We start from the raw sequence: 72089 nt of genomic DNA, 5'->3' as shown, positions 1-72089 counted from the left end.
TTCAGATCTTGGAGGATATGTTACGTGCTTGTATTATGGATTTTGGAGATTTATGGGACCAGTTCTTACCTCTTGTAGAGTTCGCATACAATAACAGTTACCGGTCGAGTATTTAGATGGTGTCGTATGAGGCCTTATATGGGAGGTGATGTCATTCGCCGATTGGTTGGTTTGAGCCTAGAGAGGCTAGGTTGTTGGGCACTGATTTGGTCCGTGATATTATGGAGAAGGTGATCCAGGAACGACTTCGTACAGTTCAGTCTAGGCACAAGAGTTATGCAGACCGGGGGGGTCGGGATATAGCATATATGGTGGGAGAGAGGGTTTTGCTCAGAATTTTGCCTATGAAGGGCGTGATGAAATTTGGGAAGAAGGTCAAGTTGAGCCCTAGGTATATTGGTCCTTTTGCGATCCTTGAGAGAGTTGGTGAGGTGGCCTACAAACTTGCATTACCATCCATCTTATCAGGAGTACACCCGATATTCCATGTTTCCATGCTTCAGAAGTACCATGAAGACAACTTGCATGTTTTGGACTTTAACACGGTTCATCTTTATGAGAATTTAGCCTATGATGAGGAGTTGGTGGCTATTCTAACCCGGCAGGTTAGAAAGTTGAAATCTAAGAGCTTTCCATCTGTAAAAGTGTAATGGAGAGGTCAGCCAATCGAGGCAGCTACGTGGGAGTCCGAGTTCGATATGCAGAGTAGATACCCACACCTTTTCACCAATCCAGGTATACTTTTCTATGTCCATTCGAGAATGGACGATTCTTTTATAGGTGGAGAATGTGACGATCCTATAGGTCATTTTATGTACTAGCCCTTACTTGCGCACTCCGATACCTCTACTAACTCCATTTGATGTTTTTCAATTTGTGTGCACAGTCCGTGTCTTTTTCGAAAAGTTTTTGCGTAAAAATTTGAAAAAAATATTATTCTTGGCTTTAAAATTAACTTGAGTTGACTACGGTCAACGTTTTGTGTAAATGACCTCGGATCTATATTTTTACAATTTCTGTAGGTCCGTATTATGATTTTGGAATTAGGCGTATGCCCGGAATTGAATTCTTAGGTCCTTAGGCTTATTTGATTTATTTTGCCAAAAGTAAACAATATGAAAGTTTAAAATTTTCTAGGTTTGACCGTAGGTTGACTTCAAGGTTATTGGATTCGAATTTTGATTTTGCGACTTGGTATAGGTTTGTTCTGCTAGTTGAAACTTGCATGCAAAATTTGGAGCAAATCGGAGTTTGTTTGATAGGATTCGGACGCTTGGTTGTGATTTTAGAGGTTCTTGAATTTTCTCTGAAATTTCATGCATTTTGACGTCCGATTCTAGTTCTAGGTGTTATTTTGGTATTTTGATCACGAGAGCGAGTCCGTATGATGTTTTTACACTTGTGTGCATGTTTGGTTTGGTGCTGGAGGGGCTCAGGTGAGTTTCAGATAGGCTACGGGCCATTTCGAACTTAGAAGATTGCTGGTTTTTAGCAGTTTCTGGTGTTTGGTGCTTTGTGCTCCGCGATAGCGAAGGGGAGTTTGGGGTTGGGGCAGATTTCTTCGTGAATGCGAGGATCTAGTCGTGAACGCGAAGTAGAGGGGGACTTATCCTTCACGAACGCGAAGCTTTGTAGGGATCAGGGGGAAGGTCAAGCATTGCTCTTCGCGAACTCGGGCCTTGGCTCGCAAACGCGAAGGCACAGGGGAACTAAGCCTTCGCGAACGCGAAGGCCTTTTGGCCGCTGCTCTTCGCGAACGCATCAGGTGCTTCACGAACACGAAGAACACCTAACGCCCAGGTATTAAAACATCTAAAAGTCGAAGTTTGAACCATTTTTCACCATTCTGAAGTTAGAGCTCTCTAAATGTGATTTTAAAGAAGTTTTTCATGTGAACTTCATTGGTTAGTAAATTTTAACTTGTTTTGTTATATTTCCATAAACAGACATTGATTTTAACCTTTAATCTAAGATCTTTCATGGTAGAAATTGAGGATTTTGGTAGAAACTGGGGATTTTGTAAACTTGAGATTTAGATCTCAAATTAAGGTCGGATTTCGAAACAAATCATATAACCGGGGTCGGGAGTGAATGGGTAACTGAGTTTTGATCTGAATCTCGGATTTTTACCAAGAGGGTTCTGGGTTGACTTTTATTGTCCTTTTTCAAATTCATTAAAGATTGAATCTTTTTCACTCGTGGGTAGTTTCTAAAGCCTATTTTGAATTATTTGAACTATATTTGGCTAGATTTGATTGGTTTGGAGGCTAATTCTAAAGGAAAAGTCATGGTTGAGCATTGATTTAGTTGTGGAGTGAGGTAAGTATCATGGCTAACTTTAACTAGAGGGATTAGGACTTGTTGGTCTATTTGCAATGTGAATTATGGGTGGGAACGACGTATATGTAAGGTGAATTGTATATACACGTTGTTATTGGGGTAAATCATGCGGGTGGAAATTGTTTTATTGTATTATGTTATATTCATGACTTTGTTTTCCATGCCTTAGCGTGATTATTACTTCTTTAATTGTTCGGCTTCTTATTTATTGATTATTTTGGAGTTGTTGGAATTTTGAAAGTTAAGATGAATTATCATTACACTATGATTAGTGAAATAACTTCCTACCTCATTTTGCTATTTTGAATTGATGTTGTTACTTGGTGGGGAAGAGTAAAAAGATGAAGGGTGTTGCCGTACCTTGTTTGCATATAATATCAATTATTTGAGAGATGGTGAGGATTAAAGCACGAAGGGTGATGTCGTGCATTTGATTGCTTATTATCATTTATCACATCATTTGAGGTTGAGAGTAAAAGCACGGATGGTGATGCTGCGCCATTTCATGTATGATATTATATGGTGAGGACGAGAGTAAAAGTACGAAGGGTGATGTCGAACCATTGTTGATTTCATTGCTTTACTTAGTTTTCGGATTGACGATTTAATTGGTTTCATTATTATCGTTTTCAGAAAAAGGCTATTCAGTGGCTTTGTACTTGTCGCTCTTATCATACTCCCCTTTTTACATGTCCCCTCTGAGTTAATATTTTAATTGTTCTACTTGTTATTTTGTTGCTTTTATGTATATGCGTGTACATTATTTATGTAGGTGCCTTGTCACAACCTCGTCACTACCTCGTCGAGGTTAGGCTCGACACTTACGGAGTACATTGGGTCGGTTTATACTCATGCTACACTTCTGCACTTCTTGTGCAGATACTGGTGTTGATCCCAACAACGTCTAGTGGTGTTTGTGCTCGGATTCAACTGTATTCGAGATTTGAGATATAACTGCACGACGTCTGCAACCCTGAAGTCTCCTTTCTTTATCTAGTTTACAATTTATTTAGCTTCAAAATTTTGTATTTTGTTTCAGACCATCTATGTAGTATTCTAGCTACTGAAATACTTGTGACTCCAGATTTCTAGGAGTAGTTAGCATCGCGTTATTTCTATCAACACTGTGTTAAATTCTGAGTTTATTTATCGTTAAATATCATTAATTTGTGTTAATTGTAAAAAAAATTAGTTAATTAATTTAATAACGTCGGCTTGCCTAGCAAGTAGATGTTAGGCGCCATCACGGTCCCGAGATTGGGAATTTCGGGTTGTGATATTGGACTTCATCTCCAAGTCTCATTTTCGACTAAACCAGACCTCGAATCACCTCTAAACTCTCTCTAAGCATATTCTAAAGGTTCATACACAAATTCAAGGCCAAACCACCTAAGTTCTTCACTAAAAGTATTGTAGATGTGGTGGAGATCACTTATATGATGTTGTTGATGAGTTGTGAGTTCTTTCAAGTTGAAGGAGAGTTGTTCTTGGAGTCTTTCTTGTTGTTTAAAGGTAACTCCTCTTCCTCTCTATGTATATAGACATGTTGATGTTATAGTTATACTTAATCATTTTAAGATGGAAGTAATGTACGAATAGTGTATTTGAGTCATTTATTGTGTTGTGTGGGTTTGTGAGCTGATTTAGTTGTTTTAAGTGGCTGGAAATTGTTGGAGTAACTTGAGTATATTTTTATTGTTGTCATTGATATGTATTTTGAAGGAAAGAAAATATTGGAGAAGTGTGTTTGATAATCGTAGCCGAGCTTGGCGCTCTTTGTATCGTTATTTTGGTTGTAAAACTTATTATAGGAGTTGTTGGTTGTGTTGTTTTCTTACCTTGTCTATGGTAGGCTTGAGGGAATAATAAGAAGAGGAGAAAATGTTATCTATTTCATTGTAAGATAGGTTACCTTACGTTATGCGATTAAGAGAATTATTCGTATAGTTGAAAATAATATCATTCTTGTTATCGTATAGGTTGTGAAACATATACAAGTTGAGCTCTTGAGCCAATGGGTTATGACCAGGAATGTTAGGGCTAATACTTCCTTCTTTGGCATGATCCAAGTAACGAAATATAAATGTAATGTTATTCCATAAATGGTTCTACTCTTTGTAGTTAAGGATGTCTACATTATTTATTCCTATAAAATGTAATTCAAATCTAAGTATATTCCTAAGTCCCTATTGAGGCATATGCTAAAGATGTTAGTGTTCATAACATAATCAAAGGATGAACGACTATAGGACATTCCGAAAGATGTCCTAATGATCCTAAAAGGTTTTTCATGCATTGTAGATGTATATGTAAACGAGTAATAACATTACATACGCATTTACTATCAAGCTACGACCGGTCGGACAATCATGTATTTACCACTGAGTTACGGTCAGTTACGCATTTACTATTGAGCTACAACCGGTCGGCGGTCATGCATTTACCACCAAGCTACGACCGATTGGGTAGACTACGGCTGGTTGGGCAATTATCATTGATTAGTTAGGGAGTCATGTTACGATATGGATAATAGTCCCAAGGAGAGGCATTAAATATATAAGTATAATTAGGATGCATATCATGACCCTCAGTGGCACTTCAGAGGTTCATGTTGATTCTTATATATATCTCATTGATGTTATCTTATTGTTGTATTTCATTTTTGCCTTACATACTCAGTACATTATTCGTACCGATATCCTTTTTGTTGTGGACGCTGCATTCATGTCTGCAGGTATAGATAATCAGTTTGACGAGCCCTCACAGTAGACGGGATTAGCATTCAGTGAAGGATCGGTGAGACTCCACTTCATTCGCAGCACATCTAATTCTATAAGTCACGATGTCAAACTTTTGCTACAGGACTTATGGGTAGTCTGAGGCCCTGTCCCGACTATGTTTTGATGTCATACTCTTAGAGGCTTTGTAGACACAGGTTCAGTATGTATAGTATGTTAGAGACCTTGACGGACCGTGTGCATTCATGTTTAGAGTACAATGACTCGCTAATACAATATTTGCCCACTTACAGTTATACATTACGAGTTGCAGCCATGTAGGCCCATGATAGCTTATGATACGATATAGTCGGCCATGTGGACTTATGTATGCTTGGTTATGTTCAGCAGTTATGAATTACAGAGTGGTTCGCTCGGGCCAGTATGGCACCGGATGCCAGTTGTGCCTCGCCTAGGTTGAGGTGTGACAATATCTCACCTTCTATTAATGTTTTCTGTCAAAGACTTAGGCCCTCATTATTACTTCTTAGGTGTTGAGGCTTCAATCACTTCAAAGAGATTAGTTCTTTGTCAAATAAAATATATCTGAGGCCTTCTCTTTGAAGAATGAAGCCTCAACACTCCTATACAATCAATTCAAAATAACCATTCATCTCATTCTAAAACTTTTTCAAATGCATTTGCACAACGGTTGCAAAAAAACATATTAATTGAGTTAACAAGTAAATAATAGTTCCAAGTGTTTTCAAAAATGCAAGTAACAAATTAATACTAAAAATACAATCACAATAAAAGTTATCCTAGAATCACAATCATATGACTCTGATACAAAAAATTAGCTACTTTAAAATATATGAATAAGAACTTAAGAAGCTTACCACAAAAGAAAGAGAAATTCCCTTTCTAACCAAAACTTAGAGCTTTAAGATAATCCTTAAACTATTTAATTCTTGTAAAACAAAATTAAATTCATCTTTCAAGAGTAGAGACAAAGAATTTTATGCAACAAAATTTTGATATTGATGAGAGTGGGAGAGTGATATTTGTTGAGCTCTTTAATGGAAGATTTGATAAATGAAGAAGACAACTTTAGGAAAATAAAGGGGCTACTAACATGAATGCCCTCTCAAAAGAGTAAATAGTTGTACCCCTTTTCCAAAAATTTAAAAAATTATCTTCAAAGATTCAGTGGCCTAAATATAAGGAGTATTTTATAAAGTTGCATCATGATTTCACATTGTTTTAGAATATGTAGAGAACAGTTATTGATTTCTCAAATTATATAATAGTATCCATAAAATATTTTCTGACTTTATATTTGGCTCTTTAAAAAGATCCGCATCTCACTTTGTGCCCATCGCCCAATATAAATAATCTTCCTACCAATTAACTAAGCATCATAAAAAGAAAATGAAAAACTTTGGAGCACGAGCGTCATGTGAATTCCACGATAAATGTCTTACTTTTAAATGAATTTACACATTTAAAACCCACACAAGTATTATAAATCTTAATTTTGTATGATAGAAAAATTTAAAAAGGTCCCAACAATCATAGTCAAAACAAAATGATATAACTCTTCAAATAATAATGATATTATTCTTTTGAAATGAAGCAAGCATATGTGCAGTTAATATAATACCCAAATTTTTCTCTGTAGGATGTCATGACAGCACTTATTAAATAATTAGAAGAATTCAACCATCAAATGAAAAATACGAGATAACAATCTTATACAAATTACAATTCCCAAAACAGGTAGTACAAGTCATAAGCTCTACTGAGTTTGCTAGGAAAATCCTAAATACAATTGTTTAGATGGAATTAAACAGTACAATGAAAATATCAGAAGGTGACTCCGAGCCCTGCGAACGCGACGACAAGTTTACCTTGAGTCTCCACAACTCGACCAGCCAGCTAATAATCAACAACAACCGAGGCACCTGGATCTGCACAAAAATATGCAGAAGTATAGTATGAGTACACCACATCGGTACCCAATATAAGTATCAAAACTAACATTGGTAGAGTAGTGACGAGGGACAGTCAAGACACCTACCGAACTAAACAACCTGAACAAGTGTGTAGAAAAACTAACAGAGAAAACAATATTAATATAAAGCTAAGCCACATAAGGCATACAAGACAATACTTGCAATGATATACTAGTAACAATAATATTCAATAGGAACCAGTCAGGCAATAATGTTGTAGAGTAACTAATCACAGTCTAAGTCCGGGGAAACCAAATAAAGGAAAAACCAGCAATAACTCAATGAGAACAACCGCTTTCAGATCCAAATCTGTTCAAGCATTTCTACGAGGTATCGAACCTCATAATCACAGCTCACGGGTCCCAATTCATGAACCGTAATCATTGGCATCTTGTGCCTACATTACAACTCATAACCGCACGGACGACTCACGTGCCAATAGCACAATCCTCACACATAATGCAAGAAGACAAGAGTACGTACAATGGTTAATGTCGTTTGGATTCACTGTTTAAAATCGATATGGGTGATTTAACTACGTGTATACTTGTGCAAGTACTCTACCATAATTTCAGTCAATAATTAAGAGTAGAGTCAATGAATGGCACATAATCAACGACCACCACAAAATGTACGGTGTAACAGAAGCAGCAATGAAGTTTGAAGCAGCGACCTCCACAACAAGATTAGCTACACAGAGCTGAGAAAATAGTGCAACAGAGAGAAAAATAATTAATAGTATGCTAAGAAAAACAACAATCAAATACAACTGCACAGAAAAGGGGAAATAACAACAAGAGCACTCCCGAGGTACCGCATCGTAGTCTCAAATCGTAAATGAATCACAACTTTCGTTATATCACTGTGAGAGCCTCTATATTTAGTTTTTGAAAATTATTTTACCAAAATATCATCCTGCATTTTATCCCACCTTATCACACCACATGGCTTCTAGTAGTTTCCCTACTAGCCATGCGTTTCAAGCCTACATTATCTCACTGCATGCGTTTCAACACCCAAACCTTATGTAACGACCCAACCGGCCATTTTGAGATCCAGTGTGTCGTTCAATGGTTTTAGGCCTTGCGTAGCTTAACTTTAGGTATTATGACTTGTACGTGTGGTCGGTGTTGAATTTCGGGAAGTTCAGAGTTGATTTGGAAAGAAAATTCTAACTTCGGAAGCTTTAAGTGGGAAGAATTATCTAAGGTTTAACTTTTGAGTAAACGACCTCAGAATCGAGATTTGAAGGTTCCAATAGATTCATATGGTGATTTTCAACTTGGGTGTATGTTCGAGTTGAGTATCAGATCACCCGGGAGCATTTCGACGCTTATTATGGAAAGTTAAATTTTTGAAGGTTTAAGAATTTCCTAAGTTTGGTTTGAAGTGGGATTTAGTGTTCTCGATGTCCGTTTGGGATTTCGAGCCTTGGAATGGGTTTGTATTGTGATTCATGACTTGTACGCAAAGTTTGGCCTCATTCCGGAATGTTTTGGTATGTTGATTTATAATTTTGATGTTGTTTGACGTGATTTGAGGTTTTAACTAAGTTTGTATCGTGTTGTGAGATGTGTTGGTATATTTGGACAGGGTCTCGGAGGCCTCGGGTGCGAATCGGATTGGAAACGGATCGAGTTTGGACTTGGAAGAACTGCTGAAGCTTAAGGCTTCTAGTGCGATCGCACCTGCGAGGTTATGGCTGCATGTGCGAGACCGCAAAAGTAGCCCAGGGGTCGCAGAAGCGGTAGGGAGTGAGACTGGAAAGGATTCGCATATGCGAGGAATTTGTCGCACCTGCGGGCTCGCAGAAGTGGAAGTGGTTTGGGGCTGGTTGATCGCAGGTGCGGGTGTTGTAGTGCACCTGTGGAACCGCAGGTGCGGTCATGGGCGCGCAGGTGCGGAGTGGTGCTCAAGCTGGGGAGTCCGCAAGTGCGGAAGTTTTTCGCAGAAGCGGATGCGCACCTGCAGTTGGATGGCCGCAGAAGCAGAAAAAGCTGGCCTTAGGAAAAGCCGCATCTGCGAGGAAGATTCCGCAGAAGCGGCTACTGTTCCGCATATGCAAAAAGGTCGTTGGGCAGTGTGTTCTTTTAAAATGGAGGTTTGGCTCAATTTCACTTCATTTCGTCAATGGGAGCCGATTATGGAGCAATTTTGGGGTGCCATCTTCATCATCTATTATGAGAAAAGTGATTTCTCCACATTGTGAGTTAAATACATGGTTTATATATGGATTTAAGCATGAGAATTTGTAGAAAATTTAGGATTTTGGTGGAAAAGGCTAGAAATTGGTATTTTTGGGTTTTGACCACGATTTTAAAAATGGAATTGGGAACAAATTATATATTTGAGTTCGTGGTGTTATGGGTAAAGTTTATCTTCGAATATTTTTCGAATCCGAGCACGTGGACTCGATGGTTGATTTTACTGACTTTTAGAATGGAGTTGGGAATTTTTATAAATTGATTAATTATAAGCATTTGAGTATATTTTGATTGAGTTACACATTGTTTGACTAGTTATGGATCGTTTGGCTTTTGAGTTGAGGTGCTAGAGAGGCGTTGTAGCCGGTCATGGAACTTCGGAGTGAGGTAAGTCTCCTGTCTAACCTTGTGAGGGGGAAACTGCCCCTATGTGATATTTATTGTTATGTGAAACTAGTTGTGGGTGCTACGTAAGAACATGGTGACGAGAGTCCGTACGTAGCTAAACCATGTTTATGTCTGGGTAGACTTAGGACTTTATCATGTAATAATTAAATTATTTGAACTCGTTCTGCTGGCTTAATTAATTAAAGTTATAGCTGAATTTGATTTAGAAATAAACATATGTATAATAGGCCGAGCCTTAACACTTTGAGTTGTGGGCGAGTTATTTGAGAAACAGTAAAGATTATATTCATTTTGTGCTCATGTAATGTATTGTAAACATGAGTCTTGTAATTCGGTAACTTCCTTCCTTTCTTGTAGAGCGGACCGAACACCTCGGCAGTATAATAGGTGCATCTATGGTTCGTTCCGCTCGACCCTCGACAATGTACACATTATTCTGGATCGGGCCGAACGACCTCGGCAGAATCGTGCGTTATATCGCTAGTAGTCCGAATATTTACGAGATAAACCTTCCACTGATGCCTGGCATTTTATGGTATTTCTTATTTATTTGAATTTGACACTTGGTTTTTTTTGAGCTATTGAGGTAGAATACAAGATCGAGAAATTTATACTTTAAAAGAAATATTTGGAAGATTACGAAATTTACAGGTTTACACCACTATTGTTGTGCACTTCATATCTGTTATATATTATTATATTATTTTATTGGACCTCTAGTAAGTGTCGATGTCGACCCCTCGTCACTACTTCTCCGGGGTTAGGCTAGATACTTACTGGGTACGCGTTGATTTAGGTACTCATGCTGCACTTCTGCACTAAATGTGTAGGATCTGACAGGTTCACTTGGTGATCATCTTGGCGTGTAGGCGCATCTGTTGAGGAGACTTTATGTGAGCAGCAATTCAGGCTACGCATCGTAGTCCACCGAGTCTCCATCATACTATTTATTTTATCCTGTCTTATTTACATTCTGGACATATGTTGTATTATTATTGTACTCCTTAGAAAATGCTCATGTACTTGTGACACCGATTTTTGAGGGTTCCTACGGGCAGTTCATTATTATAGTTCGTGTAAATATTATCATTTACCCTGTAAATTCTATTTCATACTATTTAATTAAGAAAAATTATGATTTTAAAATACTAAAATGAGTAATTAAGTTGATCAATCACTGTTGGCTTGCCTGACGATGGTGTTAAGCACCATCACGACCTTTAGTGGATTTTGGGTCATGACACCTTATACCACCACATGCGTATCAATAACAACACGACAAAAACCTCGTGCAACACAATAAAAACAACACGACAGAAACCTAGTGCAAACACAATAACAACCGCACGACAGAAACCTCATGCAACACTATAACAACCGCACGACAGAAACCTCGTGCAACACACATAACAATTTTTCTCAACAAAACACGTATGTCAAAAACATAACAACTCAAATAAATGATTTTCACCTTCTGTGCCCACGTGCCACAGCATTTCCTCAAAACAGTTTCAATATCACAACCTCTTATAGCCCTCGACCCAACAACACGGAATACAACAACAACAACAATAATAACATGAGAACACGGCAAGTAAATCAACACAAGAACTTCAGAACACAAAGAAACGGAAGAATGAACTCACAGAGAAAGACATAACATGGAAATAATAGTCTCAACAAGAATAGTTCAACAAGGGAGAGCTAATGTGTAACAATGATTCCACTAAAGTGCAATTCGACAACAAGGGAGATAGCATGAATCGATGACCCCAAATAAGAATACATCAACAATGAAAGGGGTAACAAACTTCCATTAAGGCTAAGCAATTACGGAAGAGATAATAATGATTTCAATTAAGGTTTAATCAATTACGGAAAGATAACAATGAATTCAATTAAGGTTAAGCAATTATGGAAAGATAGCATGACAATAAAAGAGGCAACAACATCAGTTAAGGCACATAGGAGTTTAATCAGCAATAAGGGTAGAACATAAAGCAATTAATTTCAATTAAGACACGTAAGGGTAATTTAGTAAATGAGGAATTTAACATGACAAAACAACTTCATATTTAATGGACATAAGAACCTAAGAGCACTAAACGGTCAAATTTCCACAAATAGGTTTAGGCACATACTCATCACCTCGCGTACTCGGGCTCCACATGACACAATTAGCACAAAAGATTCGAATCCTAAGGGGTAGTCCCCCCCCCCCTACAAAGTTAGGCAAGATACTTACCTCAACTCACGCTCAATCAATCAATTAGAATGCCTTTTCCCTCGATTATCCAACTCCGAACGACTCGAATCTAGCAAAAATAATTACATACTTTAAATATAACTATAGAAAACTAATTTAAATAATAAAATAATGATTTTAGCTAAGAATTGAAAATTCGCTCCAAAAAGTTGACCCGGGCCCGTGTCTCGGAACCCGACCAAAAATTATAAAGACCAAACACCCATTCGATATCGAGTCCAACCATACAAGAATTACACAAATCCAATACCAAAATCTCGTTCAAATCCCCCAAAATCGGCCTAAGAACTTTCCTCCATTTCTCCCTAATTTTTCAACCCACATCACTAATTAAATGATGAAATCAAAGACATAAACATGGATTTTAAAACTAAGTAAGAATCACTTACCCCCAATCACTCCCTTGAAAATCTCTCCAAGAATCGCCTACCAAACTCCAAAAATCAAATTAGTGAAATAAACTCAAACCCTCATTTTTTAAATATTTAAGTCTGCCTAGATCTCCTTAATCGCGATCGCGAAGCACAACTATGCGGCCCCAAAATTTAACCTTACGCGACTGATGTGGCTATAATTCCATAGTTTCGTACATTATGTGCCTTGCATTTTACATGCTTTAATGATAAAATGCACTGTATTTGCGCATAATGGAGTCTATTTTATGTGTAGGTGAATTGGAGATGAAAGTAGAGTAAAAGGGATACTTAAACGTTGAAAGTGTGCTCGAGAACAGTGAAAAGGAGAGACCTGGCGAGGCCAGCCAAAGACCAGCCTGGACCAGGCATTAGCCTGGCGAGGCCAGCCTAAGGTTAGGCTGAACCAAGTTTTAGCCTGGCGAGGCCAGCCAAATTCCAGGCATTAGGCTGGCGACGCCAGGCCTAACGCCATGTCCAATCCGAGTTTTGAAGACTTAATTCATTCCGGATTTGACTAGGACTCGGCCCACACGTTTAGGGTTTCTTCTACACATATAAAAAGACCTAAAACACCACTTGGAAGGAGGGGTTTTTTTGGCAGCCAAGGGACTTGGACAGCCGAAGGCAAGAAGAGCTGTGGAATCAACTCTTGGGAGTTAGAATCATCATTTCTACATCTTTTCATCTTTACTATGTATTTTAATTATGTAAATTATTTGGGATATTGTTACTACGAGTATGAGTAGCTAAATTCCTAATCTAGTGTTTTGATGGAACTTATTGAAGGATGATTTTCTTGTTACGTTAATATAGATTTGCCGTAGTATTTTCTCTATTTGTTCAACTATATCATTCTTATGGTTGATTGAAAGGCCCTCAATTAGTTGTGCATATTTAGGATGTTTTACTCGGGAGAGAGTGCATATTTAGGTAGTTGTTGAATAACATCACTCCTAAACGTATACGAGGGATCAATACGGAGGTTTAAAGGTGGGTTTAGGGATAACAAAACCTTGATGCGATCTAAGTGAGCTATACTTAATGCCAGCCAGCGTAATTCGGGAGAATATGTCTAGTAACTTGTGGTAATTACTCGGGAGAGAGTTACGACAGTTAGAGTGCTCATGGTCGATAGAGAAGACTTAGGCAAATTTGTAGAAAACGTAGCGGAAAAGATTCCAACAATAGGGGAAATCACAACCTTAGATCATTCTGATTCTTGTTTACAACTTGTTCATAGTTAGTTGTTAATTATTACATTTTCATTACGTAATATTTAGTTAATAAAACTCAATCTGCTACTTAAATATTTCTGAAGATTGATTGTGTGAATTTGTGCGAGTCTAGTAGCTGTGTTTGATAGGTTAATTTCTTTTGGGATTCGACTCCGGACTTATTAGCCGAAATGTATTTGCAACGACCGCTTAGTCCTTTTTATAAGGCATAGTTGGGCGTGATCAAATTTTGGCGCCATTGCCGGGGAGATTAACGGTATTAATTGCAGCTAAAAAAAGTGCTAGAATTCTTAGTGTAGTCAATTTTCTCCATTCTAAACCAAATACATTGAAATTTTAACGTTTGTAGTCTTGGGTGTTACAGGTGCATTCTTAGGAATTACTCAAGAACTGGTGAATTGCTTGAAGCGATATCAGATCCTCAGAAAGTTTTCAAGGCACTAAATCGTGCAAACAAGAGAAGCAAACAACAACGAAACTCGAGAGAACAAATTAAACCAAACATGGCTGACGGAATAGAAAATTCAATAAACAACAGAAACAATGAGAATGAACCAAACATTCGGGGTGTGGTGCCACTTGTACCATAAACAACATTATATGATTGGGCACAGCCCACCGCCGACAATCTGGCAACCGCAATTGCAGTCCCTCAGATACAAGTAGAAACATTCCAAATCATAAATAACATGCTACATTTGTTGCAGAACAAGGGACTGTTCTCAGGGTCACACATTAAAGATCCTCAGCAGCACCTGAAGAATTTTCTGTCAATATGTTTAACGCAAAGGCAACCTAACATAACACCAGACGCAATAAAGCTTTTGTCATTCCCATTCTCGCTGACAGGAGAAGCTCAGACTTGATTTAATTCACTCCCCATAAATTCCATCACTACTTGGGAGGAATTAGTCAAGCAATTTTTGAACAAATTCTACCCACCAAATAAAACTGCCCAATAGATTGATGATATATTGAGCTACAGGCAGAGACCAACAGAATCACTACAAGAAACATGGGAGAGGTTCAAGGGCATGTTGGTTAAGTGTCCACATCATGGTATTCCTGATCAGATGTTGGGGTAGAGATTCTACATGGGATTGGCTAACAGCTTAAAGGCCAATGTTGATGCTTCAGCAGGTGGAGCATTTCTAAGTAAAACATTCGCAGAATGCAAGATCCTACTTGATAAGATGGAACAAAACTCAGGATGGATGACTAGAGCCTTCACGATCACTCCAGTAGTTCACTCAGTGGCGTTGGACCCAAACAACTCCATAGCTGAGAATGTGGCCACGCTAATGACACAAATGAGTATCCTCACCAAAAAGATTGATGAATCAGGCCAGAAGCAGCAGGTTCACATAGTTGACACAACTAATGGGGGCTTATGTACACCATGCATTAACCAACCATATGTTTGCTCGTGGAGTGCGTAAGGTGACAACCAGCAATATCATGAAGATATGAATTATTTAGCCAACTATGGGGGACAGAGGCAAGGTGGTCTGAATTGGGGTCAATATAATCAACAATATAGACCAGCGCAACAACAATACAATAACAATAACAATCCTGGAGCTATGCGACCAATGGGTCAAGTTGCGCCTTACCCAAGGCAACAAGGATACATCCAGCAAAATCAGCAGCCGACTTATCAACAACCTCAACAACAACAGATTATAAGACTAGATAATGGGTTTACTAAACTTGAGGGAATGTTGGATAGCAACAACAGAATGCTGCAACAATTGATTGGGTCCACAGGAAAAATGCAACAAAGGGTAGACTCACATGAATCAACGATAAAGGGTATTGAGATTCAATTAGGACGGATTTCTATGGCCCTAAACAATCGTCCCCAAGGGACGTTACCTGCAGATACACAAGTTAATCCAAAAGAACAGGGCCTGAAATAGCTTATGGCAGTGAGTCTACGAAATGGTAGAGACCTAGATCTGGAGCAAGAGATGGCTCGCGAAAGCCGGCCTACTGAAACACTTGTGCCTGTACCCATCGAGATAGATGACTCAACAGGGTTGACAGAGGTGATGGTACAACATGCGCCAACCGAAACAAGTAAAGAAAAAGAAGTCGCGAAGGAAACTGAGTCAGAGCAAGAGAAGGTAGCAGAAACAGTGCCAGAGCAGGTTCAAAATCAAACCACATTAAAGAAACGGCCTCCATTACCTTTCCCCCAAAGATTGGCCAAATATCAAAAAGATGAGCAATATAAGAAATTCTTGGAGATGTTGAAGCAAATTCATGTAAACATTCCATTGATTGATGCCTTAAAGGAAATGCTTGGTTATGCAAAAATGATGAAGGACTTGATGTCTCGTAAGTTCGACTTTCAAGACTTGGCCACAGTTACACTAACTCAGACATGTAGTGCTGTTATGATAAGACCCATAGCTGAGAAGTTATCTGATCCAGGGAGTTTCACAATCCCATGCACAATAGGAAACTATGCGTTTGCTAAGGCACTCTATGATTTGGGGGCAAGCATAAACTTGATGCCATTGACTATCTATAAAAGGTTAGGCATTGGAAGAGCTAGACCCACGTCTATGCTGTTACAGCTAGCCGATCAGACAGTGAAAAGGCCCTCTGGTATCCTTGATGATGTATTAGTATAGGTGGGGAAGTTTGTTTTCCCAACAGATTTTGTCATTTTAGACTGCCGGGTTGACGAGGAGATTCCCATAATTTTGGGAAGGCCATTCTTGGCCACTGGGAGAGCCCTAATTGACTGAAACTGAAGAGATAAAGATGAGATTGAATGATGAAGAGATAACATTTAATGTGCAGAAATCTATGCGGCGACCCAGTGAGTTTGCTAACTGCTCTCTGATAGAAGTTGTGGATGTGATCTTGGAGGAGGAAGATGAGACCCTGAATGCAAAAGACCCTCTAGCAGCATGCCTCATGAACTTAGAAGAAATGAATGGTGAAAACTTGGCAGAATGGGTTTTGGCCCTTGAAGGGCGAGGGTACTGGAAAAGAGAGCTCGAGTTCGAGCCCTTACACTTAGAAGAAAGAAAAACACCTCCAGCTAAGCCGTCAATTGAAGAGCCACCACAGTTGGAACTAAAATCATTACCTTCTCACCTCAGGTACGCTTTCTTGGGACCTAAATCCACTTTACATGTTATTATCTCATCCAGTTTGTTAGATGTGCAGGTAGAACAACTTTTGCAGGTGTTAATGGAATGCAAGACTGCAATTGGCTGGATCATTGCAGATATTAGGGGGATCAGCCCGACATTTTGTATGCATAAGATTCTATTGGAAGCACAAACCTTCCAGAGAACATCAAAGAAGGCTAAACCCCAACATGAAAGAAGTGGTGAAGAAAGAAGTGATCAAGTGGTTAGATGCGGGAATCATCTTCCCAATCTCTGACAGTAACTGGGTTAGCCCAGTTCAGTGTGTGCCAAAGAAGGGTGGAATGACTGTCGTGTCCAATGAGAATAATGAGTTGATCTCAACTAATACAGTTACGTGTTGGAGAATTTTTATGGATTATAGAAAACTGAACACATCCACCCGGAAAGACCATTTTCCTTTACCATTCATTGACCAAATGTTAGATAGACTGGCAGGGAGGTCTCGCTTCTGCTTTTTGGATGGGTATTCGGGGTACAATCAAATTTCCATAGCCCCTGAGGATAGAGAAAAGACATCATTCACTTGCCTATATGGTATCTTTGCCTTTCGGAGAATGCCGTTTGGCCTATACAATGCACCGGCCACCTTTCAGAGGTGTATGTTAGCCATTTTCACTGACATGGTTGAACATATTATGGAAGTATTTATGGATGATTTCTCTGTGGTAGGGGATTCGTTCGAAGACTGTCTGCACAATTTAAGAAGAGTGTTGAAAAGGTGTGTGGAGATAAATTTAGTGCTGAACTGGGAGAAGTGCCATTTTATGGTACAAGAAGGCATAGTGTTGGGGCATCGAGTATCCAGTAAGGGTATTGAGGTTGACCATGCTAAGGTTGAGGTGATTGAGAAGTTGCAACCGCCTACTTCAGTTAAGGCAGTAAGAAGTTTCCTCGGGCACGCCGGGTTCTACATGCGATTTATAAAGGATTTCTCTAAAATTGCTAACTCCTTATGTAAACTCCTTGAAAAGGATCATTCTTTTGTGTTCTCTGATGACTGCAGGTTAGCCTTTGAGGAGCTGAAAAAGAGACTGGTGACAGCACCAATCATCATCGCACCCAACTGAGAGCAACCATTTGAGCTCATGTGTGATGCGAGTGACTATGCTATAGGAGCAGTCTTGGGGCAGCGGAAGGACAAACTGGTGCACCCAATTTACTATGCAAGCAGAATGCTAAGCGGTGCATAACTCAATTATACCATGACTGAGAAAGAGATGTTGGCTGTGGTGTTTGCATTCGACAAATTCAGGTCTTATTTGATTGGTTCAAAAGTGATTGTTTATACTGACCATGCAGCACTTAGGTACCTGATAGCAAAGAAGGAGTCAAAGCCACGCTTGATCCGTTGGGTTCTTTTGCTACAAGAATTTGATTTGGAGATCCGCGATATAAAAGGGGCAGAGAACCAAGTGGCAGACCACTTTTCAAGGTTGGAGGGAGCTGAAAAGAAAGTGAGGTAGAAGATATAATTGAGACATTCCCAGATAAACAATTGCTAGCAGTGACATTGGAGGAAGCTCCATGGTATGCAGACATTGCAAACTACCTGGCAAGCGGTATTGTCCCTTATGATCTTTCCTCTGTTCAAAAGAAAAAGTTCTTTCGTGACTGTCACATGTATTATTGGGATGAGCCTTACCTGTTCAGGATTTGTGTTGATAACATGATCTGGAGATGTATCCCCGAGATAGACCAATCTTCTATTATGTAGGCTTGTCATACATCAACATATGGTGGCCACTTCGGAGGAGTAAGGACCGCCGCGAAAGTGCTGGAATCAGGCTTCTACTGGTCGACACTATTCAAAGATGCACACTTATGGGTGAAAGGTTGTGACGAATGCCAACGAACTGGGAATAGTTCCCGCCGACATGAGATGCCTATGAACCCAATTCAAGAGGTAGAAGTGTTTGACGTGCGGGGAGTCGATTTCATGAGGCCTTTCGTCAGCTCATATAGCAATAAATACATACTCGTAGCTGTAGACTACGTGTCAAATTGGGTGGAGGCTGCAGCACTCCCGACAAATGATTCTAAGTGGGTAATTGGTTTTTTGAGAAAGAACATATTCACCCAATTTGGCACTCCAAGGGAGATAATCAGTGATAGAGGCACTCACTTCTGCAATCGAGCGTTCGCAAAGCTGTTAGAAAAGTATGATGTATGTCACAAAGTTGCCACCCCATATCATCCACAAACGAGTGGGCAAGTAGAAGTGTCGAACAGAGAGATAAAGAGTGTTTTGACAAAGACTGTGAATGCTACAAGAACGGATTGGGCAAGAAAGTTAGATAATACACTCTGGGCCTATCGTACCGCTTTCAAAACTCTGATTGGTATGACGCCATACAAATTGGTATTTGGGAAGGCATGTCACCTACCAGTGGAGTTGGAACATAGAGCTTTATGGGCACTGCGACAGTTGAATCTTAATATAGAAGCTGCGGGCACAAGTAGAGTCACAGAGCTACACGAGCTTGATGAATTTCGTTACCACACTTTTGAGAGCACAAGATTATACAATGAGAGAATGAAAATAATGCACGATAAAAATATCTTGAGCGGAGTTTTAAACCCGGAGATAAGGTATTGCTATACAACTTGAGGTTGAGGTTATTCCCGGGTAATTTAAAGTCACGATGGTCGGGACCATTTAGTGTGGTGGAGATTCACCCCACCGGAGCCATAGAGATTGTTGCATCAAATGACTCTCGCACGTTTAGAGTCAATGAGCACAAGTTAAAACATTATTTGGGCATGGAAGATGCGAAGGTAGTGTTGGTGACTCATCTGCTCGAGCCACCAAGGTTAAGCGACCCTTAAGTGCAATTATATACGTCATGCCACGACGTTAAATTAGGCGCTTGTTGGGAGGCAACCCAATTCGTAGTTGATTTTTAGTGTAGTTAGAATTTTTCCTTTTTTTGGTTGTTGTTGTTTTGTTTTTAGGTACTAACAAGTTTGCAAGCGAGTTGGGCAAGTCGAACAGGGTTTCAGCATCACCTAACACACCAGGCGTTGGGGCTGGCGACGCCTGGCTAACGCCAGGTTCTGCTTGGCCTTAGGCTGGCGACGCTTGGTTAACGCCAGTGTCTGCTTGGCCTTAGGCTGGCGACGCCTGGCTAACGCTAGAGTCTGCTTGGCCTTAGGCTGGCGACGCCTGGCTAACGCTAGAGTCTGCTTGGCCTTAGGCTGGCGACGCCTGGCTAACGCCAGAGTCTGCTTGGCCTTAGGCTGGCGACGCCGGGCTAACGCCAGGTACTGGGCCAGGCGATGCCAGGTAAGTTATTTCGGCCCAGTTTAAGTTATTTTAGTCGAGCCTCCTCACATTACACGCCCTAAACACTGAACACAATACAAACAACCCTAACCTCACTTAAACCAAAAATACATCAAGCTTTAGGAAAGAAATTCATAAGCACACACATCTTCTCATCATCGTTGCTCTCAACCAAACACACTGCATGAATTGCCCTCACCCACAAACACTCAACAACACATTGCCATAGTGGTATCCCCCCATCCCCATTGAAGTCAAGTTTAATCTTGCTATTCTTTCACACTAATCATAAATTCTCAGGCAGCTTCCTCCTCTCAAAAGCTTCAAAGGTATGATTTAATCTCTTTCCTTTGTAATTTCGAGAGAGGTACAAGTATACAATTACACACAAAAATTGGTGGTTGTTCTTCATTGTGGTATTGAGTTTGTGTGCCACAACACCATGAAACCCCATAGGAATAGTGCTGCGATTATGATAACATGTGGTAGTACGGAACCCCCAAGCCGATTTGGGAGGATGAGGCAATCCCTCATGTCCATAAGAAATTCCATGGCACTAATGCATGTTAAGTGTTTGATATAATGCCTCAATGGCATTCCTTGACCCCATTGGAGCCCGAGTCTCCGGGATTAATAGACTAGTGTTATGAAGTCATACACCACGATAAAATCTTAAGTGTGGGGTGGCTCGCGGGTAGCCCATGTATTGTTCTTTGATTCTAATATTAAGAAAAGACGAGGTGAAGTCTGAGTAACCTCGGAAAGTCGGGAAAAATTATGTGTGTAGTGTGTAATGCAGTTTTATCTGACTACTGCTTATTTGTGTAGGAACAACGATGCCTCCCAGAAAAGACACATGCAAAGCCAAAGCTACTACCACTGCACCGGCTAAAGTAAAGGCGACCTCAGCACCTCCCCCAAAGAAGAAAAAAGGGGGGAAAGCTACCTCCAATCTAAGTGGAGTACAAGCTGTGGCAGCTATAACAGCTATGCGTCAACAACCACAAGGCCAACAGGAATTTGGCATCAACAACATACCACCGCATACTAAGGATTGGTACAGGCATTGTATGCCTAAACATGTACACCCAGAAGCAGTTATCAATGAACGCAGCTTGAAAGCAAAGTATCAGGCAATTTGGAGGGGCATTCAGGATATGGGGTTGAGCTATGTATTCAAGAACACAGGGAACATTAATCTCAACTTAGTCCGAGAATTCTATGCAGGGTTTGATCCGCAGAGTACTGAACAGTTGGTGCAGATTCGTGGGCGATTGATAGATTTTTCACCTACGACCATATGTAACTTTTTAGGTGCTCTGGATGTTCCTGCGGAGCCATTGGACCACTTCATTCGCCGGCCTAGATATAGCGAGTTGAGACACATGCTTTGTGATGCCGATTCTACGGCAGCATGGGTCCGGGATAAGATAACTAATCGGAACAAGAGGTTTCCCAAGAAGAAGATGAGGGCGGAGGCTCAAGTGTGGCTTAAACTGATAAATGCACGACTCATACCGTGCAATCATGACACACTCATTAGCCGTGAGAGGACCTGTGTACTCTACTTCCTCATGACGGTTCAAAGGGTAAATATGGGTCATCTGATCCGCTACCAGATGTCTGTAGTCAGAACGAGTAAAAATATCGATCGAATTCCATTTGCCAATTTTCTAACTCAGTACTTAAGACACGAGGAGGTTAAGGAGGAGCCAGAGTTTGACCACACCATTGATCAGCCCCTACGACAAACGGACATCACTAGCCTCCGACTGAAAGAAGAGACTGCCATGACATCGTTGACAAGTATCGAGCGCAACGCTCGGGATGATAGTTTTATGGCCCATCTCTATGGGATGATGGATTTGCAGCTAAGGATAGGAGGTCGACATGCCACATATGAGGAGATGACTGAATTGGAGCACCGGTACCCGCTCAATGCTCATGCCCAGCAGCTGGTTGGGTTAGGATATGGATACAGACTCCCCAATGATGAGGATATTAACACACCGGAGCAGTCTGAAGCTAATCCAGAGCAATCAGATGGTGAGGGAGATGATGATGAGGAGGAGGACGAACATGATGAGGAATGGAGAGCGTCAGAGGATGAAAACGTTGCTTTATCAGGGAGTTTCTTTACACCCTACTCATTTTTTGTGTTTTGTCATTTTGTGCATGCACTGAGGACAATGCATGATCTAAGTGTGGGGTGGGGGACTTGTACATGGTTAATTTTAGTCATTTAATTATTTAGTGTTAATTGTTTTAGTGCCGTTAAAAAAATTAAAAAATTGGACTCATCCCGACGATGGATCTCAGTTTTCTTGAGGGAAGTAAGTCAAAAGAAAATACCAAAAAGATTTTTTGTGTGCAGGTATTATAGTAATTCCCCTTGGTTTTTCTTTGGGCCGCAGTTCTTTTCTAGGGGCTTTTAGTTGAACCGGGCATAGTTAGTTCTAATTTTTAGGAGTAGGAACCACGAAGCTATGCATTTAATTGTAGCAATATCTCTTAGCTTTGTTATGCCTTGAGAATAGTTAGTACTATGGTTGTGATGCTTAGGCTCGGTTTTTGACTCTCGCATAAGTACCTTAATTCGTAGATTCCTAATTTTGCTTAACTGCTTTGACTGGAGTGTCGCGATGAAACCAATCCTGAGTGAGTTATGTGTCATGCGTGTGTGAGTTTTATATGTATTCTGTGCATTGTATTTGATGTCTAGAACTTACCTTGTGTGTGTGCAAAGCGAAATAGTAGTCTTGTTCAGTCTGAGAAGTGATATAGGCGTGTCTTTGTTAAGCCAGATATATATAGTTTACCCACCTAAAAGTTATGTAACGTAGTTAACTCATTTGAGACTGTAATCATGTTTCTTTGGCAACCACACTGCAAGCCTTACCCAATTGTTTGAATTAATCATCTATTTGAACCTTTTTCACCTCTAATGAGCACTTAATTGTTATAAACTTTGTAAAAGTTAAAGTGTGGGGTGGTTGGTTTGGTTTTTGAGTGGAACTAATAAAATAAGGAGAAATGTGAGCTGTTTTGAAAAAGTAAGAGCCGCTTGAACTGAAAAAGAAAGAAAAAAAAATAGTTGTATTGCTAGGAAAAAGAATATTCTTTGATAAGTGGCGACTCTTAATGTAATTATGCGTAAATAAATATGGGGTAATATAAATTGAAGTGAAGGTGGAATGTTTGGTTTGGCACAAGTATGGTATGTGTGTTAAAGTATATGTATTAAAGTGCTTAAGGGAGGTGTAGTCACTCATATCCAAATGTATCATACCCGACCTGCAGCCTACATTACAACCAATGAAAGTCCTACTTGATCTTAGACTGAATGAACTCGATTAGTAGAGTATTACACTACGGGCAAGCCTATGGTGCATCATTTTGTGGCATATGAATGTTATTTCTGAAAGTGAGTGAATTTTGTCTATCTTGAGTTCCTGTGTTCTTAAAATTCATTGTGTGTGGAACTAAGCTCTTTGATTGGGTAAGAGCACATGATTCATAAAGGAAAGGTAATGTTGTTGACATCCATGTCAGAGTAAGTAAATGAATTGTGAATAAGGCATGGTATTTGTGAGTCAGATCTTGAGATGAGGATGTCACACTTGTGTGCTTCAACTATTTTAAAAATTCTTGGTGTAATGAGTTAGGAGAATTGCTTTAAAAGGTCGTATCTATAAGTGTAATTTGATTGCTCGAGAACTAGCAATGTTTAAGTGTGGGGTATTGATGTGGCTATAATTCCATAGTTTCGTACATTATGTGCCTTGCATTTTACACGCTTTAATGATAAATTGCACTTTATTTGAGCATAATGGAGTCTATTTTATGTGTAGGTGAATTGGAGATGAAAGTAGAGTAAAAGGGATACTTAAACGTTGAAAGTGTGCTTGAAAACAGTGAAAAGGAGAGACATGGCGAGGCCAGCCTAAGGCCAAGCTTTAGCCTGGCGAGGCCAGCTAAATTCCAGGCGTTAGGCTTGTGACGCCAGGCCTAACGCCAGGTCCAATCCGAGTTTTGAAGACTTAATTCGTTCCGGGTTTGACTAGGACTCGGCTCACACGTTTAGGGTTTCTTCTACACATATAAATAGACCTAAAAAATCACTTGGAAGGAGGGGTTTTTTCGGCAGCCAAGGGACTTGGACAGCCAGAGGCAAGAAGAGTTATGGAATCAACTCTTGGGAGTTAGAATCATCATTTCTACATCTTTTCATCTTTACTATGTATTTTAATTATGTAAAATATTTGGGATATTGTTACTATGAGTATGAGTAGCTAAATTCCTAATCTAGGGTTTTGATGGAACCTATTGAAGGATGATTTTCTTGTTACGTTAATATAGATTTGCCGTAGTATTTTCTCTATTTGTTCAACTATATCATTCTAGTGGTTGATTGAAGGGCCCTCAATTAGTTGTGCCTATTTAGTATGTTTTACTCGGGAGAGAGTGCATATTTAGGTAGTTGTTGAACAACATCACTCCTAAACGTATACGAGGGATCAATACGGAGGTTTAAAGGTGGGTTTAGGGATAACGAAATCTTGATGCGATCTGAGTGAGCTATACTTAATGCCAGCTAGCGTAATTCGGGAGAATATGCCTAGTAAATTGTGGTAATTACTCGGGAGAGAGTTACGACAGTTAGAGTGCTCATGGTCGATAGAGAAGTCTCAGGCAAATTTGTAGAAAACGTAGCAGAAAAGATTCCAACAATAGGGAAAATCACAACCTTAGATCATTCCAATTCTTGTTTACAACTTGTTCATAGTTAGTTGTTAATTATTACATTTTCATTACGTAATATTTAGTTAATAAAACTCAATCTGCTACTTAAATATTTCTGAAGATTAATTGTGTGAATTTGTGCGAGTCTAGTAGGTGTGTTTGATAGGTTAATTCCTTGTGGGATTCGACTCCGGACTTATTAGCCAGAATATATTTGCAACGACCGCTTAGTCCTTTTTATAAGGCATAGTTGGGCGTGATCAAATTTTGGCGCCGTTGCCGGGGAGATTAACGGTATTAATTGCAGCTAAAAGAAGTGCTAGAATTCTTAGTGTAGTCAATTTTCTCCATTCTAAAACAAATACATTGAAATTTTAACGTTTGTAGTCTTGGGTGTTATAGGTGCATGCCTAGAAATTACTCTAGAACTGGTGAATTGCTTGAAGTGATATCAGATCATAAGAAAGTTTTCAAGGCACTAAATCGTGCAAACAAGAGAAGCAAACAACAATGAAACTCGAGAGAACAAATTGAACCAAACATGGCTGACGGAATAGAAAATTCAATAAACAACAGAAACAATGAGAATGAACCAAACATTCGGGGTGTGGTGCCTCTTGTACCATAAACAACATTATATGATTGGGCACAGCCCACCGCCGACAATCTGGCAACCGCAATTGCAGTCCCTCAGATACAAGCAGAATCATTCCAAATCACAAATAACATGCTACATTTGTTGCAGAACAAGGGACTGTTCTCAAGGTCACACATTAAAGATCCTCAGCAGCACCTGAAGAATTTCCTGTCAATATGTTTAACGCAAAGGCAACCTAACATAACACCAGACGCAATAAAGCTTTCGTCATTCCCATTCTCGCTGACAGGAGAAGCTCAGACTTGGCTTAATTCACTCCCCATAAATTCCATCACTACTTGGGAGGATTTAGTCAAGCAATTTTTGAACAAATTCTACCCACCAAATAAAACAACCCTACAGATTGATGATATTTTGAGCTACAGGCAGAGACCAACAGAATCACTACAAGAAACGTGGGAGAGGTTCAAGGGCATGCTGGTTAAGTGTCCACGTCATGGTATTCCATATCAGATGTTGGGGTAGAGATTCTACATGGGACTGGCTGACAACTTAAAGGCCAATGTTGATGCTTCAGCAGGTGGAGCATTTCTAAGTAAAACATTCGCAGAATGCAAGATCCTACTTGATAAGATGGCACAAAACTCAGGATGGATGACTAGAGCCTCCACGATCACTCTGGTAGTTCCACGAAAACTTCAGCCATTACTCCAAGTCAAATTTCATTCCGATAACTACCCGAAATCCACCCAAGGTCCTCGGGACCTCAACCAAACATACCAACAAGTTCCATAACACCACACGGACCTATTTGAGGCCTCAAATCACATCAAACAATGTCGAAACTACGAATCGCACCACGAATCAAACTTATGAACTTTCAAATCTTCCAACTTCCAAAACTCGTGCCGAAACATGTCAAATCAAACCGGAATGATGTCAAATTTTGCATGTAAGTACCAAATGACATAACAGAGCTAATCCAACTCTCGAAAACGAAATCCAACCCCGATATCACCAAAGTCAACTATCAGTACAACCTTTTAACCTTCCAAAACTTTAACTTTTCCAACTTTCGCCAAAATGCATCAAATTGCCCTACGAACTTTCAATTCCAAATGCGGACATACGTCTAAGTCCGAAACTACCATACGAAGATATTGAAATCATAAAAAATTTATTCCGGAGTCATTTGCTCAAAGGTCAAACTCCGATCGACTCTTTTCATTTAAGCTTCAAAAATAAGAGTTGTTCTTACAATTAAATCCCGAATCATATGAAAACCAATCTCGACCACACACGCAGTCATAATACATATTACGAAACTTCTCGAGACCTTAAACCGCTGAACGGGGCACTCATTCCCAAAACGACTGGTCGGGTCGTTACAATAATTGACAATGACTACTCATTAATCTATAACTATCTATCTATCTATACTATATTAAAAGCACGAAGACGCTTAGTGAAATATTATTCGCAATTTTTACCCTTTAAAAATAGATTTCAGACTAGATAAAATTGTAATTCAATTATTTTCTAAAATTTAGGACTTTGAAATCACCTAAAATATAGGTTACAAAAGTTTTCCTTATTTGAATTAATATTTAAGACTTTAAAATCAATTAATATTTTACCTTATATAGATTATTTCCTTTTTAAAACTATGTAATATAACTATAACTAATGGTACTAAATATTAGGAACTTTTAAAGCTAAACATTAGCTACCGCTACTTGTCAATAAGGTATGTTTTCAAGCTCGGTTACGCGATGATTTTATTTCATTACGGGAAGATATCCAAATCACAAATTAACGTATCTAATGTGGTGTTGGTACTTTGGTATTATAGAATATTTTAATCAATTAAAGCTCAGAAAAAAGAAGACATAGGCACTGATTTGAAGCCATAATTATTTTAAATATATATTCTATACAATCAATACTATATTAAAAGCACGAAAACTCTTAGTGAAATGTCGTTCGCATTTTTTACCCTTTTAAAATAAAGTTCACATTGGACAAAATAGTCATTCAATTAATCTTTCTAATATTTAGGAATAAAATTTAATTAATTTTCTACTAATTAGGAATAGTCATTTAATTATTTTTCTTATAACTATTTTTCTAAATCATTCCTTATTTGAACTAAGTAAGAAGTTTTAATATTTAAAATTATAAGGACTTTAAAGTTCGTTACAAAGAGAAGAAAAAACAAAATAGTCCCATCTCATATATTAACCCATAAAATAATCTATATACTAACTATTAAAAGTATAAGGAAAGTTTTGTTTTCCTACGAGGAAACTCCACAACAACTTTCGTATTCTTTGTCCTTTGTATTTGAATCAAAATTTCAAACAGTAAATATTTATTTAAAAGCTTGGTTATTAAATTATTATTATTTTTTTATTTTTAAAATTTAGTGTCTATCATTAATTTTCGGAATAGTAATCATTGCTGAAAAATGAAGTAATCATTTGTTTGTAACAGAAAATTGATAATCATTTATTGGAAAGCAAACAGAGGAAAACTAGAAATATCAATAAAAAATTAATTTTTATTTGACTATTGGTTTCAAGAATTGTCAAAGAGGACATAAAGAAAAATTAAGAAACGAAAAATAGATATGACATTTATTTATATTGCAACACCAGATTATGAGTAAGTTGAAGGTAATGAAAGCTTTACTTAGGTAAGTCACCAATACTGATAATAATAAATATGAATATATTTAGACAAACAAAATTAATATATTAATCATGACCACAAAGAAGAAAAAATAAAGAATTTATTACATCAAAAACATTATTTATAAAAATAAAAAAAATTAGTTAAAGTAGAATCAAATAGTTTGTTATATACATATCGATTTTGAAGAAAAACACATAATCATATTATTTGAGAAATTTTATACTTTAAGGTAAATTTTCATGCTTCTTTCTCAATGCATTTACCCCAAAACAAAAGTGGGATGAACCAAAGTAAAAAAATTAATAGCTCAAAATGCCAATTTAAAGTCACACGGCCATTTTACTCTTCAATCCTATAATATTATATGTGAAAAATATAAACTCATTCTAATATATATTATTAGATATAATTTCTCCAATTTTTCAGCATAACCATACTCATTAATTAAACATCATATTTTAAAAATTCTTATGATAAGACACTTAACGTAATACATCAAGTTCGAGTACCTAATTTTAGAGTAGATGTAGAGATTATTGTTACAAATTTCTATAAATTAATTTCTTCACCTCAAGTATATTCTGCTAATTAATCTAAGAAAACATATAATCGCACAACTACGGTAAGTTGAGGCAAATCCAAAAATCACAAGGAATTAAATTCTCTGACTCTCGGCTTTCTGCCACTACTCTGTATCTTCATGCTAAAGTAAAACCTTACAAGAAGAAAAATGAATATTAATCAAGCTTTTAATCAAAACCTACTTCAATTAGGACTCTTTCATAGCCTTCACGGGTTTGATAAGCTTGAATTGTCCTCAAACTCAATAATTTATCTTATAGGCTTGCAATATTCGAGCTTGCCTTTTTAAATTATTTTCTTAGAGAAGCATAAAGATTATATAAGAGTTGAAATATTAATGTGAATAACATAAAATATACATCAACACCTTGTACTTCTATCTAGCAGTTTATTCAGCACATATGAAAAAGTTATAAATATAGCATTTGGTGATTTAAATATGGCGTAATTTCTTCTTTTATCGAGTTAACTAAATAAAATTGGCATACATTATTTCAGGAACTTATACTATATTGTAATTTATATTTAGTAGCTAAAACATATTATTTAATAATATTTGTGTAATTTTTCAAAATTTGTACTCACTGATAGTAGGGTACACGCGCAACTCGCGTACCCTAAGACTAGTACTATATTAAAAGCACGAAAATCCTTACCGAAATATCGTTATCGTTCGCCTTATTTATCCTTTTAAAATAGATTTTATATTGTACAAAATTGTCATTTAAGTTTTTCCTTAATATTTAGATGTTTTAAATCAATTAAAATTTTACTTATTAAATATTTCCTTATTTGAAGTATGTAAAAACTCCTAAAACTTAGCATTTTGAATGCAACAAAGAATTTGCTATTTTTTCTCTCCTAAGGGTGTTACTATCTCACGATGACATTTTAACGAAATCATATTAGAATAATTTAATTAGTTAAAGATGTATACAATTATAATAATAAATATATATTTCATGTTGGATATAATGAAATTATGGATAATATTTTAAACATTTAATATTACAATTAATTTTTAAATTTGAATGTGCTAATATCTTGAACTATGAGTTCACCACTTTTACTCTCCTAGATTTAATGATGTCTCTTAAAATCTTTGATATTTTTAACTAATAAATAAAGATGTTATTTTATTGCATGGCGATTTTATGAAACACGTTAAGAATGTATTGCATATAGTTAAATAATATATGTATATATCTCTCTCTATATATATAAAAGACAGATTTTCTTCATCCGTTGAGTTGTTTATATTGGATTAATATTTAACAATTTCAAGAGTTTAAATTTTATTTTATAATTTAAATATATTATTTATGTATTTTTGTAAAAAATTAGTGCGTATCCTAGACTAGTTTTTCTAAAATATATAGAGGAATCAAAAGAAGCATCCGTCGGCCTAAATTTTGATTAAAATAAATCAATTTCTAAAATTTAGAGTTTGCTCGCACTTTAACCTTACAAAACAAAAGTAAAAGTAAAAATAGATGAAGGGGATAATCAGATGTAGTTTCTCAGACTTGAATGGTCTTCCACATTTACCTAAACTTCAGGGTCTAAAAACTAATTAATCTACACTCCACGTAGAGAACACTTTAACCAGAGCCACAAAAACTCAGAACCCAGAAACCAAGACAGTCCACTTCCGTTCACTACACACTTGCTTCCTCTTCCATTTTCTACTGCCTCTACTTTCCCTATGAATTATCCCCAAAAGTAGAATTCTCTGTTTCGTTGTATTGAAGTCCAAAATGGTATTTGCTGCAGCATTAGCAGCACCATTGACACCTCTAATTCCTTCACATAAAGTGTGGGCTTCTTCAGGCACAATAAGGAAAAATAGCAAGACCCAAAAGCAAAAACAAAGGCAAAAGTTAGAACAGAGTGCCATTGGGAACGTAACTGAGGTGGTTAAAAAGGACGCGGAGTTTATAAAGAGGGGAATTGGCAAGGGGTTGCAATGGGCTAACAAAGCCTTTGGCATTCCGAAACTTACAAAGTCCCTTGATAATTTCATTTGGCTTCGTCATGTTGAAGACCCGCGGGCGTCTGTAACAGTTTCTGATGCTCCTACCTGCCCTCAGCCTCACTATCCAGGTGCCCCTTTTTCTTTTCTTTTTTGTTGGTTTACTTGGAATTTAATTTTAACGGGGGTTATAACATGTTGTACTTTGTTATGTAATGCCGAGTATGTGATTGATGTTTTGCCTGTGCTCTTATGCAGTAACAAGGTACTATATTTTCCCCTTTTTTACTCTTTCTATTTTTTTTTTTAAAAAAAAAAATTCGGTCAGGGTGGTAATTCCATGACCATGAAACTGAAGAAATAGGGAGCACAGTGTGTCTGAATTAGTCTTTATAGCAGCATGATGTGATTGGACTGAAAAAACTGAGTACTATAGTGTTGAAATGAGGTAGAAAATCATTTGTCTAGTGGTATTTGCTTAAAAAACTCACAAGATATCACTATTCGGAAAAAAGAGTTTCTTACCAGGGCTTTGTCAACCGGTGGCGGAGGCAAAATATTTACCAATGGGATTCAAAATATAAAGTAGTAAACACGTGAAAAAGCCTAAAGATCACAACTTTATTAGTGAAATTTAAATACAATATTACAATCGTACTTGATGAGTTTTCATTTCTTAAATGTTTTTAACAATAACATCATTAGAAATACTATTAAATACATCTCTTTCTACATAAGGCACCACGCAACTACTCAAAAGTTCATCATTAATTTTTTTTTTGATAACCGTGGTGTTCGGGCTAGTTTGCGTGCACCTCGACTAATTCCACGTGATACCTGCCACCTCCCACCAGCAACAAGTACCAGGTAACTCTATCCACCAATGCTTGGATAGATGGGAAGAAATCACCTAGTATTTGCCTCCGCTGGGATTTGAACCTGAGAAGCCGAGAAGTATTTATGTGTCCAGGTCGATTAGAGGTTCGACTTCCTTCTCCCCCACCTTTTAGCCTTCTGGACCCCTGAAAAAAAAGAAGCTGAAATCAAAAAGAAAGAAGAGAAATTGGGCCATCTTTCCCGAGAGAGGCCGCCTTCTCTCAGGCCATCAGTCTTCTACTTCTAGTCGACGGACGAATGCTGCTAGGGGAGTGCAGAATAGACTGGTTCTCACCCACTTGATTGACCACTAGGCCACACCCTTGGGTGCAAGTTCATCATTAATTCGATTCTTGATAAACTCCATTGTCGAAAAAGCTCTTTCAACGGATGTAGTGGCAAGAGCAGAAGCAAAACAACTTTCACTAAGTGGAATGCAAAAGGAAATTTTAAATGCTTCTTTGTCAGTGAAAGATCAAAAAGTCCATATAGATCGGAAAATCTTTCAAGGATATCATGAACATCCATAATGTAAGTCGCAAGTTGATCAAGAACACTCAACCTAACTCAATAGGATATAATTCAGTCATTCTCATTGTATTCTTTATGCCAAAACTAGAAAATGAATCCATGCAAACAAGAGATACATGAAGCAATTTTCACCTTGTCAAAACAATCATTGAGTTCTTAAAGTTGTCAATCAATAATTTTATAAAATATTTCACCACGATAAAGATGTAAGATAGTATAATCAGTAGGTTTATGCCATTATCTTCCGGAATTAACATATGGCTCATTAAATTAGGTACCAAAATGTCATACTTGATACGAAATACAAATAGCAAATGGATAAACGCATCCCACTTATTGTCTTGTAAAGTCTCCAGTCTTCTCCTTGCTACTTCAACAAGTATCATGGCTTTTGTAATATCCTGCTCCTTTTTCTGTAAGGATTTATTAAGTTCATTTGTGATTCCTAAAAATATCTCTCACCAAATGCAACATAAAAACAACTTCAAATGTTTGACAAGTTATGAGATATCACGTTGCTTTAGCTCTTTAATCTATAAAATGTGCATCAACAACAAATGCATCAAGTAAATCAATAATAAAGCCAACTATAAAAATAAAATTGTTAAAAGATTTGTAGTGAGACCCCTGATGCATAATCACTGGCTAAGTTCTTAATACAAGACGTTATCGGTTTTAAGCTCACCCATATTTAATACCTTTTGAATTCCTTCTCTTTGAGATTCTCGTAACATAAGCTCCCAACACATTCAAAATATTCGAAATCAATGGTACAAGTTCTCCCACTTGAATATAATTTTAGAAACCGCAACTAGGACTAGTTGAAGCTGATGAGCAAATAATGAATAAAATAAGCCAATTTGCTTTCCTTCCTAATCAATATTCTAAGACCATTGATCTAATTTTGTGTATTACTTGTGCGATCGTAACATTGTTCATGCACATCAAATAGATTCAATGAATGTTGAAAAAATAAATAAACAATTGCTCTCTTTAGAGATAAAACACTAGTATCTTGAACATGAACAATTTCACTAAGTATCACAAATCTCATTCTATCAACATATTGTAAAACAACAGTCATTTGCTACTTGCATGACACATCAAAAGATTCATCTACTAATTAGGCAAAATAGTCACCATTTAATTCCTCTATGACAACTTTACTATTTTTATCTTACATGCGGTTACAATATCTTTTTGAATCATTGGAGAAATCATTTGATTGTTTTGTGGAGCATGTATTAATATATAATAATGAAAGTTATCACACGTTTTCACATACGATGACCGAATCTCAAGAAAATTGCCACTGTTAAGTGATGATTTAGATTTATCATGATCTTGAAATGCCAATCCTTGTTTTAAAAGAAGTCTTACTACATCAATTGAAGCAGCTAAGCTAACCCTATACTCATGTTTAACTTGGTTAGCTTGCCTCTTGAATGCAGATTAAATAGACTGTTGTTGCGCATTAGATCGTGGCATTTCTTTGTTTGCCTGACTATAAATGCTATTCATCCATCCAATATGTTTCTCAAAGCTCCTTTTTGTATGCCAACTCTTAAGCACTATACTCGAAAATACATTACCTCCACTTTGATGAGTGTTATTGTCTTTAAATAAGTAAATAACAGTATGTTGCATCGTTCCTTATAAAAAAAACAATATGTTGTATTGTTACTTACACTATACCCCAACCAATCATAATAATTATCAAGTCATTTAGGATTAGAATGATTCATTGCTCAAGGTAAATTCGTTTGGAAAAACTTATGATTCCGAGGAGGTTGACAAGAACCTTTCTGATGGTATGCTCTTATAAATCATGATGATTTGGATGATAGTCCAAGATTTGATTTAGAAAATCTAAATCAATATCTTGTTGCTAAGAAGAATGCAATGATACTTCTGACTGGTTGGAATTTTCTCTCCGGTTAGGTTGATTATGAGAGCAGAACTTGATTTTGGTACTTCAGTAAAATACTTCATGGAATTTAGAAATTGAATTATAAAGTAAGAATTTAGTTAGAAGAACAATCTAACAGTCTTATGCACACAGACAAATATACGTGAAGTTTGCAATAAAAATTCATACTATTAAAAATTTCTATTCACTTTCAGAAAGTTATTAACCGTTAAGAGTCTATAGTCGTTAAGAATTTGATTCTTATATGCAACTACAACTGTCATTAGCTATAGAGGCAAAGAAGAAAGACTTCCTTCACACCATTGTACTGGACAAGCGGACAATATTTAAGTTTGGGATCAAGATTCAAGAAAGTGATTTGAAAAAGTGCAAAGTAAACTCTTACACATGTCTGACATGAGAATATTGGGAAAATCACACTTCAATATTTATATATTAAAGACACATTATATGCCTTTGTCTGAAGCGTCACTGCTGTTATTTCCTTGACAATTATAGAGAACAAAATCAATTCAAATACTCAATCATATATCCATTATCCAAGTATCTATTTCCCGATATTTACCCAATTCCATTTCTAAAAACAACTAACCCAATCACAGTCTACAAAAAGGATCTATAGTACTTTGACTTTCTGAAAAAAGAAAAAGAAAAGAGAGAAGGGAACTTATCTTGGCTGCCATGATTGGCGATTGGTGACGAGCAGGCAACGATGATAAACTGAAAGAACTCAAGTCTTGAGCTATCATCTAAATCTTCATGATGTATTTATAAAAGCATATCTTTAGAAAAGTCCTTGTTAACCTCGGAATCATAAGTTTTCTTAAACAGATTTTCCTCGATAAATGCATCGTTTTAATATTAAATGGTTTGATGATTAACCCTAAATAATCCTAAATGATATGATGATTATCATGATTGGTTGGAATATAATGTAAACAAGGATGCGACATATTGTTTGAATTGTTATTTATTTAAAGACGATAACTTTCATCAAGGTGGAGGTGGTGTATTTTCGAGTATAGTGTTTAGGAGTTGACATAAAAAGACTAGCTTTGAATAACTTATTTGGAAGTACGAATAACATTTATATTCAGGTAAAGAAATGTGAAGATCTAATGCGGCAACAACAATTTACTCAATCTGCATTTGAGAGGCAAGTTAAGCATGTGTATTGAGTTCGCTTAACTGCTTCAATTGATATAGTAAGATTTTTTTGAGTTAGAAATTGGCATTTCGGGGTCACAACAACAACACAACCCAGAAAAATCCCACTAGTGAGGTCTGGGGAGGGTAGAGTGTACGCAGACCTTACCCCTGCTCCGGAAGGGTAGAGAGGCTTTTTTCGGGAGACCCTTGGTTCAACAGAAAATACAATAATATCAGAAAAGAACAAAAGAATAGATCTATAACAACAAAAGAACCAAAAATAAAAATAATAATAATAACAACGTCGTAAGAGACAACAAATAAGTGAAAGAGCAACTACACAATACTATGCAAAATAAAAAATAGTGTGAATACAACATAAACGACTATCAGTCCTAGACAAAACTCTATCAGACTATCCAGTACAAAGAGGGAAAAACGCTCGACTGCCCCCTAGCCGAGCGTCATATGATGAATTTAAATCGTCACTTAACAGGGACCAAGTTCCTTGAGATTCTTTCATGGTATGCGAAAAGGTGTGATAACATTTATATTTATGTATCAGAACATGCTCCCAAAAATTTTCAGATGACTTTTCCAATGATTCAAAAAGATATTGTAACTGCATATAAAATAGAAACAATTATAGATATCATAGAATAATTATATGGTCATTATTTTGCCTTATTAGTTGATGTGTCACCCAAAGAGCAAATGACAATTGTTTTAAGATATGTTGATAGGGTGAGATTTGTGATGACTAGTACATTGTTCATATTCACGATACTAGTACATTGTTCATATTCACGATACTAGTGCTTTATCTCTACAGAGAGCAGTTATTGATTTACTTGGTCAACATTCCTTGAGTTTATCTTATGAGCGTGGACAATGTTGATGCAAGGTAAGATCAATGGCCCTAATATTGATTAGGAAAGGAAGTAAATTGATCCATTCTGTTCATTGTTTTGCTCATCATCTTCAACTAACTCTTGTTGCGGTGTGGGGAACTCGTACTAATGTTCCGAACATTTTGAGTATGTAGTAGCTTCTTTTAAACATATGAATGAATTTCGAGAATTTCAAAGAGAAAGAACTCAAGAAGTATTACATAGATATGTGTGAGGTTAAAACAAGTAAGAGTTGCATTAAGAACTTGGTCTTACTAGAGCTGGTGATACTCATTGAAGATCTCACTTTAAATCTTTTAGCAATTTTGTTCTTATGTTTGGTTCTATTATTGATGCATATTTTATAGATGAAAGAGCTGACACAACGAGATATCTATGAACTTGTCAAACGTTTGAGATTGTTTTTATGTTGCATTTGGTGAAAGATATTTTAGTGTTATAAGTATGTTGTAATAATTCCTTACAAAAGGAGCGGGATATTGCAAAAACCATGCTACTTTTTCAAGTAGCAAAGAGAACATTGCAAACTTTACGGGACGATGGATGGAAAGCGCTTATTGATTTGGTATATGCATTACGTATAAGTATGACATTATACCTAATTTGATGAGCCATATGTTAACTCTGGAAGTTAACGACGTAAAACTGTTGATTATATTGTCTTACATCATTATCATGTTGAAGTGTTTTGTAAAAATTGATTGACCACTTCAAGAATTCAATGATCCTTTTGACGAGGTGACAACTGATTTGCTTAATGAAGTTTCTTGTTTGAATCCAGTTGTGACTGAATTATATCCTGACATCTAAGTTGGATGCTCTTGAGGAGAAGCTTGCTGGCTTACATTATTGATGTTCATGTTATCGATGAAAGGTTCTTCAATCTAAATTGTCACGACCCAATTTAGGATCGTGAGGAGTTAGTGTTCCCAAGCAGGCCTTATCGATATTTTTCCAGAAAATAAAGCAAAATTTTCCTATTTCAGCTAAATAACACAACAAACACCACCTAACCAAAAACTGGTCTCCACCATTATTAATCAACCATTTGCAACACAGTAATGTTAAATCCATCTCGAAAATATAGAAAGAAAGTGCAATACTAGTCACAGAACCATAATAATGAAAGAATAATCATGACACTAACAAACTGACTAATGGAGCGACTCTAAGAGTTGTAAAGTAAGGAGGATAGCAAATAAATAAACTCTTCGCCCATGGGAAGCAAATGAGGCTCACCAAAACTATCTTTTTGTAAGACAAAAAGGAAAGACAATCAATTACACAATCAATTAAAATATTCTAGAATCAATCTACTCCTACAATCAAGCTAGGAATCTCTAATCAATCAACATGTAGTCCGTTCTAGGTTTCAAGGAAGTTTTATCAATTACAATGTGCATGAGAATGCCCTCAGCATTCCATTAGAGCCTGATGTCTCTTTTATTTAAGCTTTTATGCTTTATTTTTATTTTTTGGGCAGGGGAGTAGTACTACCTTCAGGGGTAAAGTGGAATAAGAAAACACTCCAATCACCTTTTACTATTCGGTGAGTGGATTGCAGAGTGCTGATCTCAGATTTTTGTGGAATGAGGGAGTAAAATGGCTATATGGTAAATTTTAAAGACCTTTGTTCTTTTGGGTCCCAGTATAGCAGAGGAAAATTGAAGAAGGAACTACCAAATCTGTCTCTATTATGTTTGTTTGGTGCATATCGCTTGAAAGAAGTGGGAGGACCTTAGACTTGACTCATGACTCAAAATTTCCTTGCCAAGCTACATGAAACAGATTGCGGAAGTCCACAGAAAAATTATTGCTAATTGACCGAAGCGAGAAGCAAAATATTCTGATAAAGACGTTCATTAACTGTACTCTGTCTATCACCTAAGTCGTGTTCCTACGGAAGTTTTTGTATGTAGTTAGTGGTGCATGGCGATTAATTGTTCTTTTATTTCTATAACCCACATATCGACATTGCACCCACCCAACACAGTTCATTACCCATAAAAAAAATGAGATTGTTGAGGCTTTTTCCTTAAACTGGTAATAATTGTATTAAAATGGCACTAAGAAAGTGTGACAAAAGTATGTACATCAGTAGCCAAGCAACTGATGGCCTGTGGGTTTGTTTGGGGGGTGGGGTGGGGGGGTGGGGGCTGACCAAAAGAAAATTGATGGCCTGTGGGAGATTGTTGAGAGTTTTACGAAGTTCAAAGCAAAAGAAATTTTTTTCTCTATGGCCTTGGTGGGGTGGGGGGACTGACCGACTGTGAACAGCTCATACTTAAACTTATTGATACGAGTAAAATCATATATGAGTCCATATGGTGGGTGTATTCGTTACGCCAAGTTAGCTCATCATAGGGGTTTCTATTTTGAGAAAAGGCTCAAGTTCTTTCATCATTAAATGTAAGGTCAGAGAAAAGGTTTAAGTTCTTCCCCTTCTCAAAAAAATTAAGGTCAGAGAGTAAGATGACTATTTTTTCAACAGTTGCTTGATTCCACTAAATCTTTTTACCGGAAAACTGGCCTCGAAAACTAAAATATTTGAGCACGAGTTGTTGTGGTCCATTGGCCAATTTAAGTTAGCATAGGGAAATGATCCACTACAGTGAAGTTTTCTCAGTCACTCTTCAATGGATGTGTGGCATGTCTTAAAAATAACTTTTAAAGGTTTGGATCTTGCATTCTGTACATTAACTAAAACAAACGTATCTTAACATATTAGACAAATTAAATAATAAATTATTTTCTTAATACACTAAGTAATTAAAAAATAAAATAATAATCAAGTACAAAAATAATAAATGAAAGAAAAGAAACAAAGAACTAGTTGTATTTTATTGCTACTGCACAAGAAAAGAAGAAACAAGTTCTAAACGAATAGAGAAAAAATAAATTGAGTTTATAATGCAAGATTGGAATCTTTCAAAGCCATTTTAAGCACGTGACACGCCCATAACTCCATTGAAGAGTAATGGAGCAAAATCCACAGGAGGGGATCCTTTCCCTATTGAAGGGCGATGGGAAGACCAGGTCAAATTTTGCCTTTCTCCTTATAAAGTATGTTAAACCAGGCTCGCAGCAGCTAGTTTGTTTCTTTATGATAAGATCTAGGAATATATTGCTAATTGTCTTTTGTGTATGGCTTTATGTGTGGTGTGCCGGGGTAATGCTTATTACTTATGTCCATTTTCAGGTTGTTAGACAGTAAAATAAACTTAATGCAATCCTTGTTCAACGATGTTTGACATTGAAGCTTGGCATCTTTTAGCAGAACTATCTGGCATGGATTTGTTTGTGGCTGATATTGAAGCGTTGGAGGCATATCTTAATTATTTCTACTGCATATCAAAGCGATTGACCAGGCCACTTCCTGAAACGTATGATCCAGAACAAGTGTCGGAATATTTCAATTTGAGACCCCATGTGGTGGCTCTTCGTCTGCTCGAGGTAATTAAGAGTATTATTTTGGCTTTGGTTCATCTCTCCTGTTCAATCAGTCAAATTGGGTTAATGGTCAACAACCTGTTTGCATTTTTCCTACGTCTAACTGAACCCTGGGTACACATTTTCACGCATCTCGAGTCCTCTCTCATTTAGAAGGATATTTGTCAGCAACCTTGTGGGAGCAATTTGGCAACAATTGGAAGTTACTGCTTTTGGTTTAGTCTTTGGGCCAGGGTTATCTGGAGTTATCCTAGACTTGTTCTCAAGTGTAGACCTCAAATACGTATATACCTCATATCATATGATTAACTTGTAGCCGTGAGTTCTTTTCTTATTTCTTTTACTGCATGCACATCTGAGATGTCGTTATCTTTACCAGCAATAAAACTCTAAACCCATTATAGTAAACTTCAATGGTCTCTCATAACTAATCATCCATTACCATTCAATTGTCTCCACTTTCTTACTATTAGTTTGAGTAGTGATAGGGCTGAATGTGTCACTTCATTACACCCCTCTTCCTTGATATTAGCTCAACCAATATTGTCTTAATATTTAAATAGCCATTTTTAACTTTAACTTTAGCTCGAGCAATTTATATTTTTTTAGTTGAATCTCCACAAAGTGACTAGCAATTTGCATTTGGCTTAATCAGTTAGAGTTTATACTAGAAGATATGTAACACATGTACTATGTGACTCAATTGTAGTTGACAATAAGAACTGGTATATGCTGAATCAGGTCAAACGGGGAACACTTGTCATGTGTAGGTTTTATGACTGTATATTTGCTACTAATATCATGGTAAAACTGAGAGAGAGACCATGATTTTGACCTCATGGCTTATGTCTAGTTTTAGGCAACTCATGACTCTGTGAAACATTTGTTATTACCTTATCTGATTCCTCTACATAATAGAGCTGTTAACAAGGTAAATCTGTAAAATTGCAATCTTATGGGGCTTTATGTTTTGTAAGGTATTTGTTGCCTTCACTTCGGCTGCAATCCAAATTAGAATATCAGGACTTCTCCCCACTTCAAGTAAAGATGTTGAGAAGGAAACTTCAAACTACATTTTTGGGAAGGTTTTAAAGGAAACAATGCTAAACCTTGGGCCTACTTTTATCAAGAGTAAGTATTGAGGACTACCTTAATTTTCGGTTGTTATTGTCCAGTGCTCTCTATGAACTATTGCTGTATTCTCTTTTTCTGGTTTGAAGTCATTCGATGAATTGCATATTAAGTGTATTTCGTTTCTAATCAACAGATACCAGTTTAATGCTATTTTTCATGTTGCGCAGTTGGTCAGTCCCTCTCAACAAGGCCCGACATAATTGGTGCTGATATTTCAAAGGTTAGTTTTCACACATACGTCCTTTATACTACTCTTTTCACCAATGTTATTTTGTCAAACTTCATAGTTGATATGCATTATTTTCTACAAGTAATGTATAGGATTTGTTGGTTGTGCTTTTTCTTCCCCGTTGAGTAGTGTTATATGTAATCTCCATCTGTATAATCCAATTGGATTAACATCACCGATGATCTGATATTTTTAAGTATTAAAATCTATAAAAGGTACAATAATCTGTAAGAAAAATTTGGGGATCAAGAGAATTCATACATGTGGACATGAGAATAGCCTAGTGATATGGACCCTTCTCAAACCATAAGGTTGGGGGTTTCGGTCGCCAAGGGAGCAAAAGTATGGAATAGCCACTGTTCAACTTCTGGGTAATAGGGTGGGGTTTACCAGTTACCATCTACATGTGGGAGGATAGTTAGACTAGTCTATTAGGGGTCATTTGGCTATCAGGATAGGGATACTAATCCCGGGATAATATTTGGGATTACATTTATCCCATATTTGGTTATAGGTATTAGCTAATACCTGTAGAAGTTTTGTATTAAAAACTTGGTATTAGCTATTCACATTAGGGCTGCTTATAGGGCGGTTATTTACTCTTAACGGTTTGGCTTATCGGTTATCGGTTTTTAAATGTATTAATCTGCTAGCCACCCGATAAGATATCGGGCGGATTGGTATCGGTTTAGCTATTATCGGGCGGTTATCGGTTTAGTTTCAGTTGATTGAAACTTAACATACTTCAACACAGTGTTGGGGAGTACATCCCCGAGACAACAATATAGTCAATATTTCTCATACATATATATCAACTAAATTACACCATGAGGCCATATTACTAGAATCAAATACTGGATATCAAATACTTCTTTTATCTTCTCATACTACATTCAAGTGGATGGTAAGGGATTGAGAAGTGCACAACAGAATACATCAACAGTATCATTTGAACAAATTTCTTACTGTTTAAGAAGATGACAAACTGTTAAAAAACAAAAACACAACTTGGTTAAGATTGAACTTAACCAATTCGATAATCCAGATGCGAAGTCCGCTACCATATCCTCTATCAAGATGATATGCTGGCGGGCTTCCATCGAGGCACACTGTTTGTTGTCTCATAAATAAATAAATACTTAGTACTCATAGAAGTCTGCATGTGATTCTCTTTACTCTCTGTTGCTTAATGTATTGTGCAGTGGCACTGTGAACTATGGTTATGTTGACAATCAGTTCTTTTTGAGCCGTAATAGTAGTCAACATTGCTAGCAATGCTAACAAGAAGCTAGTTGCCATCCTGCAAAACATTCAAATTATTAAGCAGTTGTTGGTTCGTGCTTATATTGCTTTTTTATTTATTCGTGTATTACTATTGTTTATTATGAAACCTCCCACGCTGGTAATAAATAATTGAATCTTTCTTCTAAAGTTTAGAGAGCAGCAGTAAACGAGTTCAATAATATGGATAAAAATAAATTTTATATATATATATATATATATATTCTTAACGGGTTAACAGATTATCCGTTAAGAAAATTGAATAATCCGCCCCCAAACCGATAAGCTGTTAATAAAAAAATTTCAATCCGTTCCCCGTTCGTTAAATCGTTAACCCGATACCAATAAGCCATTAAGCTTCGGTTTCGGATCGGTTTTCGGTTTCAGTTCGGTTTTGAACACCCCTAATTCACATTGGATGTCGGATAATTATAATCCTGAGATTATTAATCCATGGATATCCCATATTGGAACCAAACGACCCCTTAATGTAATTGATTGAAAGTCAATTCCAGAAAAAAAAATGTCTGGAAGTTGGTTCCGATTCTTCCGAAAAAAGGCAAGTATCAATATGAACTAAAGGTGCATCTTTTGCTTTTACTTTGGTAAAATTTCTTAGAGTAGAATCTGTAGAATAATGGGTATATCCAGTTTATTATACTCAGTTTTAAGTTAAACCGAGAACATACTAGTTAAGTTGAAAAACGTCATATCATGCACGAACCAAGTCACTTCAAATTTCATGTGCACTTCTCTACTATTGCTGAAGTTAATTTGATACAGCTAAAGAGGTGCAATGCAAGTTAACATTAATAATAGAAGATAATGGTGATTACACTGTAAGATGATTACATGTGTCACCACATTTTTCTTTAGTCCGAGGTCATTTTCTTTCAATGCATCAATGCTTGCGACTATAAGCTCGCTAAACTGAAGGCCTTTTAGACCAAAAACTTGGGTCTTGCCAAGTGTGAATCTGGCGAGAAAGAACTAGAATTATTTTTGAGAAAAGAGAAGTGAAACTTCTTTTTTTAAATTTTATATTAAGCCGCCTTGTAGTTGGGGGGGGGATTTGGCGTAGACCCCTACCTCATAAATTAAAATCCAAAAAGTAAATACACCATAGAGGGGGACAAAACCTAATCTCCATGTGAATTAGACATCCCCAAATTCACCCAAAAAAATTTGCATCTGATAATCAGTGTGACCAGTTGTGTGCATTTGTATGATAATGCTATGTTAGAGAGGACTCTTCTCTGTAATATGTGAAACAATAAGAGCCAACATAAAAAAACATCACTTTTGTATGAGAAGCTAAGTGAACACAATTTAGAAACCCTAGCAACTAATTTTTTTTATCACCTAATTTATATTTCAATTTAATTTTTGTTTCGCTATCCAATCGATATAGTACTTTGTTACGGTTAGGGATTGTTTAGTTGGTAGGATAAGGGATAACAATCCCGATATAAAATGCAGGGTTATTTTATCCCGCATTTGGTTATGGGTATTTATTAGTCCCGGGAACCATTTTGTGCCAAAATGGTGGATTAACTATCCCATGTAGATAGTGAGATAGCTAATCCCATGGGATATCCCAACCCATAAGATATCCTTGTGTATCCTATCCCACCAACCAAACGACCCCTTAGAGATTAAAACACTTAAAGGCAAAATTGAAAATAGAAGACTTTTGATACATTTTTCCTTCTTTCGTAACCCTCACACCACCACCACCACCACCACCAACTACCAATATAATCCCACAAGTGGGTCTAGGAAGGGTATTGTGTACGCAGACCTTGCCCCTACCCCAGAGGAGTAAAGAGGCTGTTTCCGATAGACCCTCGGTTCGAGAAGACGAAAAGAGACAGTAGCTCAGTAACACAACTGAAGCCAAAAAGATAATACCAGCAATGTAAGAACCAGAAAATAGATGGAAAAGCAATAACAATAACTAGTAACAATGGCACGGTACTATGAAAACGAAAAAATAGTATGGACACAACATGAACCACTAGCAGTCTAAAGACAAAACACTAACAGACTATCCTCAAACCTAGTACGAAGTAGAAAAACGCTCAACTACCTCCTAACCTTCAACACTAATGCTCGACCTCCACATCTTCCTATCAAGGGCCATGTCATCGGAAATCGGAAATCTGAAGCCGCGCCATGCCCTGCCTGATCACCTCTCCCCAATACTTCTTAGGCCGTCCTCTGCCTCTTCTCATACCCGCCAAAGCCAACCGCTCACAACTCATTACCAGGGCATCTAGGCTTCTTCTCCACACGTGTTCGAACTATCTAAGCCTCGCTTCCCGCATCTTGTCTTCCATGGAAGCCACGCCCACCTTCACCCGAATATCTTCATTCCTAATCTTATCCAGCCTGGTGTGCCTGCACATCCATCTCAACATACTCATTTCTAATACTTTCATTTTCTAGATATGAGAATTCTTGACTGACCAACACTCTACTCCATACAACATGGCCGGTCTAACCACCGCTCTATAGAACTTATCTTTAAGTTTCGATGGCACATTCTTGTCACACAAGACGCCAGATGCTAACCTCCATTTCATCCACCCCACCCATATACGGCGGGTTACATCCTCGTCAATCTCCCTATCCCCTGGATAATTGACCCAAGGTATTTGAAACTTCCTCTCTGATGATGATTTGTGAGTCAAGCCTCATGTCCATGTCCGCTTCCTCAGACACGTTGCTGAACTTGCGCTTCAAGTATTCTATCTGAGTCGTGCTCAACTTAAAACCTTCAGACTCATGGGTTTGTCTCCAAACCTTCAACCTTTCATTAATGCCGCGTCGTGTCTCATCAATCAGAGCGAATAACATACACCATGGCACCTCCCCTTAAATATGGTTTGTCAGTGTGTCCATCGCCAGGGCAAATAAGAACTGGCTGAGCGCAGATCCTTAGCGTAACCCTATAACAACCGGAAAATGCTCCGAGTCACCACCTACTGTCCTAACCGGAATCTTAGCTCCATCATACATGTCCTTAATCACCCTAATGTAAGCTATCGGAACACCTTTTACCTCTAGGCATCACCAAAGAACCTCCTTAGGGACCTTGTCATACGCTTTCTCTAGGTCAATAAACACCATGTGCAAATTCTTCTTTCTATCCTGTACTGTCCACCAACTTCCTAATAAGGTGGATAACTTCTGTAGTTGAACTACCAGGCATGAACCCGAACTAGTTGTCGGATATAGACACCGACCTCCTCACCCTCACTTCCACCACCCTTTCCCAAACTTTCATGGTATGACTTAGTAACTTGATACCCCTATAATTGTTACAATTCTGGATATCACCTTTGTTCTTGTACAATGGTATCATTGTACTCCATCTCCATTCATATGGCATCCTTTTCGTCCTGAAAATAACCTTAAACAACCCAGTCAACCACTCCAAGCCTGCTCTACCCACATACCTTCAAAATTCTACCAAAATTTCGTCTGGCCCGGTCGCTCTGCCCCTGCTCATCTTACGCACAACTCGCACGACCTCCTCAACCTTAATGCGCCTACATTACCTAAAATCTCGATGACTCTCGGAGTGCCCCAATTCACCTAGCACACTGTTTGTGTCCCCCTCTTCATTTTGAAATTTATGAAAGTAAGTCTGCCATCTCCGCTTAATCTGAGGCTCTTCCATCAACACTCTGCCTTCCTCGTCTTTGATGCACCTCACTTGGTCCAGATCACGAGCCTTCCTCTCTCTCGCCTTGGCTAGTCGGGATAACTTCTTGTCCCCGCCTTTATCCCCAGTTCTTCATACAGATTCATATGTTGCAGTCTTAGCCTCCGTGACCGCTAACTTCGCCTCCTTCATTTTTCTTATAACTTTCTATGTTCGCTCTCCTTTCCTCGTCTGTGCTCTCCATTAACTTCATGTACGCCACCTTCTTTGCTTCCACTTTTCCCTTGACCTCGTCATTCCACCACCAATCGCCTATGTGACCGCCAGAGTAACCCTTCGTGACCCCTAACACCTTTCTCGCTGCCTCCCTTGTACAGTTCACCGTCATTGTCCACATACCGTTTGCGTCCCCACTACTCATGCACAAAATGAAAACTAGAAGTGTTTTTTGTGTTGATTCGTAACCCTCACAACGTAACAAGGTACTATATTGACTGGATAGTGAAATGAAAATTAAAGTGAAATATAAATTAACTATATTAAGTGATAAATTTTTTAGTTGCTAGGGTTCCTAATGTGCTCTCTTAGCTCTCGCTTCTCATACATAAGTAGTGATGTTTTTCGTGTTGACTCTTATTGTTTCACATATTAGCTTAGCATATCGTGCAAATGCACACAACTGGTCACATGAATTATCAGATAAAGTTTTTTTTTGGGTGAATAATAGGATGCCCAATTCACATGGAGGTTAGGTTTTGTCCCCCTCCTTGGTGTATTTATTTTTTGGATTTTAATTTATGAGATTGGGGTCTAAGCCAAACCCCATGCAGCTACAAGGCGGTTTAATATAAAATATAAAAAAAGAAGAAGCTCTCACTTCTCCTCTCTCAAATTAATTTTAGTTCCTTTTTCGCTAAATTCACACTTGGCAAGACCCAAGTTTTATGTCTAAAAGGCTTTTTGCCGAGTAAGCTATCAGCCTGGCTGATACCAAGAATCCCACATCGACTGTTTAAGGGATAGTTGTTCTCTTTATATGGCTTGGACAATTCTCACCTCATGAGCTAGATTTTGGAGTTGAATGAGGTCCAAAGTTCATTTCTTTATCATGGTATCAGAGCAAGACCCATTTCAATTCTCGTTTTGTGATGTCGGACGCCTGTATTATATTATCCACGCTCCAGATGTATGGTCCCGGGCATGCGAGGGAGTGTTGAAGAGAGTCCCTCATGGGCTGTTTAAGGGATGGGTGGTCTCTTTATATGGTTTGGTCAATACTCACCCCATGAGCTAACTTTTGAGATTGAGTTAAGCCCAAGGTCCATTTCTTTATCAAGGACAAAGTAGAAGGGAAAAGGTCAAATACTCTTGTACTTTGCATAAAGGTCTATATTTGTCCTCCGTTAGAAGTTGGGGTCAAACATACCCTCGGTGGTATACTTTTGGGCTAAAAATGCCCTTATTAACGGGCCTTTGTTTGAGTCTTAATTATCTCTGATTGTGCTGATTAGCAGTAGAGGCCGACACGTTGCTCTATTTTAGTTATTCCCTTTTTTCCAGCTTCCTCCACTCCCCTCCACCTTCACACCAAAACAACCACTGCTTCACTGCTGGTCTACCACCTTCATCAACACCACTTCAGTCTCTCTCCCCAAAAAATCCCTCTTCATCACCGTAACTAAGTTCCATCAGAATAAAGGAACAGAATACAGCGCGAAATCAGTGGGGATGAATGCCCAAATGAACAGTAACAACAATGGGGTTCAAGGAGCCATGCCGAATCAGTGTGAAAATGCTACGCCAAGTTGGATTTCTTGCGAAATAGACTCAGTAGCTTTAGTTATATTGTTGTCTTCTTCGTTCCTCCATGGCTACATAATTCTTCATTGTTTAAAATTACTTGTGGTCATCTATTCTAAATGCTTAAACCATAAGGATGGGTCTTTATCTCTTTCTCTTTGTTCCTATATGTTAACATTTTAGTGGTTTTGCTTCTCGTCAATTGTTGTTTCTACTATTTTAAGAGCAATTTTCTCCTAAGAACTTTTAGATTGCAGAGTAGGTGAAGAGAGTACATATAGATATTCAGAGAAAAACGAGGAGATTTTGGGCAAGTAAAGAAGAAGTTAAGAGAATTGATAAGAAGGGAGATTTGGGTTTGAAGAATGAGTGTGTCTAGGTTCAAAAAGTGCATAGCTGTTGATTGATCTGTGGGTAAAGCTTGCCTTCTCTTGGGGGTGGGTACACAAACAACAAAATGAAGGGGAGGGGTGGTGGTAAATGTGGCTAATATGGTTGGGTTAAAATTAAGCTGACACATGACAATCATTTAAAAACTAATTAGACTTTAATAGTTGTCCGTTAGTAAGTAAGGGCATTTTAGCCAAAAGTATAACGGTGAGGGTATGATTGACCTCAACTTCTGACGGAGGGTAAATATAGACCTTTTTGCGAAGTACAAGGGCAATTTGGACCTTTTCCCTAAGTAGAAACCTGAACAGAGGACCGACAGTAGCGCTAGCTGGTTCTCAACATAAATTCCTTGATCCTAATGGTCCATTAAGTAGATTGTTTTAACATGAGTGAGCAGGTCTATTTCTTCTTGCTGTTTATTGTGCCAATTCCAGAGCTATGCCACTTTATAAAAATAAAAAAAGAAATCCTGCTATGCTTACATGTTATTTCTATTTGAACTAGAATCTGACGAAATAATGAAAAGCTTGTGGGGTCACAATTCCACCACCCCAGGAGCAGAGTGCTTCCTGCTTTCAAGTTATTTAGGTCAGTGGGGTTCTTTGTTACAGTTTGCTTTTTCCTGATTAGGTTTTCCATGGAAAGCAGAATTGTTGTGCGACAAGATTATACAGTGCCACACGTGCCACTTAGAGTTCTGTATCCATGTTCTTTGTAAACATGAAACATATAAAGATAGATCATGTTCTATTTTCATCTTTGCTTTGAATGGTGATTGCAGGCACTGTCTGAGCTCCACGATCGAATTCCACCTTTCCCCAGGGATGTGGCCATGAAGATCATTGAGGAAGATTTGGGTTCTCCTGTTACGACATATTTTAGCTACATCTCTGAAGAACCTGTTGCTGCAGCTTCATTTGGTCAGGTGGCTTTTTTATCTCTGTTTTGTAGATGGTTTTAATATTTGTAATTGTAGGATATTTCACTGTGCACCCTTTTACGTAGTATTGAAGATATGAGAAGTGTCATTGATATGCTTAATATCACAAAATTGTTTATTCATAATATTGTCTTTATACGGTATAGGTGTATAAAGGGAGTACACTTGATGGTTCAAGTGTGGCAGTGAAAGTTCAGCGACCGGACTTGCACCATGTAGTAGTTCGGGATGTATATATTCTTCGTGTTGCGGTTCGTATCTAAATTACCTGTGCCAGATTTTTTTCCCGTATAATCATTGAATTCAAGACTAACCTAGCAATTAATTGCTTCAGCTTGGACTCGTGCGGAAGATAGCCAAAAGGAAAAATGATCTTCGTCTATATGCAGACGAGCTCGGAAAAGGGTTGGTTGGGGAGTTAGATTACACCTCGGAAGCTGAAAATGCTTTGGAGTTTAAGGTATTTGATCGGTTTTTGTACAACCTCCTCCTCCCTTTCATAAGCAAAAAAAATGAAATGAAAAAACGAAGGAAAAAGGAAGAAAAATAAGAAGAAAATAGGGAGAAGTCAGTTAGATAAAAATCAAAAGCAGCTGTAAAAGCACAAATGAAGGTCCTACTAGCTAATTGCAGATGCTTTTGATGGATTTAGATGTTAAACCATGATAGTGGTCTTTGGTGGTGTCTGCAAGATTTATAAGCTTCACATAACTTTTTCACTGTTGGTTGATGTAATGCCTTCAAATTTAAGATGATATCTCAACTTTCCTTTATTCAATGCGGTGATTGCTGTTGTGACAAAGACAAGCATGTCTGAAATTGATCTGCTCCTCATATAAAAGAAGCAATGTGCCATTCTGATGCACTGAAGTAAGATACTAACCAGGACCTTGCTTCCTTGTTACTTACTCCCTCTGTTCCAATTTATGTGAACCTGTTTGACTGGGCACGAAGTTTTAAAAAAATGAAGACTTTTGGAATTTGTGGTCCTAAACAAGTCAAAAAGGGGCCAGACTATTTGTGTGGTTATAAAAGCTTTTCATTAAGGGTAGAATTGTAAGTTTAAGTAAAATTGTTTCCAAATTTAGAAAGGGGTCATTCTTTTTGGAACTGACCAAAAAGGAAATAGGTTCACATAAACTGGAACGGAGGGTGTATTTAGTTGATTTTGGGCGCATGTTGAAGTTGGAATTTATTTGAAGTGATTATCCAACAAGCGCATACAGTTTTGCCATGAAATTATGGTGCTCCAACCTAAATTGCTTGGTTACACATACAATTTTGTCTTTTGAGAGTTTAATCCTTTTCTTCTGGATCATAGATGAGACTCTTTTCTACGTATGTTCTTTTCCTTTTCAATGAGTAACTGAGAATATGCTCTAGCTATGAGACTCTTTCCTCCATTTTTTTTTTTTGGTTCCTTTTCAATGAGTAACTGAGTATATGCTCTAGTTACTGTCTTTCACTATCTCTTGTCAAACATCTACTGCAGGAAGTTCATTCTAGATATTCTTTCATCCGTGTTCCAAATGTTTATCAAGGTCTAAGTGGAAAGAGAGTTTTGACTATGGAATGGTTGGTTGGTGAGAGTCCAACTGATTTGATGATGATATCCACCGAGGATTCTGTTGTTCATCAATCAACACAAGGAGAGGGGCGCCAAAGTGAAGCTAAACGCCGTCTGCTTGATCTGGTGCATTTAGTTTTGTTCTTTAATCATTCTTTACTTCATTGAGAACAGGACATTATTATCCTTATTGTATAGCTATTTAAACATTTACTAAGGTGCTTAATTCAAGGTCAACATGTTATATAGATCAAGAATTTTAACGATCTTTAGATAAAGCTGTGGGAATTCGTAATTAATAGAGAGAAAGGAGTCAGCAAAATGGTACATCTTTGTGCTTGATGAATTATGGCAAGATCTATATGATCTAAGGTGGCTATGTTAGGTACCCACTTTCAGCTTGATTTTCCTCTTCCAATCTGGAAAAGAAAATGGAAAGTAGACTTGAGTAGTTATCTTGAAAGGTTAAGGAACTATCTTCTTTTGCATGGCATGATGTGAGATGCATCATTCTAATATCGTTGATCCTTTCATGCTGATAGATTCTTCTCTATCAACTACTGCTCTAGGTTAACAAAGGAGTGCAGGCATCACTAATTCAACTCCTTGACACTGGGTTAATACATGCTGATCCACATCCTGGAAATTTAAGATACACATCATCAGCACAAATAGGGTATCTTTATGGTTTCTGCTGAAATAATCAATTTTCTATTAGACGCAAAGAAGTTGGAATGTTGTACTTATTGCTCCCATCGAACTCTCCCTTGTTGTAGGTTTCTTGATTTTGGCTTGCTTTGTCGGATGAAAAGGAAGCATCAGTATGCTATGCTTGCATCCATTGTGCACATTGTAAATGGTGATTGGGGATCTCTTGTGCTTGATCTAACTGAAATGGATGTTGTTACGCCAGGGACTAATTTACGCCTTGTCACCATGGTATTATCTACATATCTTAGCATATCATTTTTTACTTTTCAATCTTGTGGTGTTCTGGTGCATAAAAGTATCCGATGCATATCTTTAAAGCCAACTGCTTTAAGCTCAAATGGATATCAGCTCTATAGGCTACTAACATCACCTTCTTTTTGAAAAAATTAACCAGGATTTGGAAGTTGCTTTAGGGGAAGTTGAATTTAAGGGTGAACTTCCTGACATCAAGTTTAGTCGGGTAAGGATTATAAATTTATCAGCAGTAGTACTTGTGTTGCTTTCTCATGTTAAGTCGATGGTACCAGTGCACAGAGCCTAGTTGGCTTGTATTTTGAAAATTGTTTCTGAATATATAGAGTAGTATTTATGTGTACTGTTTATAATCAGTTTTCTTTTGGAAGTAATAGCTCCAAAATTTGTCTTTTCTTTATGATATCTGAACACTTATTGTGATTAATGAAACTGATTAGACCAGAAACAAAAAGAAAACCTAATTCAATGAGGTGAGATAATCCAAACAAAGCTGGTCCATTTATAGCATTTCCATTGCATTTCCACTAACCATATTCTTTAGCTTATACTCCCTATGTCCCACTTTATGCGACACACTTTCCTTGTTAGTCTCACAAAAAGAATGCCAACTTTCTCTTTTTGGAAACTGTTTAGCATCCCTATTTTACACTTAATGACATGATTTGTTGGGACCCAATTGATATGAAAGTTTATTCTTCTAGGAGAGGAAAAATGAAAAGACATGTGGAACTCTCTCTACCATTCATTTTTTTTTTGATAAGGTAAATTGTATTAATCAAAAGGGAGAGAACTCCCGTGTACACGAAGTATACCCAAGACGTAGAGAATTTACATCAGAACATGATTCTCTACAAAAGACGCCCAATCTTCTATACAAGTAGGGGCTAAATGAGTGCACCAAAAAGCGATCAAAGATAAAAGACTATTCTTAAGATGTGAAAAAGGAGACTCAATCTCCTCAAAAGCTCTCCTATTTTTCTCCCCCCATACTATCCACATGAGAGTTAACGGGGCGAATTTACACGCCTTTTGCTTTCTTCTTCTACGAAAACCGCCCCAGCTATATAACATTTCCTTTACAGTGCTTGGCATCACCCATTGAACACCAAAAAGATTCAGGATTGACCTCCACAATGCAGAGGACACAGGGCAATGCAACATAAGGTGATCAACTTCTTCCCCATAGCTTTTACGCATGTAGCACCTACTAACAAGTGTAATTCCCCTATTTCGGAGATTTTCAGCAGTTAAGATCACTCCCCTTGCCGCTAGCCATGCAAAAAAGCACACCTTCGTGGGCGCCCTAGGAATCCAGATCGAGGAGTATGGAAAATTGGTCTCCTCTCTCACCAACATACTCTGGTAAAAGGACTTTACGGTGAACAAACCATCGCCACGCAAGTCCCATCTCCAAGAGTCACAGGATGGCTGGAGCATGTCTTGCCCGTATAGCAGTGCCAACAAGACTTGAAGCTCCGCAATCTCCCAATCTTGCATGTTCCTCCTGAATGAGAGGTCCCATTCTACCCCCCTTCATGCTCCTTGCGAATCTGTTGGACCATCAGTTCCTTCTGGTTTGAAACTCTGAAGACGTGGAGGAAGGAGACCCTCGGAGTATTCTCTCCACACCACCTATGATTCCAAAAGCTGACTCTCCTTCCATCTCCCACCCTGTAAGTGATGTTGCCACTGAATGCTTCCCAATTCTTCATGATACTCCTCCACATGCCACACCCGAAAGGTGTTGTGATCGCCTTGGTCCTCCAATCCCCTCCCGTTGAATCGTACTTTTCTATTATGACCTCCCTACATAGAGCATGCTCTTCTACCCCGAATCTCCACAACCACTTTCCCATTAAAGCTCTGTTAAATACCCTAAGATCTTTCACTCCAAGTCCACCCCACTTCTTTGGGGAAGTGACTGTCTGCCAATTCACTAGATGAAACTTTCTAATTCCATACGCCGCATCCCACAGAAAGTTCCTTTGAAGTCGCTCCAGTTTTTCTGTGATGTTCACCGGTGCTTGCAACAGGGATAAGTAATAGGTGGACATACTCGATAAAGTGCTTTTGATAAGCACTTCCTTACTTCCTTTTGACAAATACCGTTTCTGCCACCCTGCTAATCTTTTTTCAACTCGCTCGATCACTGGATTCCAAACCGTAGTATCCTTATATGAAGCGCCGAAAGGGAGACCTAGGTTAGTGGGAAGGGAGCCCACCTTGCATCTGAGAACACCAGACAAGGCATCAATATTAGTAACCTCACCTACCGGGAAAATCTCACACTTGCCGATGTTGATTTTGAGTCCTGATACTAACTGAAACCACTGCAGGACCTGCTTCAGGTAGGTCAACTGATCCATATCGACATCACAGAAAATCAGTGTGTCATCCGCAAAAAGCAAATGTGAGACTCTTCGGGCACTGAGCACCCCAATCGGAGCTGAGAATCCTCTCATGAAACCTCCACCTGCCGCACGATCTATTTGCTCAGAGCATCCATCACTAGAATTAATAACATGGAGGATAGGGGGTCACCTTGCCTGAGACCTATGGAGCTGCCAAAGAAACCACACTGGCTACCATTAACCAGGACAGAGAATCTGACTGAGGAAATGCAGAACTTTATCCATCCCCTCCATCTTTCCCCAAACCCCATTCGCATCATAATGAAGTTCAGGAACTTTCAATTGACATGGTCGAAAGCCTTCTCAAGATCTAACTTGCAAAGTAAGCCGGGTTCTCTATTTTTCCTTCTGGAGTCTACAAGTTCATTTGCCACCAAGGCAGCATCCATGATCTGCCTACCTTCCACAAACACATTCTGGGAGGATGAAACAGTCATGTCAAGAACCTTCTTAAGTTTGTTGGAAAGCACTTTAGAAATAATCTTGTAAATGCTCCCCACTAGACTAATAGGCCTGTAGTCTCTTGTAGTCTCTGATACAAGATGCACCTTCTTTCTTAGGCACAATAGTAATAAAGGAAGCATTGATACTTCTCTCGAAAACACCATTCGCATGGAAATATTCAATGGCTTCCATCAACTCCCCCTTGATGGTGTCCCAAAAGAGCTGAAAGAAAGCCAAGGAGAAACCATCAGGCCCGGGGGCCTTATCACCAGCACAACACGACACTACCATTCATTTAAAAGGATTATTTTGGTACTTTGTATATATTTGGTTTACATGTCAAAAGTCTTCTTTAATTCTTAAATTCCGTGCCTAGCCAAACACCTTCACATAAAATATGACGGGGAGAGTAATAATTAGTCAGCTTAGTATCCAAGAATTTTTTTAATTCCCTCAGTATAAATTGTAATGGGTCTTCGGTAAGTGGACATACTAAGGCCAAGTTGCTACCCCTTTAAATTGGATTGGTTGTAAGTGAACAATGGGCTTCTTCCAGAAGTGTAAAAGAAGACTTTATGAAAGCTATTGACTACTCCGAACAACCGGAGAGATTTTGAGAAGAGTTTTAATGCTACATAGCTTTGATTCCTATGAAAAAAGCAGCCAGGGAAGTGAAGGACCTTAGGCCTATTGGGTTATTGGAAGTTTCTGCAAGATTGTTACTAAGTTTCTCACAAAAAGATTAGAGTGAGAGTTATGCCAAAGCTGATTTCCAACATACAGATGTCTTTCTTGAAAGGGAGGCAAATTATGGATGCAGCTTTAATTGCAAAAGACCGTCTTCGCTCTAAGGGATAGGAAACCAAGCATAATGTGCAAACTTGATATTGCAAAGGCATAGGATCATGTTAATTGGGGCTTCCTTCTCAATGTTCTTACAGATTTGGGCTTTTTCAGAAGTAGCAAAAATTGGATTTAGCATTGCATCACTACAGTTCGACTCTCTATTCCTATTAATGGCACCCCACAAGGATTCTTTGCTACGCAAAGAGGGTTGAGGCAAGGAGACCTAATCTCCAATCCAATTCCTGTTGGTGATGGAAGGTCTCGGTGGAATGATGATTTTTGCAGTAAATGAAGGCTGGATCAAGGGCTTTAAGATGAGTAGAGGACAGCAAAGAGATCTCTCCAACACATCTTCTATATGCTGAGGATACACTCAATTTTGGCGAACAAGAAGTGAGACAACTAAGGTATCTGAGATTGATTTTTAATGTCTTGAGGCTATTTGCAGGGCATCATGTCAGTTGGGCAAAAAGCAGGCTAAATGCAGTCAATTCAGTAGTACAATTGCACAACCTGGCAGCTATTCTTTGCCGTCACACAGAAAGTCTCCCAACAGTATATCTTGGATTGCCTTTAGGGGCAAAACACAAAGCTGATTCTATATGGCAAGATGTGATTGAAAAATATGAAAAGAGACTATCCAATTGGAAGAAACAATACTTTTCTCTTGGGGGTCGCTTGATTCTAGTTACTAGTGTATTGGACGCAATGCCGGCATATGTTACGTCTTTGTTTTCCAATGCCTATTAAAGTAGAAAAGAGAATGGACAAGTTCGAGAAGATGTCAAATAGAACTCTGTCACCACACAAAAAAGGAGGAGGTTTGGGTATCAAGAATCTAAAAATGCAATGATGAAATGGTGTTGGAGATTTAATGATGAAGACAACACTTCATGGAGAAAGGTCTTCACTGTGAAGTATGTCAAATGAATGAATGGGTTTCAAAGATGGGTCCCCACCTCATTGAGTGAGTGTTTGGAGAAACATTAGAGCTCTTTGGCTATCCTTTTCTCAGACTACTGCAATCAGAGTTGGCCATGGAAGAAAAGTATCTTTATGGCCTTGGCAATTGGCTTGGACATTCACCTCTTAGAGATCTATTTCCTATGCTTTACGATCTAGCTTAAGATACCAAACTTACTTTAGCACAAAGCAGGGAGGGTAATAGTTGGAACATTCTCTCTAGAAGAAATCCTAATGGCTGGGAAGTTAGAAATATTACAAAATTTTCAATCTTTTATCTTCATTTTCTGGTTTTGACAACAATACTGATCAGTTAATCTGGAGAGGGCAGGGCAATGGTTCACTCACTGTCAATTCATGCTACAAGATGCTAATCAGCTTACTTTGGCCCATGGATGAGAATTTTGAAAAGTAAGGCACCGACAAAAGTCATGTGTTTTATGTGGTTGGTCACGGAAGAAGCATGGCTGACTAAAGACAATCTACAAAGGAGAGGGATACAGCTAGTCAATAGATGCTACATGTGCGGAATAGAGGCAGAATCAGTTAACCATCTTTTCCTACATTGCTCTATATCTACACAGATTTGGCAGATGTGCCTTAACTTTTGGAGTCAAAGTGGGCTATGGAAAAAGAGCTGCTGAACTTCTTTCATGCTGGAAGCCTCGAACAGAAAAGGGCTATCCAAGAACCTGAAGAAGACTTGGGATACCATACCTGCCTGTATACGGTATGGCTTATTTGGAAAGAGAAATAGAAGATGTAATGAGGACAAGAGAGCTCTATTGTTAAAGTTAAATCTGATTGCATTATGGTGCTAACCTTTTGCTGTAAAATGGAATTGGTTAGTGATGAACTTTTGTTACAGCTTATAGAAGCTTTTATATTGACAGTGGAGGGGTTCCTTTCTTTTGTTTTTTCCGTTCCTTTTTTGGATGTAATGACAGCACTCTCTTAGTGCTGTTCTTTTGACACCAATAATATGTACCTATTAAAAATTAGTTATAAACATCGTTTTTTTTATTTATGATAAAGCCATTGGTTATATTAGGCATGCGAATTCAGCAAAATGAAAAATAAAAAGATAAAGAAAAAATAACTTAGTGATTCAAAGCAAACCAGAGGATAAAAATATCTAAAAATAAAATGTAAAGAAAAGAAATTACAACGAATGGGGGAACGGAAAATATCAGAAAATGAAGATAGCAGAAAAAAATTAAAAAATTGCCATGGCGGTGGTGGAGAGGGAAACTGGTGCAATTGGAGGTAGGACAAGGCTAGAAAAATAGACACTGAAGGTAAGGTGGCATCAGCATGACAAAGAATTTATTTGGTTGGCATGTTGGGGAGAGAAGATATCAGAGTAATACATTTTTGTTACCACGAAATATGCTGGTGCCATAGATCATGGAACTAAAACCTCATTTCTGTTAAGGATGGCTAGGACAGGGAGAAGTGAAGTAGAGTGATCGTTTTTGTGCTAAGAAAGGAAGAAGAAGGGATCAGGAAAAACATGAGAGAAGGTTATATGCGAGAGAATATGCCACCTAATATCTAATATGACAATCCCTTGCTACTAATGACTTCCTCTTCCTTGATTTAGAAGCACTTACCCTGATTTTGGCCTTAACAAGAGTGCTTAAAAAAATCATAACAAGTACTGGGTAACTCTTTTCTGACCTTATCTAGAACCAAATCCTTGTACCGAATGTGGTGTGCGACATTTTAAGATATCAATGGTGGAGATTATTGGTCGCACATACTTATGTACTGAAATGCTTTCATAGCTGGTGAATTAGAAAACTCATCCTTCCCCGTAACAGTCAGTGGAATTCTTTTCTTTACAAATATTTTGAGTCACAACTTAAATGCAGCTGTTTGTATGCTCTGTAAGATCATAGGTATACGTTAATGTCATTTGTTCCTTCCTGAATTCGCTGACATTTCATTTGATTTCAGCACAGGCTTAATATAATCAAGGTCAAATAGTGTTATAAGAGTGAAGAAGCACTATGTACACCTCTGCTTCTTACCTTCATATTGTTATATGGCTGATTATTATGATGTGTGTTTGCAGGTTTTGAGTAAAATAGTGTCTGTAGCATTCAAGTATCATTTCCGCATGCCACCATACTTCACCCTCCTGCTTCGTTCTCTTGCGTCATTAGAAGGTAGATAAGCATGCCAAGCTCATATTTCTTACAACTGTCCTTTTTCTTTTGATAAGTAAGGGTAAGAATTTAGTTAGAATCAAAGCAGCAAAAAGATCTATGCTTCATTTGATCTTGGCTAAAACTGATAACCATATGAAACAAAGGGAGTGTTAATTAAATGGGTCATTTGTTTAGCTGCACAAGGAGATAAAAATCTCGGCATAAAATTTAGCATAACTAGATAGCAACATAAAGCCCTGTATTACTACTATAATCTTTATATAGCTAATGCAATGTTTGATTTCAGTCATAAAATATTGCATAACTAATGCATTATTTGGTTTCCGGTATTGAACTCGGCGCTAGTGTACCATTACACAACTTACGGATGTTAATGTTTTTTTTTTGAGGGGTTGAATATGGAGTAAGCATGCGTGTAATTAACAATACCTAGATAAACATATCTAAAGACAAAAAATACCCTATAAGTAGGTAATCCCTGCATAGCATTTTGAAATGTTGCCATTTTAAGTTGAAAAATCTGCTAATGTAAATACTACCCGAATCGCAATAAAGCAACCTACAAAAGGTTAAAAATAATCCTAAACCCAACCTAAGCCTACAGCTTGCAGCAGCTCCTTATTTCCTATCTTTCCATGGAACCTATATTTTAGCTTGTGTTGTAATTCTGATGTATAACGTGGTTGCCTTTTTTTTTTTCCTGGAGAAGATGATATGAGCAAAAGTAAGACAGTGCATAAAAGCTACATATTTTGCAATTTCCTGATTATATCTTACATGAAATCTACGTCATTTATAGACTAGGTTGCACCAAAAAACTAGCAAAAAAATACATCTGTGCTTCATGCTCTGTATATTCCTCTGTTTTCCTTAAAAAAAAACTGTTGTTTCTTTCTGTCCAAATTGTCCACCAAATGACCGAAGGTATGGTATTCCAAATTTTGTTGTGTTCAACTCTTTTTCAACAGTGTAAACGATCCAGAATATAGTGTGGTATTGTCCATTTCATGACAAAGATTGCATTGAACACGCTCCAAATCTGATAAGTGATCTTACAGTGCAAAAAGGAAAAAAAAAGGGACGACATACTGTTTGTTTTTTTAAAAGATGGTGCAGCAAAAATATTAAAAATATTGATTGAAAATGTCTCAATAATTTTATTAAGTATAACAAGGTTTTAAATAGCCAACTTAAAAACAGAATCTGCAGAAAATCTGCAAAATAAATATTCAAATTCAAAAACCTAAACTATCTCAACTAACTTATCCAATTAAATTTAAATTTAAACAAGGACTCCTCCTACGACTAAACTACTTTTTATTGTAGTAAATCAAATATCAGCAGTAACAAATGCAAAATCCAGCACCCCTCCTTGCTTTTGTTGCTGCAATCTATAAAGGTTGATCCTCCTCAATTTCTGCTTTGGCAATTTGTGCTTGTGAATTTTTTCAAGTGTTTTTGAACGTGCATCCTCTTGCAATATGACTCGTTCTTTCTTTTATTTTTCTTTTTGGTTTTGTGCAAAAAAAACAATCAAAGGCAACTTTGTCTTAACTGAAGGTTCTTCCAAAAGAGTTCTAATTTGGGTAATGATAAGAGTTGCATGGAGTGGTTGTAATGATCTTTCTTCTATTACGACATTCCATAAATCATAGGTTTCAAGAAATTTTTTTATTTTCACTGACCAAATATGGTAGTTTTCGCCAGTGAAAATTTGTGGGGCATTTAAAGAGAGACTGCTGCTTGCCATGTTTGAAAATGGTTTAAAAATTGATTTTGGTTAAAAATAATTTGAAAAGTGGTTGAATTCTCGTAAGACCAATGAAGTTCTTGATACCACTGTTATTTTTTTAAAAGATGGGGTAGCAAAAATATTAAAAATATTAATTGAAAATGTCTCTCAATAATTTTATTAAGCATAACAAGGCTTTAAATAGTCAACTTAAAAACAGAATCTGTAGAAAATCTGCAGAATAAATATTCAAATTCAAAAACCTAAACTATCTCAACTAACTTATCCGATTAAATTTAAATTTAAACAAGGACTCCTCCTACAACTAAACTACTTTTTATTGTAGTAAATCAAATATCAGCAGTAACAAATGCAAAATCCAACACATACCTCTTCAGGGGAAGTGAACTTACATCCTCGGTCACTAGCCAAGAAATGTAAGAAAACTTCAAAGGTGCTTTGTTTTACCAAGTCATCCTCCAAAGCCAAGAGTTAGTGTTGCAAGAAGTCAATAATCTATAGCAAGACCTAACATAGAAAATCCCATCTGAGTGACCTTTCCATTTAATAGAATTATCCTTGTGCTGGTCCAACACAGTAGAGCTGAGAAGATCAAAAGAGAGAAAGTTCTTTTGATTTCCCAGTCCACTTAAGAAGAGTTTCTTTTTAGGAAAAAATACCATTCACGGGTATCAAAAAATTCAACAATTGTAGCATTGTACAGAGAAGAAATGCTGTAGATGTCATGTATAACGTGGTTGCTATCCTTGGTGTGTGAACATTAATGAAGTGAACCTTTGCCTATCAAAAATAAAAATACAAAAATTCACCATTAATGATTTGTCTCCCTCTTCCAATCTGAATGTGCATGTGTTTTGAAGGTACAACCAGTTCTTCGTTTTGTCTCGAAAATGGCTCTTAGAGCAGATTCCTTGTGGGATTGAATTTTTAACATTATACTTATTGTGTTCCAATATAACTGTATAGCTGTAACATCCACTCATCTTCTCAGGATTGGCGGTGGCCGGAGATCCAAGTTTCAAAACTTTTGAAGCTGCATTTCCATATGTTGTTCGGAAGCTTCTCTCTGATAATTCTGCTGCTACGAGAAAAATTCTGCATTCGGTACTTCACCGCCTTATACATTCGGTCTTTAGTCATACTGTGATTGACCTTAATGGTTGTCCCTTGACATATTAAACATCATATTTAAAATGGTGTTCACTGAGCTTATTCTGTTTACTGTTTTATCTGGTAGTTGGCTTGTGGAGGAAATTATGTTTTGACTTAATAATCTCACATCTCATTGGGAGTAAACTTTAGAAAAACTCAGGCATGACAGTCAATATTTTTTACAGTAAGTGGATCGAAGGTTACCCTCACCTTACACACACTCTTTCTTGATTTTTCTTTTGGAACCCTCCTCATGCTGACTTTACCTTTAAAAAATCTTCTCCTTGTTCTGCTATACAAAATTGCTTATTTACTGATACTGTTAACAAAAAGATGACTTTTAGACTTCTGTATCACCTTTTTCTTCAATGTTATGTTTCCGTTCCCTATTCAGGTGGTATTAAACAGAAAGAAAGAATTTCAATGGCAGAAGCTAGCTCTTTTCCTAAGAGTGGCAGCGACTAGGTATCATGACATAGTCCTTTTTTCGTTATACCCTTTTTTTTTTGTTTTTTCGATCAGTAAATTTTAAATGAATGCTTGTGTTGTTTCTTAGTGTATTCTTTATGCATCTTCCTTGACATCCTCTTCTGCTAGATTTATCTATTGTATCTGTTGCTTAGCCTCTATACTTTTGCAAAAAGGAAGAAAGGTGTAATTTTCAATAGATACAGGAGTCCCAAACTGCTTGTCTTGCTACCTGACCTTCTTACTTATCTTTGATCATAACTTTATAATTTGCTTTCTGAGTTTTTCATATCTTGCTGTACATGAAATTACAGTGCTTGGTTTCTGTTTCTTCTTTGGCTGCTTCTTGAAAGGATCTAAAAACTGTTCTTTCATGTATCCAGTGGTGAAAGGCACTTTGTGTGCTTGAGACTTGAGAGATGTATTATGTGTTTGAGTGGTGAAAATTTGTAGCAGGAGAATAAGGAGGGCAGGACAGGAAATGAATCATTTTGGTTTTCTCCTTTCTTCCTCTGATGAGGAATGTCAGCTATGGTATTGGCAATCTTTTTAAGAAGCCTGTGGAATGTGACACAGTGGACTATTTGCAAATTAGTTTCTGTGAACTTTTACATCTCTTAAAGCAATATTAGGAGTAATGCATATTTCCTGACAGCATTCTGTTTCAAATTTTATGCATTCTCTATGCAACGAAGAAATCTGAAAGAATAGACTTGATAGGCCAGTTGGCTACTGCATTTGGTGCATCTTTTAGCTTCTCTTTCAGATGTGACGGTTATTAGAAGCTTTTTCTCCTAGTGCCTTGTGGATGTTGACTGCTAACTCTTTCCAGGAAAGGGCTAAACGCTACCATGGCACCAAATCCTCAAGCATCTCTTGCTTATTTGAACTCTATCGTGGCACCAAATCCTCAAGCATCTCTTGCTTATTCTTCTGATAGAGCTGCTGGTGTATTTGATGTTGCAGACTTGGTGTTGAGAATACTACCATCTAAAGATGGTATTGTACTGAGAAGATTGCTGATGACAGCAGTGAGTGCCTTTGCCTGATATATTGCCTTGACCTGATATTCTTTTACTGTTACCTTAAATATGACAACCCTTTGCTTTTAAAAGAATCAAAGCTTGGCAAACTGTTGGCCTTAAATGGGATCCCGAGGCAGGGTGGGAGGTGGTTGGAAGTTGATTCTTGCATCGAGTCATATGGTTTATTAAGTATGTAAATTCAGAAATGTATAATTGAAGTTCAATGGAAAATTCCTTCTCATTATATGTGTTTGGTGTCTTTAGAAAAATGTTTTTCGCGAACATTTGGAGGTGAAAAATTATGTTGGCCTTATTCTCTAATTTACACATGGAAAAACTGATCGATATCTACATTTTGGTTTGCAACTTGATATCCATTTCTTGTTGTAGGATGAAGCTTCATTAGTTAGAGCATTTATTTCCAGGGAGGCAGAATTCTTTCGTCAACATCTTTGCAGAATTGCTGCTGATATACTGTCCCAGTGGATATTTGAAACAGTTGGAAGTAACGTAATTAGCTCCCAAGTGCAGCTAACGGGTGCAACCACTGTAAAGCTGGGATCGTCTTCGGCAGTGTTCTCACCAGACTATGATTACAAGTCAACCCTCAGGGATCGGCGGCTTAGACTGATTCTCTTCAAGGTCTTAGGTTCTGCAAGAAAAAGTCCAATACTGATGATGAGGTTCTTCTGCTCTTCATTTCTGATTTTTGTCAAAGCATCAGCTTTGGCTTGTCATCGGTTTTTGGTTTGTCTCTCTAACGCTTACCTGGATCGTGTATCACTTGTTCCAAGGAAAGTCGTAGTTGGTGCATAAAGTTTTGGTTCGGCCACAGGCAATTGAGTTATTTAATACCCTCTTTTACAAGTTATATTAAGGAGATTGCAACAAATCACATCTTTTGAAAGATGATGAATACCAGAATCGAGTAGCCTTGTTCCCAAAGTGGATCTTCTTCTACTTGCTTGAGCTAAAATAGAGCGGAGCCCATGCAGCAACTACTTGATCTATAGCTTAACGCGATCCTCTACCCTTCCTCGAAATACTCAACCGATATCGTGACTTTCACTTTGCAAGTTGTCAGAGGACTACCCTTTGGCTCGCCATATGCATAGGAATTCTATGGTTGGCGTTATAGAAAATTGTATAGGACAAGTTGTATCTCATTTTGGCATGTATATCCTTCCTCATTCTAATCCTCGTTGGTCTGAACAATTTGTACAGACTAAGAAAAAGAAGAAGGTTTGTTGTATATTCTTGCATATTGAGGGACCTTTTAAGGGAAAGTACAAAGTTTCTTATTCAGAAAATTTTTCCTAATAGGAGAACGACAACTCCACAAAGTCGCAGCATGAGTTAAGTTTGAAAATGTTTCTCCCTCTTTTTGTTGTTGTTGTGGAGAATATTATAAATGTGTAGCACAAAGACTCTACTAGGTCACAACTACAGTTTGCAAAAGAAAAATCCAAAAGACATACCTTTCTCCTGGATCTTCTATAGTGTCTAACATCGAATCAACATTCTGTACAAAATCTTCCTTACACCAAAAAGTGAAAAAAAGACAGGTAGTTCATCTTGATTTGCTGGTCCCTTCAAAACATGTAAAGTGTCTTTGCTTCCATATAGTCTGGTATGATCTTCCACCATTTTGTCTGACCAGTAGTCATGTAGCTCCCCTGTAATCTTGGGCATGATCCATGATATTTATTTCATGCTTAGAAATAGTTGCCAGAGCACTCCAGTCAGTTTACAATGTATAAAAAGATGGCTGCCACTTTTAGACTCCATTCCACATAGATAGAACCTTGAGCACAATTGCATTCTCCTCTTCTTTAACTTGTCTTGTGTGAGGCAAACATCTCTGACCACTAACCACACAAAACAGCTACCTTTGGGGGGGGGGGGTGTTTTCACTTGCCAAACTGCTTTCCAGCTCCGTATATGAATCAGCCTGGTTGAAATGTGAGTGCCCTGACTTTACTGTAACCAGACCTTTGCTATTCCATCTCCAATTTATCTGTCCTCTGTAGTTGAACTGATCCATAACTTTTAGTAGTTCAATAATCCTCAGTCATTGGGTTGTCTTCTAAAGTTCCATGGCCTATTCAGTTATCATTCTAGAATGACGTCTTCCTTTCATTCCCCACTCTGATATTAGTGTCTGCAACACAGATGCCAGTGTGCTCTAATGGCGAAACCTGCTATAGGGTTTGTTCCTCCCAACTAAATCTCCAGATCCATTTCATAACTAGGCTTTTGTTATGTAACATTAATTAGATTCCTTATACCTAAAGGAAACATTGGATCGAACAAAGCAACGGAATAGTATGCAAGTTTTAAATCTTTTATAATGAATCAACTTTCCAACCAATGATCTTTCTCATAAGAAGTGTACCACACAACTCCAAGATCCTTCGAATATCTCTTGCACCACTTTTAAAAAAGACTGGCTAAGTAGAGAAAGTGTTTTGTATTTTGTACAAGAGATGAGTAACTCAAGCAAAGACTTCGGTAATATTTCTCTACAAAGGCTTTCTTATATAATGCTCAATGCATCACATGCAAAGAGACAAGTGTCAAGTATCAAAGAACATGTGTCTTCTACAAAATCAAGTGTTCTATGAGAACAGGCAACTGTTCTTAGACTCTGACACTTGTATACTTTCATGTAAGATCCATTCGTCTTGCATACCAAAAATCCTTTTGCAGTAGGTTAGCATGCAATTCAATCCCTCATATTGTATATCTCAGTTAAGCTAAGGGAATGGAGGTTCTCAATCACAAATTCTCATCTCTATATATTTGATCTATGAATATACGACCTAATGACGAGACCCTAGAAACTCTTTTCTAGATCTTGTCCAACTTTGGCTAGAGACTCCCAAAACATAATCCCACAAGAGCACAAGAGCGACTGACCTCATCTTGATTCACTCATTACCTTCAATATACACCTTCGTACTTGCAAAACACCTTGTGAAGCCTAAGGTGAATCAATGCATATGTTGGTGCATATAAGATACTATGGCGATCTCAAGTCTAAGGATCACTTACACAACCTCCATATGAGTAATTCCTATGACAAACTAGTAGGACATCTATTAATGTTTTCTCATACGAGTCAATCAAGTGAACTTATTCTCTAATGAGCACCCACATTCTTGTATTTTTGTCACATACACAAGTGGTTATGAGATCAATCACCCTCTCCATTGAGCATGCATAAAATGTGCAAGTCTAACCAACATACCGATATCTTTTCTCAATAAACTAAAACGACTAGGGATGTTTTAAGATCAAGGCTTCTGAGGTATCGATGTTTCATTGGTATGATCCCTAGCATAACCCTCAATTCTATACTCTAATCCAAGGGTTTCATCATCTTTTTCAAATTATATAAACTAGACACTGCACGATAATAAATATTATGCCTTTATTATAATCATACATGTAAAGAAAAGATTTATTATAAAAATATTCTTGTCACATCTCTATGTTGGCTTGAAGGTACATTTTCAACAATACCAACACCATCGGATTTAAATATCTCCATTTGGATGAAAACTTTTTTCTCTCTATTGCCTTAACAAATAAAGTTCCTTCTAATTGCATCAACCCATTTTTCTAGTTTAGCGTGAATAGAAAAAAGGAACATATCTAAAACACTACTAACCTATGTCATTCTACCCCCTATTAATAGGTATTGGCTTTTCTACCTAGCCAATCTCTTCTCACAACTCTCTAATACACCACTCCATATTTTTCAAGAAATTTATTTTTATATCCCAGTGACATCTCCAAATACGTACCAAGAACTTCTGCCAACCTTTGTAATTGTGGCACTTCATTCACTGGAAAACGTACTTTTCCTCCAATTTTACATGGAGCCCAGAAATTGCCTAAAAAGTGTTGGGATTACTCTGAGATGTCTTAATTTCTCCTCTTTTGCATAATAAAAAATCAATATATCATCTGCGTAAAGCAAATAAGTTATTTCAAGGTTACTGCCTACACTGCTTGCCACCTTGAGTCAGCAATCCATTGTTGTTAGCTATCTTCACCATGTTGTTTAGGCCTTCCATCACAATAAAGAAAAAAGAGTGATACGGGATCTCCCTGTCTTAACCTTCTATGTGAAGAAAAAAATCCTTTCGGATAACCATTAATAAAAACAGACTGAGCTTATGCAAAATAGTATCCATTTTCTATCAAAGTCCATATCTCTTAGCAGCTTGAGAAGCAATCCTCAATTCACATAATCATAATCCTTTTATATATCAAGTTTACATAAAATTTTAGGTGTCTTCATCTTTAGTCTAGAGTCAATACATTCATTTGCTACCGTGGCTGCATCTATTATCTATCTCCCTTTTAAGAAGACCATTTCTTTTTAATCTATCCACCAGTTTGGAGATCATTATTTATAGTCTCTCAATCAGCAAGTTAGAGACTATTTTGTAAATAGAGCCAATCAAACTGATAGGTTTGAAATCTCTCAATTCTCTGGCCCCATTCTTCTTAAGATTAAGAGCTACATAAGATGCATTGTTGCTCTTCTCAAAGTATTTGTATGTGTGCGTAAATTGCTCGATGTTTGCATTACATCCTCCTTTATAACATCCCAACAAAAATAAAAAAAACCTACAGGGTACCCGACATAACTAGGTGTTTTATCTGAGGCACATAATTTAACACATGCCCCCAACCTCTTCCTCTTTAAGATTTGTGCAACCATTGTTTCTCTGCCTCATTTATCCAAGGATAGTCCACCAAATTAAATTCGGCCCTCCACTCCTCTATTTCAGAATGTAATCTGGTAAAAAGTAAAGATTTCCCTTTTAATCACCCAGGATTCTCCACAACACCCGTTTATTTTCACCTTGTCAATTCTATTATTCTTTTGTCTACATTAGCTATTGAAAGAACTTTGTGTTTTTATTCCCTTATTTGGCCATAAAACCCTGGATCTCTGTGTCCAAGTTATCTTCTCATTTTTAGCCATTTCTTCTAATTTCATGAACATACTAGCCCTATGCAATAATTCATCTCCGCTCAGGCTTCTTGTTTCTTGAGCAACATCCAATTCAGCAATAGTATTCATGAGTTATTTTTTTTCTTTCTTCTATATTGCGATGATCAAAAGTATTTCATTCTTTCAAATTTCCTTTCAACATTCTTAGTTAACAAGCTAATATGTAATCATGCTTGCCTTGAGTCACAAATGATCTCCACCAAGCTTTCACCTTTTAATTGAAATATGGCGCGCCTAAGTAGGATTTAAAACTTCCACTTCTCTACATTCCAGTTATAAAGGTGTATGATTCGAAGAGATTCTGGGAGAACTATATGTGAAATTCTTCTGAACTCTTCATCCCAATCAGTAGAAAAGAGAAACATATTTATCCTTTTCCTAATTATCACCCTTTGCCTAGGTAAACCTTCATCTAGAGAGAGGAGGGTCAATCGATTTCATGTCATTAATAAACTCGGAAAAATCAGCCATTTGTCATGACCCTCTACATCATCATGCCTATAAGTGCCATTTGGCAATTTTTGTCATGTGAAAAGCTTACATAGGAAGGAGGCTAGAACTTGTGGTAAGATTCTTTGAGAAATATGGATATTTTCTTTGGAAGACCCTAAAACCCTATGGATTTATTAGAAGAGTACTTAGCATATTCTATGCATGTAGTGAATTCTAGAAAGGGACTTGTTTGTAAAAATAGAGGGACTTGTGTAATAATTATTATTTACCTGTTAGCCCCTAGATGACTAGTATATATATGGGGCATTCAATTGTAACTCATCAAGTAAAACAATCAAGTTCTCTACAATAAAAAGCTTATGTTAGAAAATTTCTCTTGTCCTTCTTATCTAACATTCACTTAGAGATCTTAAGTGTAGTATTTTAGGTTGACTTGGAAAAGCAAGATCGTGAGCGAGTTGTGCAAGAACGTGAGAAAATTATCAAGTGCCGCACATGCACTTAGTTAAAGACTAAGGATGCGACAATATGGTATTAGAGCAAAGGTTACAACTAAGGGAATGCAGAATGACATAGAAATTAGCGCTTCCAATACCTAAGCCAATGTCATCCAGGATGCTGCTGGCAAGAAGGGCCGTAAAAAAAGAGGAATGCCACCAATAAGAGCTAAGAGGTGTCGCCCAAGGTTGTATTAAACGAAGGGCTTACATACCAAGAACTATCTTCCACTGAGACGAGCGAGGATGAAGTGGAGGTCCTGCCCGAGGATGTCTCGCTTGATAAAGAGTGGGTTATGAAGTTGAATATGGGGTTGGACGCCGTGGAGATCTTCGGCTAACGCATGGGGAATGTGTAAGGCACCCTTAGCATTCTTCATGGGCACACTCTTGAGAAGATTGAGTGTATCCGAAATGACTTGGAGGGACGTACGCATGCTAAGATGGAGCTAAGGCAAATCATCACTACCTTGGAGTGCAAACTCATGGAGGCGTTGAGCACTATCGATGCCATGAAGGCTAAGATAGAGTCATGCTAGGAGCATGCCAATAGTGGCGTGACCAAGGCAACCATCAATGTTGTTGTGACTAAGGAGGCCAAGATCGAGGCTCCTAAGCCATCGGTGTTCAAATGTGTTCGTGATGCACAAGAAGTGGAGAACGTCCTTTGGCACTTGGAGAACTACTTCAAGCATGAAAAAATGAGGGCGATGAGGCCAATATCAATACCATTTGGTTTTACCTATCAGAGATTGCCGCGTTATGGTGGCATCAGAAGTGTGCCAACATGGAGAAAGAGATGTGTAATATTGAGACATGGGAGCAGTTCAGGAAGGAGTTAAAGAAATAATTCTAACCGGTGAATCTGGTGTACGAGGCTAGGCGGAAGCTAAGGGAGCTCTAATAGATGACTAAAATTCAGGAGTACATGCGCGAATTCACTACCTTAATACTGCAAATCTCGATACTGTACGAGGAAGATTCCCTCTTCTACTTCACAGATGGGTTGCAAAATTGGGCAAATCAAGAGTTAAGGAGACATCAAGTAGCCAACGTGGATAAGGCCATAGTGGTAGCCGAGTTGTTTGTTGACTTCAAGATGGAGCCTGCTAAGTCCAAAGGGGGTAACACCAAGAAGAAGGGGGGGGGAGTGAAAGTACAAGATCGAGGTGAATTGTAACTAAATTAAAAACTTAGTCGACTCCAAAGAGAATTACCCGACTTCACTTTATCAGCAGGTTTGATTGACGATGAAACTAAATTGCAAGGAATTTAAAAACTAAAAACACATGAGTTTTATACTAGTTTAGTACCAGTGTGGTACCTACATTCAGTTCCCTTAGGTCACAAAGTTTCTCTTAGATCTTCAATAGTTTGTTACAGTAGTAGTGGTTTTTGAATCGTTTACCATCAACGATTCTCAACAACGATGTTTCACAAACTTGACACAACTCTTATTTGGTTTCTTAACACTTCCTATCTTTTGAGACACTAGTAAACTCAGGAATACCGTATTTGTGCTAAGAACTAGAAAGGCATTGAAAATAGTGGTAAGTTGCGTAATTAAATTCTTGAGTCTGCCAGTCTTCTTATATAAGAGTCTTGAGTAGCCGTTGCAGATTGACCCGTGATTGAGGCACAAAATATTCTTAGAGTTTTGACCCAAGGGGTGCCTCAGAATCCTGCTCAAGAGATGGGTTGGATTCATTAACTTCCTTTATTTTTGTATTCATAATCAAGGGAGTGATTTGTGGTTTGATTTGATTGATCAATCTTCAGAATCTCTAGATTCCAAATCGATCCTTGAAGTAAGGACTGTCTTCATATAGTGGCTGCACTTGATCTTGTTTCCTTTTTGATATCCTTGACATCCTTTGATTTAGCATTGTCCTTGCTGTACTTGATTGTGTTTCCTTTCTGATATCCTTGACATTTTGACTTCCTTTGATTGAGCATTGCCCTCATAATTTTTTGCAATTAAATAGATATAATTTGATTTTCACTATTATCATCATTGAAACTTAGGTATAACATTCTCCTCCTTTTTGATGATGACAATAAAAAAGAGTAAATAGAGTACACTTCCCTTTCATGTCCTAAAATGCTGCTCCCCCTGAGTTGTTGCTCTTCTTTTCTCCCCCTGAGCTGCTCCCCATGAGTTGTTGCTCTGGTTTACTCTCACGTTTCTCCTCCTTTAACATCAATCAAAAATAAAGAAGCAAGTGCAGATAGAACAGACATACAAGAGTAGATAATGAACATAGTAGTTAGGGTAGTAGATATTATGCCTTCAGCAGAGGCACATGGTGATGGTTCTTACAGACCAAAGCAAAAGTAATTAACAAAACAAAACAAACAAAGAGCAAAAAAGATTGTTTTAAACACACACACACAACTGCCTTAGTTCCTCCCCATAAAGTATTTTAGGGTATTGATCACTTTGGTGCAGAAAGAGTCATAGGAGGTTTCGACTTCTTTGGTGATTTTATCCATCTTCTCTGTCATGGAGTTGAATGCCCTGATTCCTTGCCTCCTTGTGGCTCCCATGTTCATCCTCATCTTAGCCACATCTGTACCTATTTCTTTGTTTATTGCCCTGATCTTGTCCACCCGTTCTTTCATTGCAATGAGCATGATTTTTACCCCATCTAGTCCTTGCTGAATTTGCTGTAGGTTGGTGGTAGCAGTCGATGGAGGCTCAGTTGGTTCAATGGTTGGCTCAATCTATACCGGAGTGCTTTCAAACTTGGCACGCCTGACCCATCCATCGTCACTTAAGGTGTAACCCATCATAGAAAAAGTTGTCTTGTCATAGGTGCTAGAAATGTACTTGGGGGAAAAATGTGCCAAATCAACCTTCATGACCTCAAGAATATGTGATATGAGCAAGGCATAGGGTAACCAAGAGAGGTTGTTCATATCTGGGAAAACCTCATTGGTAAGGAGATTAAAAAATCAACTCTTTCCAAAGAAGAATTTTTGGCTCTTATGAAGGGTAAGAATCATAAATCATATACTCCCTTTGTCCCAATTTGATTGGCATTTCTAAAAGAATGAAAATATCCCTCATACTTTCAGGCATATACTGACAAATTCACACAAACAAGTCAAGCCTTTTATTGTTCACAAGGCAGTAAAGAACAAAGATATCCCTAGTAGTCAAAGTGTTGAGAGACCCATTCCTAGGAAGGAGAGTAGTGGCAATCATGTGGGCTAACATACGGTGTTTAGACTTTTAGGACCAATGTCAGGAGGATTTTCAGACACAAAAGTTTTTGCCTCTTCTAGAGTAACTTCAAAGTCTTTTTACCAGGAGTTTTGCACAAAACATCATATCCATAAAACTTAGCAGAAAATATCTTCTCAAATTGATAAGAATCAAAAACACTACGAGTACCCAG

The 72089-nt window shown here is 37.6% G+C and overlaps 2 protein-coding genes across 4 annotated transcripts; both read left to right on the top strand.

Moving 5' to 3' along the window:
- Window positions 1–15523: 15523 nt before the first annotated feature.
- LOC138892787 (uncharacterized) lies at window positions 15524–16240 on the top strand. The gene has a single exon (XM_070176526.1). It carries the CDS (start codon window positions 15524–15526, stop codon window positions 16238–16240), a length of 717 nt encoding a protein of 238 aa, XP_070032627.1.
- Window positions 16241–30279: 14039 nt separating this feature from the next.
- Window positions 30280–64016, top strand: LOC104097316 (uncharacterized). Of its 3 annotated transcripts, none has more exons than XM_070175093.1 (16): window positions 30280–30774; window positions 39318–39493; window positions 40468–40621; window positions 40792–40844; window positions 48779–48922; window positions 49084–49188; window positions 49272–49397; window positions 50430–50630; window positions 51074–51180; window positions 51281–51443; window positions 51610–51675; window positions 58212–58305; window positions 61053–61165; window positions 61608–61678; window positions 62514–62712; window positions 63097–64016. In XM_070175093.1, the coding sequence occupies exons 1-16, from the start codon at window positions 30429–30431 to the stop codon at window positions 63520–63522; spliced, it is 2544 nt and encodes an 847-aa protein (XP_070031194.1). In that variant the 5' UTR covers window positions 30280–30428; the 3' UTR covers window positions 63523–64016. The 3 variants fall into 3 exon arrangements, with proteins under 3 accessions (XP_070031194.1, XP_070031193.1, XP_070031195.1); XM_070175092.1 differs by having other exon boundaries at window positions 39315–39493; XM_070175094.1 differs by having other exon boundaries at window positions 30635–30774; window positions 39240–39493.
- The last annotated feature ends 8073 nt before the right edge of the window (window positions 64017–72089 follow it).

The sequence above is a fragment of the Nicotiana tomentosiformis genome, chromosome 5, assembly GCF_000390325.3.
Source record: "Nicotiana tomentosiformis chromosome 5, ASM39032v3, whole genome shotgun sequence".
In the NCBI taxonomy this organism is placed as follows: Eukaryota; Viridiplantae; Streptophyta; class Magnoliopsida; order Solanales; family Solanaceae; genus Nicotiana; species Nicotiana tomentosiformis.
Note: the sequence above shows the minus strand (reverse complement) of the source record. Positions and strands in the feature narration are given on the sequence as shown.

Coding starts and splice junctions, on each gene's coding strand:
- LOC104097316 (XM_070175092.1), top strand. CDS start 30,429: ATGGTATTTGCTGCAGCATTAGCAGCACCATTGACACCTCTAATTCCT. Junction 30,775..39,314: donor CCCTCAGCCTCACTATCCAG/GTGCCCCTTTTT, acceptor GGCATCTTTTAG/CAGAACTATCTGGCATGGAT. Junction 49,189..49,271: donor TATATATTCTTCGTGTTGCG/GTTCGTATCTAA, acceptor TAATTGCTTCAG/CTTGGACTCGTGCGGAAGAT.
- LOC138892787 (XM_070176526.1), top strand. CDS start 15,524: ATGGCAGTGAGTCTACGAAATGGTAGAGACCTAGATCTGGAGCAAGAG.